The 56,164-nt window shown below is 53.8% G+C and overlaps 1 protein-coding gene across 1 annotated transcript; it reads left to right on the top strand.

Moving 5' to 3' along the window:
• Positions 1-6,356: 6,356 nt before the first annotated feature.
• Trpv4 (transient receptor potential cation channel subfamily V member 4) lies at positions 6,357-52,364 on the top strand. The gene is made up of 16 exons (XM_006993938.3): positions 6,357-6,438; positions 21,839-22,256; positions 27,598-27,770; positions 33,447-33,599; positions 34,644-34,784; positions 35,457-35,755; positions 40,956-41,135; positions 42,737-42,895; positions 43,124-43,216; positions 43,502-43,575; positions 44,578-44,743; positions 44,942-45,008; positions 46,420-46,736; positions 49,056-49,183; positions 51,089-51,210; positions 51,714-52,364. Exons 2-16 carry the CDS (start codon positions 21,871-21,873, stop codon positions 51,869-51,871), a joined length of 2,616 nt encoding a protein of 871 aa, XP_006994000.1. The 5' UTR covers positions 6,357-6,438; positions 21,839-21,870; the 3' UTR covers positions 51,872-52,364.
• Positions 52,365-56,164: the final 3,800 nt, after the last annotated feature.

Below are 56,164 nucleotides of genomic sequence, written 5' to 3'. Positions count from 1 at the left end.
GCTCATCTGACCCTAGTCTGGGCTGTGTGGCTCTGGGTAGATGTCTTTGCCTCTCTGGGTATATGCTTCCTCTCCTGTATCCACGAGTTCAAGAAGACAAAGGTCTGCAGAGTACTTGGCACACAGCAAGAGCTACATAAATGCACATTTCCCAGTCCTAGTGTGTAGGAGTGTATGTGTGTGCATGTGTAAATATATATGCCATATTTATATTGCTGAAAGGAAATAATTTATAACAACATTTAAAGATTAAGCCAAGCTTAAAATTTCAGTTTAAAAATGAAGCAGAAATGTATGAGCTGGTTGCTCCCCCAAAGATTTCCTTAGTGGGCTGGGATGCTGCTCACTTGAAGCACGGGATCTGTTCCCTGCACCACTTACAGCAGGCTTGGTGGCAGGTCTGTAATCCTAGCACTTGGGAGGGTCAGAAGTTCAGAAGTTCAAGGTCATCCTCGGCTTCCTAGTGGATTTGAGGCCAGCCTGTGTTAGAAACTTTTTTTTAAAAAGCATTTCCTTTTGTAAATGAAATTGTAAGGTGTGTTGTGATGAGGTCGCACTGTTCATTTAGATTTGGGGGTGGCCAAACTCGAGGTCAAGATATGCTGACCCTAAGTGAGCAACCCTCACTGGCTGCATTTAACATCCTTGTTTGAGGTGTCTGAGGAAAACACATTATCTCTGTAGGCAACTCTGGTTTATCAGTTGTGCCGAAGTTGATCCCGGTCACCAAGGAAGGCAGGCTACGTGCCCGGTCAGGCCCTCTCCCCTTTTCATGGCTCCCTTATTTACCCACCCACCCTCCCTCCCTCCCTCCCTCCCTCCCTCCCTCCCTCCCTCTTCTTTTTTCTATGCATGTCTTTATGAGTCTATATGCACCACATGCATGCAGGTGCCTACAGAGGCCAGAAGAGGGCGCCTGATCCCCTGGACCAGGAGTTGTAGGCAGTTGTGAGCCACCATGTGGGTGCTGGGAACTGAACCTGGGTTCCCTGTAAGAGCGCCCAGTGCTGTTAACTGCTGGGCCATCTCTCCAGCCTGATTTCCCTTTTCTATTCTGCTTCAGTTCTGGCTCTGTCTATAATTCGGGGAACTACTCTAGGCTCCTGGGGACCCAGTCAGTAACCCTTGGACCCAGTGTAGGGCAGGACTGAGGGGTCCTAGGGGAGATAGGCAGGGGTGGGGGCACAGGGGAGCAGTGGGGGAGAGGAGGAGAGCCCTGTTAGCAATATTTGCTGTTGCAGTCATCTGTAAAGTCGGGACACTCAAGCCGGCTCACAGGGTCACTGGGAAGCATGACACTGAACTACATAAGGCCTTGGGAAACCTGGAGCACACATGACATTGGTCAGGTTAGGGCAGTGTGTTGTCACTCTGAGAGTCTTGTATGGAATAATGGCATGTGGGCCAAGGACAGAGCACAAGTACCATGAAGGACTATGGCACTCTACTGCCCAGGGACACCATAGCCAACTTAGTCCGTGTGGACACACACTGAGATATTTCTAGAGAAGCAAATCTGCCTGATGAAAACTTTCTCAGACCACACCCCACCACTGAGCATGGCTGTCTAGTGAGCAGTTACAGAATTCACAGACGCTACCCAGGCCTCATGAACACTGTTGTAATCAATCCTCCCAACCCACGAGGTTACTGTCCCATTATACAGGACAGGGAAGCCAGGCTCGGGGAGGCAGGGCCATCTCTGCCCAGGGTCACACAGCTTAGAAGTATGGTAGAGCCACACCTGGAACTGTTTGACACCAGAGACCAGATTTTCTTTTAATCTTTCCTGACAGCCTAGGACACAATCACATCCCACGTGAGGCAGGCGATGCAGATATCTTCGGGATATTCGTAGATTCGAGGGCCATCATCACAGTCAACTCCACAGCGTTTTCATCACCCTAAAAACAAGCCCCCAGCCCCCTGGCTGTCACCTGTGGTCCCATCTTCTTCCCCTCCCCCCAGCTCTGCACCCACAACTACTGTCTCTATGGAGTCTTGTCATGTCCTGAACATTCAGCCACACAATGTACGGCCTCTCAGGTCTGGCTTCTTCACTTTAAAAAATTACATTTATGTATTTATGCAGGGCGGTGGTGGCGCACGCCTTTAAACCCAGCACTCAGGAGGCAGAGGCAGGTGGATCTCTGTGAGTTCGAGGCCAGCCTGGTCTACAGAGCGAGTTCCAGGACAGGCTCCAAAGCTACACAGAGAAACCCTGTCTCGAAAACAAAACAAAAACCAAAAAAATTGCATTTACTTAGTTATGTGCTCACCCACATGCCATCATGCATGTGGAGGTCAGAAGGCAGCTGACAGGAATTGATTCTCTCCTTCTATTACGTGGAACCGCAGGACTGGGCTCAGGTTGTCAGGCTTGGTGGCAAGCACCTTCACCCACCATTGCGTGACAAAACTTTCCCTGGGGAGACGAAACACACACGTGATAGGGAACACACAACAGATCGACGTACAGATGCCACCAAAGTCCAACTTGGTGAGCCAATGAGTTGTGTTGGGGTTACTTAAAAGGGTAGAAACGGCTCAAAGGCAGCTGTATCACCAAAGCCCACCCTGGCGTGGGTGACGGCTCACACACTTGGGACACTGGATCACACTGTGAGCTTGGCTGGTTTCTGCCTCTTCCAGGCAGATGCTCCACTCTTGGCCTTCTTTGCAGCTCAGCTTACCTGACTGAGTCTTTGCAGCCTGGCTCAGCTTACTCTGGCAGGGAGGAGCCTAATGAATCGGGTCAGTTTCAGGGACTTCCTGAAGCTACTTTGAGTTGTTTACTTTCCTGCTTTAGGAGCTTCTCTGCAGGATGGAATGTTTCTACCAAAACTGTTACAGCGCATCCTGCACGGACATGCGCCCATCTTCATGTTTTGGGGTTCATCTGGGTTGAGGCATGAATTAGTGTTGTTCCTTTTCACTGTTGAATACAGTGAAACAGTGTATTCATCATTGAACGGACACACCCGCCCGATTCATCTGTTCAGCGTCTGGCTCACTTTTAAGCTATTTTGAATAACACTGCTCTGAACACTCACGTTTTGGTCAGACATAAGCTTTCGGTTCCTTCAGCTGTGTCCTTTAGGAGTGGGATGGCTGTCATGTGCCACTGCGTTCTTAACATTTGAGGAACTAGCTGCCTGTCTTCCACAGGAGCCGCGTGTCCAAAGCCTGGAACTCAGTCCCCTGCAGAGACGGTGGTCCGGCCGGCTGTGCTCTGCTGAAGGGTCCGCTGCTTGGGTTTGAACCCTCCCAACGATGGCATCTTCCATAAGTGGCCTCTCGGGCGCTTTCTGCTCAGTGCTGTGAGGCTCTTTCCCTCCTAGGCTGGCAGGAGACGTCTCAGGCTGGTGATGAGGCAGAGCTTTGCTGGAATAACTGTCAAGTCAGGTGCAATTGCCCTGTTTTGTAAGCTGGTCCTAACCCCACTCACTGCTCAAGGATCTCTGTGGCACGTGGCCCTGGGCCTGGTATATAAGAGGCACTCCAGGGGTTGGGGATTTAGCTCAGTGGTAGAGTGCTTGCCTAGAAAGCACAAGGCCCTGGGTTCGGTCCTCAGCTCCGGGGATGGGGTGGCAGGGAGGTACTCCAAAAGGCACTCTAGGGGGCGTGGTCAGGCCCACCAGGTAAGCCATCCTGGAGCTGGATGGGATTCAGGACCAATACCTTGCCTGTGGCTCTATGGGTCTGTCACTAAAGACCTCATATGTTTCTTGCCTCCCAGCTAGAGGTCAACTGCTTCTTGTCTTTCCAGGTAGAGGCAGGAGGGTCCCAGTCCACCAGGGGACCCATCGTAGTCGGTGGCCCCAGCCCGTGTTTGCTGGGTACCTCATCACGCTTGCTCTCTCTGCTTGTCTCGTCTACCTGGGCAGGTCTTCACGCTTTCAACTAACCTCGTTTCCCTGAGTTTTCACTTCCCATGCTGAAGTACACCAGGTGTTTAGCAAGACCATCATTTGAGTGTGTGTGTGTGTGTGTGTGTAGCCAGAAGGTTTCTCCAGTCCAGCCCGGCTCCTCAGTCCTGCAGCCACTTATAAATTAATCACTCAGAGGCTTATACTAATTATGAACTGGATGGCCTATGGCTCAAGCTTCTTGCTAGCTAGCTCTTATAACTTAACCCATTTCTATTAATCTGTAAGTTGCCATGTGGCCATGGCGTTACTGGTCTGCTGGCATCTTGCTGCTCCTTGGGTGGCAGCTGGCATCTCCCTCACTCCGCCCTTCTCTCTGTATGTCTACTTGGATTTCCTGCCTGGCTATAAGCTTTCTCGCCATAGGCCAAAACAGCTTTATTTACTAACCAATGGGAACAACATATATTCACAGCGTGCAGAAAGACATCCCACAGTGTGTGTGTGTGTGTGTGTGTGTGTGTGTGTGTGTGTGTGTGTGTATCTTGCTGGGGATGGAACACAAAGACTCACACATAGTAGGCAAGCCCTCTACCCCAGGATAAGTGGTACTGAGGACATTGGTACCGGGCAACCATCACTTCCATCCACCTCCTGTGTTCTCTGCCTCTTGTGAAGCTAGAACTCCGCCCAATAAACAAGACCCAGGTTCCACTCACCCAGGCTCCATCAATCAGGCTCTTGCCATGTAGCCCAGGTTAGCCTCAAGGTCTTAACCCTTTGCTTCAGCCGTCCCAGTGTGAGGATTACACACCTTCACCAACCAGCTCTTTGTGTTTGAGGTGTGGAAGCCAGAGGTCTACCTTAGGCGTTCCTCGGGGTTATCCACTGTTTCTTAGAGACAGGGTCTCTCACTGGCCTGGAGCTCACCAAGTAGGCTGGGCTAGCTGGCTAGTGAGCCCCAGGGGTCTGCCTGACTCTACTTCCCCAGTGCTGAGGTCATGAGTTTGTGGAACCGGGCCAGGGTTTTTAAAAAATGTGGATCCTGGGCTTTGAACCCAGGGCCTCGGGCTTACAGGCAAGCACTTGACCAACCGAGCCTCAACCCGAGCTTTTAAAACCATCTGCTAAGTGCCAGGTGTTTATCCTGAAGACTGGACACAGGGTCCCCTACCTCCCGAAACATCTTTTCTAGATGGAGAAGCTGGAGCCCCCATGTGGGGGTCCTTGCCTAATCCATGGCAAGGCAGGATTTTTATCCAGGTGTCCACGTAGCTGTCAGTCACCAGCCTCTTAACCCAGGTTGGGCTTGGATGGGAACCTCAGTCTCCCAGTCTGTGAGATGGGGCTGGGTGAACACAGTCAGCTTTGAAGGCTCCTTCCGCTGACCTTGGAGAAGAGTAAGTCAGCCTCTTGGGTCCTCAGCCTGGTTCAGCCCCGACTTCAGGTGTGAAAGGCCCCAGCAACAGGCTTCCTGTCAGGGAGGTTGAGGGACAGCACGCTCGCCCCTCACTCCTGCCAGCTCACTCTGCTGGAGACCCTGGCCACCCAGATAATGATGCTCCCCACCCTGAGGCAGCAGCTTGTGGAGGCCCACCCTCCTCTCTGGGCCTGTTTCCCACCTGTCAGTGGGCCCAGCACTGCTCACCTCAGATGGAGCTAAAAGAAGTTTACTTGATGATGCCACCCCCTCCACCTTGATTAGTGAGTTGTTATTATTATTATTATTATTATTATTGATTGTTTGTTTGTTTGTTCGTTTGTTTTTCGAGACAGAGTTTTTCAGCATAGTTTTGGTTCTTGTCCTGGAACTCACTGTAGCCCAGGCTGGCCCTGAACTCACAGAGATCCGCCTGGCTCTGCCTCCCGAGTGCTGGGATTAAAGGTGTGCGCCACCACCGCCTGGCTACTGAGTTAATTATTAAGATTTGTTTCTTCTCAAGTTTTTCCCCCCTCCATGATGAATCTCTTTAGGCTCCCCCTGACCTTCTTCCCCGACCCCCTTGCCAGTTGTTAGCTCCAGCTGGGCCTCCTGAGTGCTGTGCTGGGCTGTGCCTAGGCTGTTGGAGGACCTCCCTATGCTCACCTGGGCAGTCCCCTCAGCTGAAGAAAAATAATCGTGATGAGAGTTGGCTGATATTTGGGGGCTCTGTGACGACCTAGTGTCCCCCCCAGCATCTTTCTGATGATGACTACGTGGAACTTTCGGAGTGTGGACACTGAGGCATGGCCAGGAAGGATCTGCAGAGGGCCGTGGCTTGGTGGGTAGAGGGGGGGTGACAGGGAGTCCTCTACAGTGCGGGGTGACTCCTGGGCTGTTCTACCAGCGTTGATGGCGTGAGCTGCCGGTCAAGCGGCTCCGGGGTTGGGCAGGCGACGGCCTGGGCGCAGGGACCAGTGATGAATGGAAGAGCGAGGCACCGAGCCAGGTGTCTGCGCACAGGCCGGGGAGGACCCTGGGGTGGGCGGGCGCGGGTGGGCGGGACCCCGCGGGGCGGCGCGGCCGGAGCGCAGCGGGAGGAGGACGCGGCGCGATCAGGAAGTGGCAGCGCTGTGCCCGCGTCCCGAGGTGAGTGGGGCAGCTCCGGGGGAAGGGGTCCGCGAGGTCCTGGCATCCCCCCCCCCCACCGGCCGACGGGGTCCGAGACTCGCAGTCCCCGCCGCGCGCGGGAAGCGGGAGGCGCCGCCACTCGGTCACCTGTGGATTGGGAGCCGACATGAGCCTGAGGGGTGCAAATCTAGGTCACCTAGACCCAAGTCCCCAAACCGATGGCCGGGCAGGGGCCGTTACCTGCCTGGGACGAGCCTCACCTAGGGCTCGTGGCAGGGATGGGCGCGGGGGAGGGAATTGCGAGCTGGCAACTCCCCGGGCCGGGCCGCGTCTGAAGTTTCAGAGAGAGGCAGAGAGGCTGCAAAACTTTTACCTTAGCTTCACCCTGGAGATTCACGGTGCTCTGTGGCGACAGAGAGAGCCCTCCACTCCCCACTTGGCTGAAAACCCAACCTCAGACTCCCTTGGGGCTATCTTCCACTCCAGAGGGGCCCAGCCATCCCTTTCCCCTTGGGCAGATGACAAAATCCCAGGCTTGGGGTGAGGATGGAGCCAAGTGGACTGAAGCCCTTCCCATCGGCCTGTCCCCAGTCGGCTCTGCAGGACAGAGACCCGGGCTGGGAAGTGGGGGGGGGCAGGTCTGGCTCTTCAGCTGGGGGCTGGGGTAGGGGGTGGCATGAACCTTGAACTTCTAAGCACATGTCACGTGTGAGCTTTGTTCCAGGGAGGTAAGAAACCCTGACGAGCTGAGTCCGGCTGCCTTGGCTGTTCGCCCTCTGGGGACAGCTGAGGCCTGGGGCTGCCCAAGGGGAGGTGGCCTGTCAGGCCCAGGCCTTGCCATCTCCAGGTTAGGAGCCCCGTTTGGGTGGGCTGTGGACGTCCTCTGCCATCCTCTGGGATGTGACCTTGGCCTGGTCCCCCAGCTGCCTGAGCCCTGGTTCTTCCTCTTTAATGTAATCCCTGGGAGTACACCCCAGGGCTGCTGTGGGGACAGAGGCCCTGGAGGAGTTTGTCACAGCGGCTTGAGCTGGCCATTCCCTCGCCACACTGTCTTAGCAGAGGACCAGGAAGAAGCCATTTTTATACCCTCCTCCTGCTCTGCTGTGGAGAATGTGGGAACCTGAAGAGCAGGGAGATCCCTCCTTCTTGCCTTTTTTTTTTTTTTTGAAGTCTCTGGGAGAGGGGGCTCCCCACAATTGGCAAACATCCCTCTTGCTTTGCTCTGGCTCACTTTGAAGCCACAAGGGATGGTGTTTACGTGGGATTCACCAGAGAGAAGGGTCTGAGGCACACTGAGACAGGATTCCTGTGAGCCCTGAGAAGATCCCTAGGTTTCCGGGGAAATGCAGATGCCTTGTGGCCAGGAAAGAAAGGATCTGCCTCTCTCCTGGGCCTCACCTATTTCCCTGTCCCCAGTAGGCGCTCTGGAAGCTTGATGCTGGATGCTGGCACCCGGGTACCTCAGATTGGCCTAGCTGTAGCCTGAGGGGTGTGAACAGAGCACGTCTGCCCCCCCCTCCCAAAGTTGTAGCTTCCAGGTGGGCACCCCTCGTGCATCGGGGAGGGCCGGGAGGATGCACACACACACACAGGTGGTGGATGTTGTTAAATTCGGAAGGGAGTCTGGAGGGAGGAGGGTAGACAGACCCAGAAGGCATCAGGGTGCCTTTGATCAAGGTGGTGACTGGGCCACACCTTGAAGAATAAATTCGGAACCAGAGGAGAGGGCATTCGGAGGGACTGGCACTCGCTAAGACATGTCTTGCGTGTTTACCCGCCGCGGGGTGTAGGGTGTGTGGATCAGAGAGACTTCCATGTGTCCAGAGTGTGTGAGCCCGGCCAAGGCCGACTTAGAAGCCCTGAAAGTTGGGGTGCGGGGCGCTGCCGTTGTTCCTGTGGAAATACCTTAGCTACAGAGTGGAAGTGACTGTGAGGCTGGCTTGGGAAGCCCCTGGGTACTCAGGCTGGGGAATCTGGTCGTCTGCAGAAACCCAGGACCTTGTTGGGCTGCGCCCCAACCCCCGAGCAAATGCTTTCAAGAGGTCCTTAGTGTTTTGTATACCCAGAGTGGGGGGCCCATGAGACTAGGCATCTTCACCTCTCCTGGGCCCTGGCCCTGCTCTCTGCCTCAGTTTCTCCTTGTTTGACTTTGGGGAAGACAGTCCAACGGGACCTGGGAGATGGTTCCTGCTGTAACAAGAGCTAGGGATCCGAGAGAACATTCGTTTCACGCCACAGGTCCTCTAGAATGTTCCACATCACTGATTGGGAGCACCTGTTAAAGATTAATTCTGATCTCTGGAGATACTTGTGGTCCTGGTCCCTTTAACTGCTGACATGAACTCTGGGTACAGAGTCAGTCTGCCTTGGTCAAGCCTGGGCTGCATTACCAGTTACTAGGAAGGTAGCAAGAATGGGCTGAGAGCACTTTCTATGTCCTAGGTGATAGGCTAAGTATATCCAGATAGCAAAACGTGTACCCATTATTCAGGGGGAGGGACTGAGGTCTGCAGGCTGAAGTCGTTTCCCTTAGAGTCACTCAGCTCACAAGGGACCTAAGTCTTAATTGTTTGATTTCAAAAGCCATGTCCTTAATCTCTGCGATGGCCGGTCCCCATTTGTTGGGACCGTCTCTGGGGATGACCTGAGACTTGAGGAAGAGGTCCGTCCTACAACCATAGGGGAGAGCTGGATTGCTTCTAAACCGCTAAGTCCTGCTGCTTTCTGCGGGGGGTTAGGGAAGGTTGCCAGGGGTCGCCAAGCCTCAGTTTTCCTACCTGTCAAAGGGGCTCACTCTCCGGTTCACTCTGCCCTGCCAGCCTAAGACCCACAGACGGGCCCTGAGGCTCTGATCTCCTTCCTCACACAGTGTCTTCCAGCCTGGTCCAGGGCACGTTTCCTGGCATCCTGGGAGCACTCGGTGCCAGGCAGCAGGCAAAGCTAGACTTGCTTTGGATGGATGATGGAGACTTCCAGACACCCAGCGGTGCTGTGCCATGGCTGAGTGCCAGGAGCCTAAACTTTTCCCGCTTAAAGTTTAGGAGCCAGCCGCCCAGGTTTGAGCCCCTGCTCCCAGGTGGTTGAAGTGCTCCTCCAGCCTCAGTTTCCCCATCTGCACGTCGGAGCGAGGACTCCCATGTGGGGCATGAGAGCATGAGTCTCTGTGGACATACTCCAGCTCAGCCACCGTCTGTCACCTGGTCACCTGTGACAGCCGCATTCCCACTGGGGACACCCCTTACATCTGAGGATGCTGAGTCTCAGGGAGGGAGAGCTGGAAGCCAGCATCGGGGAACTCTTGGTCCCCTGGGGTCCCCAGAACAGCCAGTGACTGGCTCAGGTGTTGTCACAAAAGCCATCTTGGAGTCACCCCTCTTGAGTCTGACCCACTCCTCAGCTCTGCGGTCAGCTGCTGTGTGACTCCAGGAAGTCGCTTCACCTCTCTGTTCCCAAAGCTGCCACCCAGGGATTGCTGTAGATCAGAATCCTGTCAGCACAAGGGAGGCTTCTGTGGCTCCAGCTGCCACCCCTGGCCTGGCCTGGGCTCCCCCACCTTGGGTGCCCTTGGGTCCTGCGAGCTGGACATTAGGCCACTTGGTCTTGTAAGTTGGCCAGGCAGGAAGGCCAGGCCCTCCCTTTCGCTGTGACTCTTACTTCCTCCCCACCCTTGAGCCCATTCCTGAGGGTGGCTTCCCCTTTCTGTCCCAGGCCCTGGCCCCTGCTGGCTGTGTGAGCCCAGGGACGGCACCCCACCTCTCTGGTCACGCTCCCGCAATAGTAAGGGAGGGTCCCACACCACCAGGCAGGGCACACAGGAAATCTTCTCAGGTCTGCTCCAGATGAGGTCAGGGTGTCGGAGCAGACCCAGGAGGTGGCGGGGGGGGGGGGGGGTGTGGGGGGGTGTGGGTGTGGGCAGCCAGGCCGCGGGAATTGGTGTTTTCCTTCGTTAGTGAGTAAGGCTGCCAACCTCCCCGCCACCCTGACGCCCACTGTTCTCCCTGCCCAGCACAAAGGGCTCCTCAGTCCCCTGGGCGACTGTTTTTCCTGAGGGTGGGGTGGCCTGGGGTCCACCCGGTTGACCAAAGAGATGACTGCATGTGGGTAGGTCTTCGTGTGTGTGTGTGTGTGTGTGTGTGCGCGTGTGTGTATGCGTGTGTGTGTGTGTGTGTGTGTGTGTGTGTGTGTGCGATGGACCCACGGGCCCTGGGGAGACCTCCCAGTAAGCACAGTGATCACGGAGCTACCTCTGCAGGTGGGGGCCCCCCTGGCCTGGCTCCCCCCTGTGTCTCCTCAGAGTAGGGTTCCAGAATCCTTATGACCTGGGAGAGGGGGGGAGGGAAGGACAGACATGTCAGCCGTGAGGGCCATCAGAACCCCATTGGAATACGAGCCCTGACTTGGAGAGCCAGTGGACATGGGTGAGTGTCCTGCCTAACTGAACCTCGGTTTCCTTTTCCACAAAGGGACTCAGGGTAAGGATGGGGATGCTGGATCTCATAGGTCAGACAGCCCTGTATACAGTCGGTGCTCAATAAACTGCCTGTTTGTGGGGGGGAGGGCAGAAGCTGGGTAGAGGCTCTACTTTGGAGACCAGTTTTCCCTAAGGAGAATGACTACTTGTGTTTCCGGCTCCATCATTATTGACACCCATGGTGACCAAGGATCCCAGAGCAGGTGCCGAGGTGGAACGGTCTAGCCGGGGTCACATGGTTCCTTAGCTCCAGGGCCAAGCTGTAGGCTCCAAGCCTGCCAGCTCCTCATTACCCATGATGCCAGCTACCAGGGCATTCCTGGGCGGGGGGCTGGCCCTTGGAGAGAGAGCGCCCTAACCTCGAACACGGCGAGCTCAGCTCTGTGTGTCTGGGTGGGTCCAATCCTCTGATGTGATGCAGGAATCTGGACCCTTCCTGCCTGCCCGATAGTTATGAAAGTCCCCGTCACACATCAATTTGGAGAAATATCAGGCCTTTCCTTTCTTTTCCCTGCGACTCAGTTTACTCCTCTGGGAAGGACGGTGGTGCCCAGCTGGAGGAGTTAGGATTTAGATCAGAATATGTGTAAAATGCTGGTGTAAGGCATTTAGTGCCGGTGCTGTGGGTAAGGTTTCCAGCTGAGCTTCCACCATGATTCCAAGCAGAATCCCGGGAGACCGAGACATGCTGTGAGAGCCCAGGCAGGGCCTTGCTTGGATTTGTGCCTCGGGGTCCCTTCCTGTCGAACCCCATTACCACGGGGCTGCTTCTCTATCCGGGGCTTTGTGAGGAAGTGAGGGTGAGCTCTGTCTCCCATCTGAAAGATGGGCGGTCTGTATCCTGACCCCCTTCCAGAGGTGATGAGAGTGTGGAACAGGCATCGAGAAAACCCTTTGCAAAGGTGAGGTCTCTACCCAGAGGAGCCCTGACCAGCCCTGGCACTGGAGCCAGGAAGGCTGGATTTCCGTGCCCACCCAGTCCTCCCGTCTCTGGGCTCCCTCCCCTCCTGTACGTTGAAGGGAGGTTCAACACACCGGCACAGATACTGCCATTACTGATCACCTGCTTTGCCAGAACTGAAATGATAGCATTGAATCCTCACACCAATGCTTTGTGATGGAAGCCGTGTTAGGGGTAAAACCTGGGGCCTGGCACATGCCCATCAAGTGCCCTGTACCACGGGTACATTCCCAGTGCTTGGTTTTTTGAGATAGGCTCTTCTTCCTTCCGCTCAGGTTGGCCGAGTGCTGGGATTACAGGTGAATGCTACCACACCCCACTGTATAATTTAAAGCAGGAGCATAACGCACCAAGTGATTATGGGACAACCATAGGAGCAGTTGATTCTAGGAGGTAGTAAGTTTTACCCCCATTTTACAGATGAGAAGACCAGGGCTCAGACAGGAGGAGCCCTCAGACTTTGCCAGCTTCAGGAGAGGTGCAGAATAGACTGGGCGATGTTTTGAGGGTATAAAACCCTCTCCAAGGTTCTTTGTGGCTGGGACTACCCCCCCAGGACAGGAGCTGGCTGGGGAGAAGGAGGCCCCAGGTTTTGAGACTGCCCCCCCACCCTTTCCCCCAAGCTGGAGCTTGGCTTTGGTGGGCCATGGAAGAGCGCAGAGCCCTTCCCATCTCTGTTACCAGGCTCCGTGCGGCTGGGGCTTTACACGTCTTTAGTCCTCCACAATGCAGAGAGGGACCGGAGGCTGGGGGGTGGGAGCAGGGACTATGGGGTCACTTGGGTCTAATCATGTAACACCCACGGGGCCTTTAAACATGTACAGCTCAGTGGGGTTTGAGGGGTGCCAGGTGAATGAACGGCACCACTAACTCCAGAGTTTCTGTCACCCCACAAGGAAATGGAGTCCCACGGGATGTGGCCTTAGTGTCTGAACCCATGTCTTTCCACCAAGGCACATGGCTCCTAGACAGGCCAGGCCTCCAGAGCTGGGGTCTCCTGGAGACGCCCCCATCCTAGTGAGAGTTCCTAGGGGTATTTCTGTGACATGGAGCAGCCCTCCAAGCCTTATGAAAAAACAAAACAAAACAAAACTGAGTGACTGCTGTAGCCACGCTGGCCTTGCCCTCCTTGGGGCTAGTGAGTCACCCGGCTGGCCGTGTCCCGCTTGGATGGTGTGAGCATCGAGGAGGGGGTCACCCTCCAGGTGGAGGGACCCGGCAGGACACTGGGGCTCTGTCTGCTCTGGACAGGCAGCTCACTGTGCAGCAAGCGGGAAGTGGGCGGGGTTGAGACGGCCTAGGTAAATACAGGCAGGGAGGGCCCTTCATGGTGTGATGTGCCGGGCCGGCCGCGGCCCTGCCAGGGGCTTGGGAAGCTGTGGGCAGCCACAGCCTGGCAGGCAGCAGGTCTCACTCTGCCAAGGGACTGAGCTCCCGTTAGTTGCTCCCAGCGGCAGCTTCTCTGAGGTGGCTGCTAGAGTCCACCTCCCAGGGGGACCCATCCACTCCTCCTTCCTTGACACTCACACGCACGCCTGCCCGCTGTCCCCCCCCCATCTGGGCACGTGTGTCCTAATGATAGTAATAATGATACCTAGGGCTCACATCCCAGCCGGGCCTTCTCCAGCGTCTACTGGCCGGGCTTCACTACTGTGTGCCACCTAACCTCTGTGACAGGGCTCTGGGGAGGATGCCACCCACGGTCAGCACCATTCAGGCACAGCCCAGGAAGGCCCGGGCACTATCTCAGAGTCCCATCGCCCCACCTACATGCTTCGTCCCTCAGCCCCTTCACCTACCTGAGCCTCCTTAGCCTTGTAAATAGCCCATTAAAGTCCCAGGCCTGGCTGGGGAAGTGACTTAATGGATAGACCGCTTGCCTAGCGCGGCCCGATGAAGGTCTGGCTTTATAGTCCCGAACACTGCATCCTTGAGATATTGTGGTACACGCCTGTGGCGCCAGGACCCAGGAGGTGTAGAGACAGAAGGATCGGAAGTTGAAGGCCGCCCTTGGAGACTCAGCAAGGCCAGGGCCCGTTTGAGATGCACCAGACCTTGTTTCAAAACAAAATCCAGCTCCTGTGCCTGTGGGTTGTCCTGCTTCCCCCTCCCGGAGCCAGGAACCGATGATACCACTTCTTGGCCTTAGCTTCCTCATCTCGAAGGCGGGGTCACCGAGCTGGTGCTTTGTCTGGTACCCCTAACCTTAGAGTCCCATCCTTCCAGCCCCTCTGCCCCAGGACTGAACCAGATAGCTAACATTCATGGTCATGTGTAATTGTTTTTTTAACTCTGCTCTTTGGGGGACCCGCCACCCAGCTGCCAAATAATTATACTCAGAGACTTTTTTTTTTACTTACAAATGCCTGGCCTTAGCTTGGCTTGTTTCTTGCCAGCTTTTCTTAAATTATCCCATCTAGGCTGGGCAGTATTGGTGCACACCTTTAATCCCAGCACTTGGGAGGCAGAGGCAGACGGATCTCTGTGAGTTTGAGACCACTCTGGTCTACAGAGTGAGATCCAGGACAGTCAGGACTACACAGAGAAACTCTGTCTCGAGAAAAAAAAATGTGTGTGTGTGTGTGTGTGTGTGTGTGTGTGTGTGTGTGTGTGTGTGTGTATACTGTCTACCTTTGCCTCTGGGCTTTTATTTTCCTTTATTTCTGTATATCTTTTCTTTCCTTATTCCATGTCTGGCTGGGTGGCTGGCCCCCTCTTTTCTCACTCCTCAATCATCTCTTATTCTATTTATTCTCTTTGCCTGCCAGCTCCACCTGTTCCTCCCCTGCCTAGCTATTGGCCGTTCAGCTCTTTATTAGACCAATCAGGTGTTTTAGGCAGGCACAGTAACACAGCTTCACAGAGTTAAACAAATGCAACATAAAATGCAACACATCTTTGCATCATTAAACAAACATTCCACAGCATAAATGAATGTAATACATCTTCAACTAACATTCTACAACAGTCAGGTTTATTTGAAGGTCCCACAGGAATCAGGGGTCCCAGAGTTTGGCCAAGGAGCCCCAGGATGGAGAGGAAGAAGCATACAAGGATTGTCTGAGAGTCCAGGGTCCATCTGCCCCCTGTAGCGCAGCCCTGATCAGCACTCACTGCCCCTGCTCCTTGCCCTTCACTTCCCAAATTCCACCTTTTTATCCCCTTCTAGGTAGGGCGCTCTGGTCCAAACACCCTGCTCCTCCAGCCACCAGCCCACCCCCCTCTCGTATGCTGCTCCCTGACCAGCACCTGCAGGAACCTCAGGGGTCCCTGGTGGTCTGGAACGGAAGTCCGGCTGATGTCCCGCCATGGTCCCACATGGTGTTAAATCCTAGAGGAATGGCCCCAGATGACCATCTTCCTCAAGGGCTAGGTTCTGGAAGGGAAAGAGGGGATAAACAAAAAGATGATAAATGCCGATGTGAAATGTAATGGGAGTGTTACACAGGATGTCACCTGTCACACCTGGGTCACCTACAGGCAGAGCTCTGTGAGTTCAAGGCCAGCCTGGTCTACACAGTTGAGAAACCCTGTCTCGGAAAACCAAACAACAAGAAAAAAACCCTTTTATTTATTTTAATGTTTATGGGTATTTTATCTGCACATATGTCTGTGCACCACATGTGTGCCAGGTGCCCACAGAGGCCAGAAGAGGGCATCCAGTCCCCCGGGACTGAAATCACAGACAGTTGTGAGATGCCATGTGGGTGCTGGGAATTGAACCTGGATCCCTTGGAAGAGCAGCCCCCCCCCCCACCTCGATTTTGAGACAGGGTCTTACTAAGCAGAACTGGAACTTGCTCTGTAGACCAGGCTGTCCTCGAACTCACAGAGATCCGCCTGCCTCTGCCTCCTGATTGAAGGCGTGCGCCACCACCCTGTGTTCTTTTAAGGAGGAGACTTGAGGGTCTGCAGGTGCTCAGGATGAGTACTTCCTAGCATGCTCAAGACCCTGGGTTCCTGCCCCAGCATTGGAGGGAGAATAAATAAACGGGAAATGCTGAGCTGAGAGTGAGCAGGAGCCAGCCGGTGGCAGAAGGCGTGGTGGACACAGCAAATGGCCAAGGCAAAGGCCACCAGCCTTCCCACCCACCCTAGGGTATCCTGTCTTTCATTCCTTTTGGTTTTTCAAGACAGGGTTTCTCTGTGCAACAGCTCTGGCTTTCCTGGAACTCGCTCTGTAGACCAGGCTGGCCTCGAACTCACAGATCTGCCTGCCTCTGCCTCTCGAGTGCTGGGATTACAGGCGTGCGCTACCTTCATCCCGTTTCGTCTGCCTGAGAGCAGTGCATAGGGGCGACATCTAACAATTGCTCGTTTGGAATGTGTTGATCCAAAAGGAAAGACGTAGGAGAAACCAGCCCCCTGCCGCCATCCCCGGGAGCAGAGATGCCCTGCACGCCCAAACCTGCCCCAGGATCTAAGCTGCTTTCCTGGCTCACATAATCAGGTCGGCATCTGGTAGACTTGTGCCAAGGTTTCCACGAGGCTGGGCAAAGCCCCGGAGTGATGAAGCTGGCCCCCCTCCCACACCCTGTGCGGGCAGAGCAGACAATGGCCCTAGAGCCCTCTGGTCGTACTGCATCCTGGGATCTCAGTCCTGGGTATCCTTGGTGCAGGCTGCTGTTTAGTGAGGCTTCCTGGGTGCCCGGCTCACCTGGTAACCTCTGCCCTTGAGCAAGCGCAGAAACCAAGGCTCCCAGTAGTCGGCAAACTTCCACAGTTAGGTAGGGCCTGGAATCAGATCCTCAGAAAGTATGATGATGTTTGTTTTCTGTTCTTTTTGGGGGGCCTGCCACCCACCTTCCAAATAAATCCCACATGGAGGCTTATTATTACTTATGAATGCCTGGCCTTAGCTTGGCTTAGTTTCTAGCCAGCTTTCCTTATCTTAAATTATCCCATCTACCTTTGTCTCTGGGCTTTTCCTGTTCTCTAACTTCTGTAAATCTTACTCTTACTCCGTGGCTTGCTGTATAGCTAGGTCCTTCTTCTCTAGCTGCTAGATTTTACCTCCCTCCTCCCAGATTTCTCCTTCTATTCATATTCTCTCTGCCTGCCAGCCCCGCCTGTCCTTTCTCCTGCCTCGCTATTGGCCGTTCAGTTCTCTATTAGACCATCAGGTGTTTCTAGACAGGCACAGTAACACAGTTTCACAGAGTTGAACAAATGCAGCCTAAACAAAAGTAACACTCCTGAAAAGAGTCTACTACAGTATGATGTCAGCTTGCATTCTTTCTCCACGCCCCACTGGCCCAGGGGCCATGTTCCCCATGTCTGGGCCTCTGTGTATAGGAAGGCAGGCAGTGGCACCTTGACTGGAACCCGGGTCCCTCTGGGATCCCACACTGCTTCCCTGGGCCACTCTCAAGCACCTGTGGACTACACAGCCCTCAACACCACTGCCAACTCTGCTAGTCTGTCTGGTGTGCTGTCCCCCAAGGAGGGATTGCTACCAAATCTGCTTCCATTGGTGTCCCTGGTCAGACACAGGCCTGGCACACAGTGGGTGCTCAGAGGTGCACAGTGGGTACTCAGAGGGGCACAGTGGGTACTCAGAGGTGCACAGTGGGTACTCAGAGGGGCACAGTGGGTACTCAGGGGTATACAGTGGGTGCTCAGAGGTACACAGTAGGTGCTCAAGGGTGCACAGTGGGTACTCAGAGGTGCACAGTGGGTACTCAGGGGTGCACAGTGGGTACTCAGGGGTGCACAGTGGGTACTCAGGGGTACACAGTGGGTGCTCAGAGGTACACAGTAGGTGCTCAAGGGTGCACAGTGGGTACTCAGAGGTGCACAGTGGGTACTCAGGGGTGCACAGTGGGTACTCAGGGGTGCACAGTGGGTACTCAGGGGTGCACAGTGGGTACTCAGGGGTGCACAGTGGGTACTCAGGGGTACACAGTGGGTACTCAGGGGTACACAGTAGGTACTCAGAGGGGCGCAGTGGGTACTCAGAGGGGCGCAGTGGGTACTCAGAGGGGCACAGTGGGTACTCAGAGGTACACAGTGGGTACTCAAGGATGCACAGTGGGTGCTCAGAGGTGCACAGTGGGTGCTCAGAGGGACGCAGTGAGTGCTCAGGGGTACACAGTAGGTGCTCAGAGGGGCACAGTGGGTGCTCAGAGGTACACAGTGGGTGCTCAGAAGGACGCAGTGGGTGCTCAGAGGGGCACAGCGGGTACTCAGAGGGGCACAGTGGGTGCTCAGAGGTACACAGTGGGTGCTCAGAGGTGCACAGTGGATGCTCAGGAGGGTTTTGTAGAGCACATGAGTGGGCAGGCTTGTGATCCCGTGACTGGACCCTGAGATTTGTGCCCTCCTTGAATCCATTCCCTTGAAGCTGCCATCTGTGTGGACACCAGTCTGCCACATAGATGGGGCGCGGATATCACTGTGTAGCCCAGGCTGGCCTTGAGTTTGAGCTCTTCTGGTCTCTTCCCCCTTAGTTCTGGGATTGCAAGGTGTGCATCCCCATACCTGGCGTTGATGTACAGATTTTGTTTCCCTTACATTTTTCTGAGATGGGATTTGTCCTTAAATTCATTGTGTAGCAGAGGATGACCTTGAACTCTTGACCCCCCCACTCCACCTCCCAAATGCTGGGATTATAGGCACGCAACTCTATGTCTGACTGATATATAGATTTAAAAAAATGAACATAGTAAGGACACTTGGGACTAAAATACACAGCAGTGAGGATGTTGTATGACGATGTCTGTCCTTTACCTGCACCCTGCCTGTCCCAGGTGTACGGTGGAGACCCCCTCCCTGCGGGGTACCAGCAAACCATGCTGGCATGAAGGGACGAAAGGCCCGTGCTTGCTCCTGGCATGAACATAGAGAGAGAAAAACAGAACATGGGAGAGAGGAGACGCTGCCCCACCCCCCGCCCTCTGCTGCTGGGCCCTCCCTGCTTGGCTGGCACAGGCCTGGAATGTGTAATAACAGCCTTCAGGGCAAATTAGAACAGGGAGTGAACTCTTCCTAGCCACAGAGAAAGAACCCAGCAGCATGAGGGGAAGGAAGGCCGTGTGTGTGTGTGTGTGTGTGTGTGTGTGTGTGTGTGTGTGTGTGTAAAAGCATCCTGGGTGACTGAGGGGAGAAGAAAGATCTTTGCAGGGACCCTTCTCAAAGGTGCTGACTCCCTGGGTGGCCATATTTTCCTCAGCTGTAAAATGGAAGCAGTTTTGTTCATCAGGGTCCTGGGGATGTGAGGGAGGGAGAAGCTGGAGGGGCGTGGCCAACTTTCCTATGGGCCAGTATACAATGGGGGGAGGGGTGCGGATACAGTCAGACCCATGTTACATTGTGACAATAGTGATTGGATACAAGAAGTAGCATCCATTGTGGTTGGTGCCCTGGAGACATATGGCCTACTTTCCGTCACAACAGCCCTGGAGGAGGATGCTGTCGGCACCCCCCTTCCACAGGTAGAGAATGTGAGGCTCAGGGGCATTGGAGGATGATAAGCCCTGTCTCCCTGGGTGGCCGACCAGCTCTCCGGCCCTGTGGCTGGGGCTCAGCTCTGCCCTTCAGGTCATGCCTAGTAAACTAAGGGGCTGAGGAAACCAGAGCTTTGCGACTCCCTCTTGCAGATTTCAATCTTGGCTTTACCACTAACCTGTGTGGCCTCAGGCGACTTACTTCATGTCTCTGAACCTCAGTGTGTCTCCTCATTCATAACAGGATCATTGTAGCAGAGCCTACACCCGCCACCCCGCCCCACCCCGGCAGTTTCTCAGCCTCCGCCCTATTGGCTTTGGGGGCTGGATTTTTTTTTTTCTTCAGTGTTGCCCTGGGCATTGAATGAGAGTTCATGGCATCCTGGCCTTGACCCGCTAGATGTCAGTGGCTTGCTCCCCTCTACAGTAGGACAGCCACATGAGTCACTGACCAGAGCCCTGTGTCCCTGGTCCATCATTTCAGGAGGATTGGGTGAGGCACTAAGGGTCAGGTGTGGTTAAAAACCCTGTGTCCCCAACAGTGATGATGGATTTTCTAACTGTCTCAACGTGATCTAAGCTAATCATGATTATTGTGTACCTGCCAGTGGCATGTGGCTCCAGGTGTCCTGCCTTGGGGTCCCCCCAGGAATCTGGATGCTGCCCAGTTTGGGGCTCTGCAGGGGAGGAGATGAGACATGGTGGCAGCCCCCCCCCCCCACTTCCCTGCCCTGAGCTGAGGACTGAACCCAGGGCCTTGCGCTTGCTAGGCAAGCGCTCTACCACTGAGCTAAATCCCCAACCTCGGTGGCAGCTTTGGCTACAGGGCTGCCCTGGCCAGGGGTGTAATGATCAGTAATGCTGATGGCTGATGGCACATGGCTGGCCTTGCTTCTCCCCCAGCTTTGGGGTCCCCGGTGGGGTAGGGCACACTCTGCCTGGGAGGACACTTGAAGCTGCTGGCCCCTTGACGACCCTCCCCCACTGTGCCCTCACCCACACTCTGCTCCTGCAGAGCAGAGACTAAAGTCACAAGGCCCCGACAGGTGACTGCAGGTGGACAGGACCTGCTGTGGCCTCAGAGGCCTCTGAGTGATGCTTCACATACCTGGGGACCCCAGGAGGAGGTGTTTTACACCCCAGTTTTACAGGTGAGGAAGCCAAGGCCCAGAGAGAGAAATCCACCTAGACTCGGCCTCGGTCCTCCTGCCGTAGGTCTGAAGAAGCGACCATTGTGCCCATTACCCAGAGGGGAACACAGAGGCTCTTGGCCTTCCAGCGACTTGCCCTCGAGCACGCTGGGACTAGAATCGAAGCCCGAGTGACTCCAAAGTCCAGCTTCTCTCTTCTCGCTGGCGTCAAGAGAGAAGCCAGCCCCTGCCAGGCATTCCTCCCCTCTACGTGCCCAGCTTCGCCCACAAGGGAGGCCTCTTGCCACGTTCCCACCTGGGCAAGCCTCTCCTGGCAGTTGGCAAAACAAACATGAACGGTACCAGTTCGCTGCTGTTCTTCATGTGAGGCCCGAGGAGGATGGACACACACACACACACACACACACACACACACACACACACACACACACACACAAACTCTGTTACCCAACTGGCAAGGAGAAGAATTCCAGGATGCCCAGGGCCTAGCTGTAGAGGGCCCTGCCATGCCAGCTGTGAGTGAGCACACATTGGGCCTGAGAACCAGAAAATCTTGTCTTCACAAGCCGTGTGTCTGTCGTCCCCCCCCCCGCCCCCGAGCCTCAGTTTCCTCATCTGAGAAATGGGCACAAAGGACACCTTCGTCTCTGCTCTTCCCTCCTACGGAGATTTAGGACAGACGCGTTCCCTGCCTGGGTATCATGGCCTGGCAGTTTATCTAGGAAAGAGAGAGAGAGAGCCTAAGGGATAGGGTGGGGCTTCTCAGAGGAGGGCATAGCTGGGCACACAAATGGGCAGGAGCCAGTCAGGCTGAGGGGAGGGGCATTATTTAGCCCCGAACATCAATTTAGATCTGGGAGCCTCCATTACAGACCCGTAAGAGGGGTCGTGATGGCGCTGGAGGGGCTGTGGGGACCACTGCCTTGTGCAGTGAGTTCACAGGGCTCCTCGGAGCACCTGCTGGTCAAGGTGGCGCTCCTAGGCACGCAGGACACTGTCCCACGCCTCCTCCATCTCCTCCGCTGGCTTCCCTGTGGAGCCTGAGATACTGACTGATTCAGTGTCGCACAGCCTGGCTATGAAACCGGGTCAGGGGGGTCAGCATCCCGGCTCTGGGGTGACCCCTACCCCTTCCTATCCAGCCAGTGTCCCGGGCAGCTGCGCTGGAGGCCGATTCCACGTCCCCAGGTTCCTCAAAGAGGCCCCTGTTAGGGCTCCTGCCTGGGGCTGGCCGCCGACCACATCTGGGAGTGGCCGCCGCGGCCCCTGTCATCACAACGGTGGCTTTGAAGCAGCTGGCAGCAGCGCTGTTTGCCCACGTGGGAGGGGGGCTTCCTGGAGCCGACACTGCTGGCCGGGCTCTGCCTGACCCCCTGTCTTCCCCCCGCAGGCTGAACAGCACACACAGACCCTGCGGCCGGTATGGCGGATCCTGGCGACGGCCCCCATGCAGCGCCTGGGGAGGTGGCAGAGCCCCCCGGAGATGAGAGTGGTACCTCTGGCGGGGAGGCCTTCCCCCTCTCTTCCCTGGCCAATCTGTTTGAGGGGGAGGAAGGCTCCTCTCCGCTCTCACCGGCTGATGCCAGCCGCCCTGCCGGCCCTGGTGATGGGCGTCCGAACCTGCGGATGAAGTTCCAGGGCGCTTTCCGCAAGGGGGTTCCCAACCCCATTGACCTGCTGGAGTCCACCCTGTACGAGTCCTCGGTAGTGCCCGGGCCCAAGAAAGCACCCATGGACTCATTGTTCGACTACGGCACTTACCGTCACCACCCCAGCGACAACAAGAGGTGGAGGAGAAAGGTCGTAGAGTAAGTATTCCTGGGTGTCTGGTTGGCAGTCTCCTTGTATTGAATCCACATCCACCCACCCATCCATCCATCCATCCACCCACCCATCCATCCATCCACCCACCCATCCATCCATCCTTCCACCCATCCACCCATCCACCCACCCACCCATCCATCCATCCACCCACCCATCCATTATCCACCCACCCACCCACCCACCCATCCATCCACCCACCCATCCATCATCCATCCACCCACCCATCCACCCATCCATCCACCCACCCACCCATCTACCCACCCACCCATCCACCCACCCATCCATCCACCACCCACCCACCTATACATCCATACATCCACCTACCCATCCATCCATCCACCCACCCACCCACCTATCCACCTACCCACACATCCATCCATCCATTTATCCATCCATCCATCCATCCATCCATCCATCCATCCATCCATCCATCCATTTATCCATCCATCCATCCATCCATCCATCCATCCATCCACCCATCTATCCATTCACCCACCTGTCCACCCATCCATATATACATTCATCTATCTATCATTATTCATCCATCCTTCCATTGATCCATTGATCCATCATTCATCCATACATCCACTCACCCATTCACACATTTATCCCTCCCTTCATCACCCCCATCCATCCGTTTGCCTATCTGTTTCTTTGTCCATCCATCCTCCAACCATACATTGGTACATCTATCATCTATCTTTCTACCTCCTATCCATTACCTACCCATCCATCCACCCACCCATCTACCCACCCACTCACTCATCAATCTACCCATTCCTCATCTATTCATCCTTCTCCCTATCCACCATCTCTCCATTCATCTATTCATATATACATACGTTTATCTACTCCTTTATGTAACTACCTATACCTGTCACTTCACATTTTTTTTTTTTTTGTAACTCCAGCTGCCCTGGAACTCACTTTGTAGACCAAGCTGCCTTTGAACTCACAGAGATCCTCCTGCTTCTGCCTCCTGAGTGCTGAGACTAAAGGTGTGGCCACCATACCCAACCTTTCATTAGCCTTTTCATCCGCTAACCCATCTGTCCACTTGTCTGTCCATCTGTCCACCCACACACTCAGTAGTGCACTTGTTCATTATGACCCACGTATGTATCCACCTGTCTGTCCACCCATGCAGCCATTTTCTACTTCGCCATCATCCAAATGCCCGTCCTCACTTGTCCAGACCGCTCCTCCATCATCCCCTCACTCACGTGACTCTCTGCTCATCTGTCATCAATCTTTCTGTCTGTCCATACGCACAACCAATTTCCCATCCACCTGCCATTTACTTCTCAGAATGTCCATAGGCCCTCCGGCCATGCGGCCTCCACTGTTCAGAGATCATTCATTCATTACATTTCTTTATCTTCTTTTTTCTTTTTGAGACAGGGCTTGGTATGCAGCTCAGACTGGCCTTAACTTGCAACCCTCTTGTCTCGGCCTCCTGACTCCTGGGGCTACAGGTGTGTGGCACCACTCCATACTTGTTTTAGATGGCTGCCTGCTTCCTCCCCACTTCCTCTTCCTCCTTTCTCTTGGCTAACCACCAGTTCATTCAACCAGCTCCATTTTCTTGGCCACTGACTCATCCACTCATTCACACACTCGTCTTCCCATTCACTTCCCGCCTGCCCGTCATCCATCCATCCTCACCTTTCCCTGTGGCTTTCTGGGGCTGGTTAGGGTCGGAAGCCCCGAGGTATTCACCCTTTCTCTTCCATGAAGGAGGCCTGGCTGGAAAATGGAAGAGTGTGAGAAACCCCCATGGGTGACAGTGTTGGCCCCTCGGGATGTATTCTCTGCTAGCCCAGCTGTGGACAGGAGCCTTAGTGGAATGTCACAGCCCCCAGCTGGTGTGGGAGCCCTCTTTCCCTGACCCTTAGGCACTTAGCGACACCTCCCCAGGCTTCTGCCGTGAGGAGGGGAGAGGAATGAGACCTGCCCCCTCTGATCTTGTTGACGAGGTGGTTACACTATTCCTAGGTCCCGTCTGCTGCCTCTAATGTGTCCTAAGCTGACCCAGGCTTGGACATCAGCCCTTTTCCTTCCTGGAAACCCCTCGGGGCCTCTGTGTGTGTTCGAGAATGCCACCCTGGAGTCTGTCGACGCCTGGAGCCGTTGGGTCCTCCCACTCTTGCTGACTGGAGACTGGCTTCCACACCGAGTGAGCCCACTGGCCTTTTCCATCCTCACACAGCCAGGAGATGGCTCTCTAGTGTCCGTGGACTCGCTGGTGTTTCTTGAGCACTGTAGCTACCCAGAGCTGGGATTGATTGGTCCCGAGGCTCCATCAGTGAGTCAGACCAGACCCAGCCCTAACTCAGAAGCACCTTCAATGACGGGTGAAGAAACAGGAGAATACATGATTCTAGAAGGGAGGTGCTGAGGTTGAACAGGGGACGGGGACAGGAGAGATGGTTCTAGAAGACGTCTCAGGAAGGTGACATCTAGGCAGGGCACCCACATGGCTAGGAAGGCATCCCAGGCCAGGGGGTAACACATGAGCCAAAGTGTGACTCATCAGGACCAGGGAGGTCATAGTCCACCACACACTGGGGACTTTGTCCAACCACTGTTCAGATGGGGAAACTGAGGCCCAGGGCAGCGAGGATCCCCAGTGTATTGATCCTCTGAGCCAGGTCCACCGAGGTCCTGAATGTTGGGGTTACTGCCTCCCTTCCTCACTCAAGCCTTGCTTGGGGCTCCACCTTAGCCCCATCCCTGGTCCCTGGAGGCATTAGAGGGAGGACGAGGGCACAGTTGAGAGGCTGAGACTGCAAAGACTTGGAGAGGCATCCCGTGGCGTCAAGTGGGAACAGCGTTCTTTTTATTTAGAGGGTCCAAGGTCCAGATTCAGGAGCTCTGGTTGGAGGATGCCCCGGTCCTTGCTCTGTGGACAGGGCTACACTTCATAAGGTCCCATTCCATGGCCAGCACCCCCTTTCCCATGCATGGCTCCTTTGGGGCCTGAGCAGAGAGATGGAGAGCAAGCCTGCCTGGCCCCTGCAGGGCCTCCCTCTTCTAGCCCCATGGAGCTTCTCCCTGCCCTTCTCTTCTCTCTTCCTGGCCCTCTGCTTCCGCCTTCTCCTCTCTGTCCCCCCTTACACTTAACAAGCTCTGCTGCATCTGTCTGTGCAGGCCTGGGCTGGATGGGAACATGGCAGAGTGCGATCGCTGTCCTCGTGGTGCCCAGGCTAGCTCTCTCTCTCTGTCCTCATGGTGTCCAGGCTAGCTCTTTCTCTCTGTCCTCATGGTGTCCAGGCTAGCTCTTTCTCTCTGTCCTCGTGGTGTCCAGGCTAGCTCTTTCTCTCTGTCCTCGTGGTGTCCAGGCTAGCTCTTTCTCTCTGTCCTCGTGGTGTCCAGGCTAGCTCTCTCTCTCTGTCCTCATGGTGTCCAGGCTAGCTCTCTCTCTCTCTGTCCTCGTGGTGTCCAGGTTAGCTCTCTCTCTCTGTCCTCGTGGTGTTCAGGCTAGCTCTCTCTCTCTCAGAACCTAGCGCACAACCATTGCCCATTCAGTGTTTGCTGAATGACTAAACGAGTGTCTCTCTTTGTTTTCCTCAGCCCTCTCTGGGTCCTGTCATCCTTCTGCCTGCCTCTGTTGCTCAGCACCTCTCCTGTGAATGTACAGGCTTCAGACATGGCTCTCAGGACGATGGTGACTGTCGATAACGTGTATCGCATGTTACTGTGTACTGGGCTCTGGGCTTCCGTGGCCTCTTCTGTCTAAAGCATCGATAGATGCTGAAATCCATGAGAGAGTGGTTGAGTGAATGAGATGCGTTCTCTTTTACCTTTTTTGTATTTTTTTTTGTTTGTTTTTTGAGACAGGGTTTCTCTGTGTAGTTTTGCGCCTTTTCCTGGAGCTCACTTGGTAGCCCAGGCTGGCCTCGAACTCACAGCGATCCGCCTGGCTCTGCCTCCCGAGTGCTGGGATTAAAGGCGTGCGCCACCACCGCCCGGCTCTCTTTTACCTTATGTGCCTTCCCTGTTTCCTTTCCATCTTCATCCACCTCAGACAGATTCAGCGAGGGCCAGACGGTAAGTGCAGGTGGTAGGGTACCAGCCTGGCATGCTTGAAGCCCCGGCTTCCATCCCCAGCCCTACACAAGCCAGGCATGGTGGCACACGCCTGCAGTCCCGGCCGGCACTCAAGAGTGAGGGCAGGAGATTCAAGAGCGAGCTGGGCTGCATGAGACTCCTCTCTCTCTCTCTTTCTCTCTCTCTCTCCCTCCCTCCCTCCCTCTCCCCCCCATCTCTCTCTCTCTCTCTCTCTCTCTCTCTCTCTCTCTCTCTCTCTCTCTCTCTCTCTCTCACACACACACACACACACACACACACACACACGTGTTCAGCTTAATAAACGACAGATGGATGAGTAGTAGGTGGAGGGGAAGGTGAGTATGTGAGAGGAGGGATGACTGGTGAACAGGTGGTGAGAAGGGAGGATAAATGGGCAGGTAGATGGTGTGTAGATGGAATGGAGGGGTGGAGAGGGATTGCATGGATGGATGAGTGGATAGATGGGTGAATAGAGGGGTGAGTGGACAGATGAATGGATAGAAGGATGAGTGGGTGGATGGATGGATGAGTGGGTAGATGGAGGGATAGAGGGGTGAGTAGATGGATGAATGAATGGATAGATTGGAAGAGGGGTAAGTGAGTGGGTGGATGGATGATTGGATAGATGGATGGTGAATGGATAGAAGGGTGAGTGAGTGCTGGATGGCTAGAGGGGTTATTGGATGGATTGATGGGTGGATGGAAGAGTGGATAGATGGGTGGGTAGAGGGGTGATTGGATGGATGGAGGGACGGATGGAGGGATGGATGGATGAATGGATGGATAGATAGAGGGGTGAGTGGACAGATGAATGGATAGAAGAATGAGTGGATGGATAGATGAGTGGATAGATAGATAGATAGATAGATAGATAGATGGGTGAGTAGATGGATGGATGGATAGATAAATGAGTGGATCGATGGAAGGATAGAGGAGTGGGTGGATGGATAAGTGAATGGATAGATAGGTGAGTGGATGGGTGGATGGATGCGTGGTTAGTTGGAGGGAGGGAGGATGGGTAGATGGGTGGTGGGTGGGCAGGAGGGTGGGTAGGCTTGTGTGCTTTTTCTTCTGTTTTTCTGCCCAGCACACAGTAGGCCAGCTTATCCCTTCCTGGATAAAGCATTCCATAGCATTCTTCAGTGTGGTCTTCCCCTTGGGTTTCATCTCCCCCCAACCTCTGGCTCCTTAAGGACGGGGAGGCAGGGTAGGCAGAGGGTAAGTTCCTGGTGTCCTTCTTTCTCCCTCCTCTAGGAAGCAGCCACAGAGTCCTAAGGCCCCCGCACCCCAGCCACCTCCCATCCTTAAAGTCTTCAACCGGCCCATCCTCTTCGACATTGTGTCCCGGGGCTCCACCGCCGACCTGGACGGACTGCTTTCTTTTTTGTTGACCCACAAGAAGCGCCTGACTGATGAGGAGTTCCGGGGTGAGCTGTCCTGGTGGGCATAGCGGGGGGGGGGGGCAGGGTCTGCTCAGCTTTGGGTAACGCCCTCCCCCTTTCGTATATCTCTTTGGGCCAAACACATCAGTAGAGCATCGGGCAGAGAGTCTGGGTGCGCCGTTTACTGCATCACAAAGCCTCGCTGGGTCTTGATTGCCACGAATTTTCATTCATGTAGTTGCTAAACAGAGTTTAACCGTGGGAATTCTAACACACTTCTACACTGAACATGGCGGTGTGGCTTCTCCATGGCATGGCTGACGGTGCCATGAAGTGCTAAACATGAGCAGCTGGGATCCCCTGTCCCCCAGGGGTAAGGGCTGGAGGGTAGCAGGAGGTTGGGGGTCCTGCTTGCATGCACTTCTAGAGATCTGCCTCGCCAGCCCCCTCCCTGGCCTGACTCCTGGGCCATCACCCCCAACTTTCCCTTTGCAGGGTCTCTCTGTCCTGTCCACCCTCAGATCCCTCTGTGGACCCCAGGTCTTTGTGAGCTGCCCTGGCCTCATCTGTACCCAGGCACGTGGTCTATGAACCCTTTCTCCAAGCCAGCTGCCACCATGTGCTGGCATCAGGTCACCGGAGATGAGGGCCAGAGGACCCCACAAGTCCGTGCGAAGTGTGGTCCCTGCTGCAAAGCAGGGTCTGTCTGGGCAAGTCTGGCCTGGGGCTCAAGTCTGAGAAAGTTTGGGGAGGTGGTCCCCAGAGGCCCCCCTTTTTTTGAGACTTCAGGGTGCACTCAGTGCCAAAGCAGATGACCAAGGTGGGGTCACTTTTCCCAGACTCCTCCAGGCTGTTCTTTTTGCTTTTTCTCTCTTACTGTTGTATTTTACTTTTATCATTTATTATGATTCTTTGGGGGTGGGGGAGTTTTGAGACAAGGTTTCTCTGTGTAGCCCTGGCTGTCCTGGAACTCACTCTGTAGATCAGGCTAGCCTCGAACTCACAGAGTATCAACCTGATTCTTTTGGGGAAAGGTGGGAGTTTTGAGACAAAGTTTCTCTGTAACAACTTTGGCCATCCTGGAACTCACTCTGTAGACCAGGCTACCCTCAAATTCACAGAGATCCACTTGATTCTTTTTTCAAAAAAATTAAATTATTTATTTTACTTTATTTCTATTTACTTGTTTTTTTGAGACAGGGTTTCTTTTTTAATTTTTTAAAAGATTTATTTATTTTATGTATATGATGTGCTATCTGCACGTACACCTGCAGGCCAGAAGAGGGCGCCAGATCCCACTATAGATGGCTGTGAGCCACCATGTGGTTGCTGGGAATGGAACTCAGGACCTCTGGAAGAGCTGCCAATACTCTTAACTGCTGAGCCATCTCTCCAGACCCTCAACCCAATTCTTAACACGGTCACAATTCCTTCCAGATCTTTGTGCCCCTTCATTGAGAACTACTGAATTCTACAAAGTACTGTGATGTCTGGTCTTGTGGTGGGTGCAAGCTTGGAGTTGTGAGAGGTCACGGAGTAGGTTGGCGGCATGTATTGGCCACACACCCCCTTTCCTGTGCACCCCACACGTCAGGCAAAGGGAATGTTCTAGTGAGCAGATCTGGTGCAAGGTCCAGAGCTTTGAGCAGGACAGAGTCCCAAGGAGCTGGCCCTCCAAGCTTCAGGCTTCTCCTGGGCTTGGGGCTGAGGTCAGGGACTCTTAGCCTGGTCTGGAACCCCCAGACAGTATTGGTGTGGATTTAGGTGGGGGGCTCGGCTGGGACTGAGGTTGTAGTGTGAGCACAGGGGGGCCTGGCGTGGATTTCCGACACCACAAGGCTTCAGGGCCTCTCTTGCTAAGGACAAACTCCGTCTAGGGTCCTGGATTAGCTTTTGTACGCACTGTTCACGGTCCACAGCAGAGCCCCACATTGCACAAACTTCGGGCTTCACAAAACCTGGATCCTCCCCTGCATGTTTTCCTGGCTGGAGGCTGATGAGCTCATCCGATTTGCAGGGTGGAATCTCTGTCTCCACCCCACCCCCCACCCCACCCCTGCCCCCAATTTGGGTAGTTTCACAACCTCCTGTGTGTCAATGGGCTCCAGCAGGCTCCGTAACTGGAGGCGGCCACCTGCTGGTCAGCTGAGGAATCGCTGCCTCTCTAGCCATGGTTGTGCCCAGATTCTCCATAACCACAGGAGGAGGTAGTGGACGTCCAGGCCCAGGACCAAGTCCCCCATCTCCCTTGTGCCAGCTGTGATTTGGAATCGCCGGAGGTGCCTGGGTGGCTCCTTTAGTGAGTTCTTACTGATTCGGCAAGGTGCCATTGGGCACCGATGATGTACCAGGCACTGGGCTGGCACGGGCAGGGAGGTGAGGGCTGGGGGTGGGTGGGGTGGGGCTGAAAACGAGGAAGGCGGATTACAGCTCTGGTCTCAGGCAGCGCTCAGGCTTCCAGGTGGGACAGGCGTCGATCAAGCAGCTACAGAAATAAGTACGCAGTTAAAACTGCAAAAAAGGCGTCTACAAGAGGCTGCCCTGGCATATTAGAGCTAGTCAGGGGAAATCCAGGAAGGCTTCCTGGAGGAGGAGGAGGCGGAAACCCGAGCTAAGTCTGAGTGTGTGCAAAGGGGGACGGGGGCGGAGTGTTTCAGACTGGGAAGCAGTGAAGGGACAGTAGAAAGACCCGGTGGCCCACCGTGACCTCTGAGGTGACTCGTAACAGTGACTGTGTGGCGGAGTGGATGAAAAAGAGGGCCTCAGAGGCCAGTGGTCACACCAGGGGAGTGTCTTGGGCTTGTGAGAGACAGTGCCTGGTTCGGGGTGGTGGCGGCGAGGTGCCAATCAAGGAAGTATGGAAAAAAAAAAAGGGTAAAAAAGACACAGTGGGGGCTGGTGTGGGGAGAGGGGCCAGCACGGAGGATTGGGGCTGAACGGGAACCCCATGCTGTGAATACGGGAGTCACAGGCTGAGAGGGGAATAGGGTTGCCACGGAGAGCTGGCCGTTGCCTGGTGATATTGATAAACGGCGGATCGACACCACCCCTAGGCCAACGATTGGGGGGGGGAGGCGGAGGTACAGCCCCTCCAGGGCTTTGGCCGGCATTCAGGGCAGCCCCTACCTGGTGCCCCTGGGAAACTGTAACCATTGATGCACTGGACAGACAGCGCGCTGGTGTCGCCCTGGGCCAGCTGCCTCCCCAGGGGACGGGAGAGAGCAGCCGAGGGAAAGGCTGTGGGGACGCTCACTCCTGGGGGTCGGGCTGGAAGTTTCCCAGGCTTGAGCTCTCCCTGCATCCGCAGAGGTGGACCTCTGTGGGAGCCACGAACCTCGTGGCTCTACCCAGCAGGTCTGCATAAAAAGGATGATTGGACCACGGGCCTGGGTACCAGGTGCCCGGGATGGTCTGCACTTGGCTGTGCTGGGGGTGGGGGTGGGGGTATGAGGTCTTTTGCTCCACCCCTTAGCGTTCCTTTAAAAACCCCTTAGCAGACAGTCAGGGCCCGATGGATTAGGATCCAGGTCCTCCCGAGGCTATCCTGTATTTTCTATCTGTTTCTCTCCCCTCTTTATTTCTAATATTTCCTGCTGCTCCTACTCAAGAGTACTCTGGGGAAAAGTGGGGGGGAGGGTAGCCCCCCACAGCCCTACATCCTCTCCCACAGGATACAAAGTGCAGCACTGATATGTCCAGGGGGCCCATGGCTACCCGGGGTCATGTTAACCACAATATTGCTTGATTCGCTGGTGGCCTCTTGATTGCCATTGAGCTAGAGGGGAAGCCAAGACTCCCACCCCGAGGTTCCAGCTGCCCCTCAACCCACGCTGTGCTCCCGCCTCGAATCTGCTTTCCGGGGCTGATGGGTGGGGTGGAGGTGGGGGATTTGCACTTTACTGATTGTCTGGAGACAGATGTGAGTTCCTGTAGCCAAATACATCCTAACGAGGGACAGAAACTTGCAAGAGGGAGAGGTGATAGGCACCTGACAGACTCAGCCCTCCAAAGATGTTGGACAGTTTCGGAAAACGTTTACACTTACCACATTGCTGGGACCCCTTCTCAAGATGTCACATCCTCTGCACATTCACAGCCAACTTCAGGGAAGGAGGAACACTGATGTAATGCTTCATGGGACAGGTTCTGTGTTCCCACGGGGGCAGGGGCAATTGCTGCCTGGCATGTCTTGCTTTCAGAGCTGATTAAAGGGGAGATGCTCAGTCCTGTACAATGCCCTCTGTGCAAACAGGAGAGCCAGGGTTCGGATCCCCAGCACCCACGGAAAGAGGCAGGCAAGTGAGCACATGTCTGGGATCCCAGCTCTGGGGAGGGGGAAACAGGCAGATTGCCCAAAGCAAGCTTTGCTGAACCAGTGAGCTCCAGGTTCAGCGAGAGACCCTGTCTCAAAAGTAAGATAAGGGAATGATGGAGGAAACACCCCGTGTTGACCACTGGCCACCACGCAGATGGGAACACGTGTGTACATAGGGAGGAGGGTGGGGGGCGGGGATAGAGGCCAGACAGGCTCGGCTGGGTCCTGTGGTAAAGATGGATGGTTGGAGCTGGGCGGCGGTGGCGCACGCCTTTAATCCCAGCACTCAGGAGGCAGAGGCAGGCGGATCTCTGAGTTCAAGGCCAGCCTGGTCTACAGAGCGAGATCCAGAACAGCCAGGGATACATAGTGAGACCCTGTCTCAAAACAAACAACAAAAACCAACAAAAAGATGTATGGTTGACTTTTTTTTAACTCATGTGCATACACACACATATGCATACGTATACACGCATACACACACATGCATACGCATGCACGTACACACGCATACATGCTCATGCACACAGTGTCTCTGTATCCCAGCCTGGTTGGTGTTTAGCTCTCTGTTCCCATTTACTCTGTTTTTTAAAGCCCTTTAAAACATTCCCTCTATGGGCTGGAGAGATGGCGCAGTGGTTAGAGCACCTTTTGCTCTGGCAGAGGACCTGGGCTCAGTTCCCAGCACCCACATGGTGGCTCATGACCATCTGAACTTCAGCGTTAGGGGATTTGATTTCCTTTTCTGCCATCCATGGCACCGCATGTACATGGTACACAGACATACATGCAGGCAACACACCCGTACACTTAAATAAAATAAAAATTAAAAACTTCCCTCAAGTGCAGGGCACGGAGGTACACACCTGTAATCCCGGCACTCTAGAAGTTGAGGCAAGAAGATGGAGTCTTCAAGACCAGCCTGGGTTTCATTTTTTTTTTTAAAGATTTATTGATTTATTATGTATACAGTGTTTTGTTTTCATGTATGCATGCAGGCCAGAAGAGGGCGCTAGATCTCATTACAGATGGTTGTGAGCCACCATGTGGTTTTGCTGGGAATTGAACTCAGGACCTCTGGAAGAGCAGCCAGTGCTCTTAACCTCTGAGCCATCTCTCCAGCCTGGGTTTCATTATGAGACCCTGTGTCAGAGAGAAATCTCCCCAGATATTATTAAGTACATGCTAGTGGCTGTGGCCGCCTGTATGTCAAAACGTATCTCTCGCCATAAGTTCAAGGACACCCTGAGCACCGTAAGAGACAGAGGGGCACTGTGTCCCCCCCAGGCAGGCAGAAGGCATCTCGGAGACGTGGGACAGCCAGGCCCGGGGTCCTGTTCCTGCCCCCAATTCACAGACAGGCTCTAAGCCCTCTGCCTCTTCCTCCCACCTCCCCTCTCTCTTAGAGCCCTCCACAGGGAAGACCTGCCTGCCCAAGGCGCTGCTGAACCTGAGCAATGGCCGCAATGACACCATCCCTGTGCTTCTGGACATTGCTGAGCGCACCGGCAACATGCGTGAATTCATCAACTCGCCCTTCCGAGACATCTACTACCGAGGTATGTCTGGCTGGGCAGTGTTGATGGATAATGAATGAATGGATGGATGGATGGATGGATGGATGGATGGATGAATGAGGGGGCAGCAACTATCCTTTGCACTTTGCTGTTCTGAATCCAGAATGAGCGATCCCGAGTCTTTGGGGTACAGTGCCCATTGCTGCCTGATGCTCATGATCTAGAAAACTGAATCCTGGGCTACAGGGTTGACACATGGGCCGCTCGAGGCTCCGCAGTGCACCGTGTGGAGCCAGGGGGGTCATTGTGCATAAGTCCTCTGCCTCCCAATTCTGAGAGTCTAGGAACAAAAACTGGCCTTTACAAAGACTGCAAAATAATACCGGGCGGCGGTAGCGCACGCCTTTAATCCCAGCACTCGGGAGGCAGAGCCAGGCGGATCTCTGTGAGTTCAAGGCCAGCCTGGGCTACAGAGTGAGATCCAGGACAGGCACCAAAACTACACAGAGAAACCCTGTCTCGAAAAAACAAAAACAACAAACAAAAAAAGACTGCAAAATACCAACAAAGTCCATGAAGTTCATGGGTGTGTTGGGGGTGACCGGGAGGCTAACCTATCACCCCTCTGACCTCCAGGGTTGATTTGGCCGACCTAGTTGGCTGGGTAGGAGTCCCTTCCTCCCCTACCATGCCGTGGGCATCTTTCCCAGGCTGTGGGTGCCATCAGAGGCCCCCGAGAAGCTTATATTCCTGCTAGACTCAAAGCTTGTACATGTTACAGCGAGCAGTCAAAATTCTGAGGCTGGGAGGGCATTGCACCCTCCCGGATTAAAGTTTGTGTGTCCGAGGCCTGGCCCCTGGAGCCCACAGGCCATTCATCCTATGAGCTTAAAATTCTGCTTCAGAATTCAGCAGGCCCTGGCCGTCACGCACCCCAAATCCCACGTCAGCCTTCCAGTGATTGCTAGCCAAGGCTTGACCTTGAGGTCCCTAGCCCAATTTCCACGTCTGGTAGCCCACTCTGTACCCCTCAGCCAATGGGGCTGCATCCCCGCCATGCCAGAGCCCGGCTGCCTTTCTCCTCAGGCCAGACCTCCCTGCACATTGCGATTGAACGCCGCTGCAAGCACTATGTGGAGCTGCTGGTGGCCCAGGGAGCCGACGTACATGCCCAGGCCCGAGGGCGCTTCTTCCAGCCCAAGGATGAGGGTGGCTACTTCTACTTTGGTGAGCAGGGGTGGCTGGCGGGTGGGAGACCGGAGACAGGTCTGGGGACTCTCCACACACTCAGAGCCGGGCTACCACAGGTCCTGCCCTGCCCCGTGACATGGGTTCCCCAGGGTCCTGCTTGCTGAGGCCAAGCCTCAGAGTGGGAGCTCTGAAGGATGTTCAGATGGGACCTGGGTTCAAATCCTCACCTTGCTTCCCCTTGGGCACGTGACTGACAGCATGAAACTCAGCTTCCCCATCCGAAGCTGGGGATCAGGAGTATGCTGAGGGCTGTGGTGGGGTGTCAGCACCCCAGCACCCTAATATGCAAGTATCCTTTGGTCTAACACCATTCAAGGGGTGGGATCTCACAGTCCAGATGGCCACCATGTTGCCACAGTTGTACCAACGAAATACTCTTGACTGTCACCCTGCTAACACCACATGTGACATGGAACTCGGAGCCAAAGCTCCACAAAGAATCCTGCTACCAGGAGTCCAGACCCACATTCCCATGCTCCCAGATAGCACGGGCCATGTCCCCAGGTAGCCAACCCCTGCCTCTCCAGCCGTCACCGTGAGAAGCCCAGGGCCCTGTCCAAAGTGGTGTGGAACCCGTGGTGGCGTCTTTCTCCATCCCCAGCATGACAGGCAAAGCCCCGCATTGACCCTCGGTTTCCTTGGCCCCAGGGGAGCTGCCCTTGTCCCTGGCAGCCTGCACCAACCAGCCACACATCGTCAACTACCTGACGGAGAACCCTCACAAGAAAGCAGACATGCGGCGCCAGGACTCGCGAGGCAACACGGTGCTGCACGCGCTGGTGGCCATCGCCGACAACACCCGCGAGAACACCAAGTTCGTCACCAAGATGTACGACCTGCTGCTTCTCAAGTGCTCCCGCCTCTTCCCTGACAGCAACCTGGAGACAGTGCTCAACAATGACGGCCTTTCGCCCCTCATGATGGCTGCCAAGACGGGCAAGATCGGGGTGAGTGGGCCCCGCTCCCCCTGGAGCTACCGCTGGCATTTATTACCCCCATGCCCATCTCGGCGGGGCGGGGCGGGGCGGGGAGGGCTCCAGGGAGCGGGCATCCCACCTCCAGAACCTGATATGGCTCCCTAGCCTCCAGCCAGGCTCCTCAGCTTTATCTAGAACTGCTTATGTCATCTGCACTGGTTGCTCCCTGACCCACCCATGTCCGTCAGGATTCGTCACCAATGTAAACTGAGTCCCGGGCGCCTCTGACCTGCTGGCTTCCTTCCTTCATCTGGGCCCTCTCCTCTCACGGCTCCCTGGAGAAAAGGGACTCCTAGCTTCAGCACTGTGGATACTGGGTGTGGGGTTGGTCTGTGCTGTCCTGGGGGGGGGGGGGACGACATCCTGGCCTTGATCCCCTGAGGTCAGTAGCACCCCCTGCCATGCACTGTGACAGTCAAAAGTGTCTGTAGACGCCGCAGGACGGTCCCTTGGGAGGTGCCATTGCCCCGACTGAGAGCCAGGCCAGAGTTGCCTGCAGTTAGGAACCAGGCTGTGGTTTTCAGTGCTTCCCAGTGGGGGCCTCGGGCCCCGCCCCACTCTGCCCCTCTGTGTGCCTCAGTTTCTGCATCTGGTGGGGTGTTGCTGGGACAGTTCAGAGAGCTGAGGCACATACAGCTCTGAATGAGGAGCCGAGGGTGGTGGCGGGTACTCAGGGAGTGCTGTAGGACTGAGCACAGGCCAGCCAGAACCCAGGCCCAGGGCAGCCTGTAACCCCAGAGATGCGGGAGGCTGGGGTGGGAGAATTGAAAGTTCAAGATCAGCCTTAGTACAGAGCAAGTTCAAGGTAACTTGGGTAACTTAAGGAGGCCGGGTCTCAAAATAAAAAGGAAGACTGGGCAAATAGCTGGGTGGTAGAAGTCTTGTCTAGCACAGGAAAAGGCCCTGGGTTCTACCCCCAGCATTGGAAATCAGTCTCTCTCTCTCTCTCTCTCTCTCTCTCTCTCTCTCTCTCTCTCTATATATATATATATATATATATATATATATATATATATATATTATATATATTATATATATATATATATCTACAACCTACCTACTTACTTATCTATCTGCCATCAATTATCTGTCAATCATCTATCATCTATTATCTATGTCTCTTTCAATCATGTCTATCATATATCTATCATTTATGTGTCTATTATCTATCACCTGTCTATCAATCATATATCATCTATGTCTCAATATATCAATTATTTACCTTTCTGTATATCTGTCCATCATTATCAGTCATCTATCTATCATTGTCTTAGTTAGCGTTTCTATTGCTGTGAAGAGACACAATGATCATGGCAACTCTTATAAAGGAAAACATTTAATTGGGGTGGCTTACATTTTCAGAGGTTCAGTCCATTATCATCATGGTGTGACATGTGACATGCAGGCAGACATGGTGCTGGAGAAGTAGCTGAGTGTCTTACATTATGACTTGCAGGCAACAGGAAGTGGTCTGTATCACTGGGGCATGGCTTGAGCATATATGTGACCTCAAATCCCGCCTCCACAGTGACACACTTCCTCCAACAAGGCCATACCTACTCCAACAAAACCACACTTCCAAATACTGCCACTCCCTTTGGTAGGCATTTTCTTTCAAACCACCACAATTCCACTTCCTGGCCCTCAAAGGCTGTAGCCATATCATAATGCAAAAAATGCATTCAGTCCAACTTCAAAAGTCCCCATAGTATGCAACAGTCTCAAACTTATTTAAAAGTCTCAAGTTCAAAGTCTCTTCTGAGATTCACACAGCCTCTTAACTGTAATGCCCTTTAAAATCAAAATAAAAAAAACAGATCTTAGGGACTGAAGAGATGGCTCAGAGGTTAAGAGCACTGGCTGCTCTTCCAGAGTTCCTGAGTTTAATTCCCGGCACCCACATGGTGGCTCACAACCATCCGTAATGACATCCAGTTCCCTCTTCTGGTGTGCAGGCATGCAATGCAGGCAGAACTCTGTATACATAATAAATAAATCTTAAAAAGCAAAACAAAACAGATCACATACTTCCAACATATAGTAGCACAGGATATACATTACCGTTCCAAAACGTAGAGAAGGGAGCACAGTGAGGAAATACTGGATCAAAGCAAAAACCAAAACCCAGCTGGGCAAACTCCAAACTCTGCTTCTCCATGTCTGGTGTCAAAGTGCTCTTCAGATCTCCAGCTCTGTTCAGCTTTGTTGACTACAACACACGTCTTTGTCTTGGGCTGGTTCCACTCCCTGACAGCAGCTCTCCTCAGCAGACATCCTCAGCAGACGGAAGTTTTCCTGTGTTCCACCCGGTCCCGCAGCCACTCGGTCCCAAGTAAACACACAGAGGCTTATATTAATTACAAACTGCATGGCCTATGGCTCAGGCTTTTTTCTAGCTAGCTAGCTCTTATTACTTAAACTCAACCCATTCCTATTAATCAGTGTGCTGCTGTGTGGCCATGGCACTACTGGTCTGCTGGTATCTTGTTGCTCCTTGGGCAGTGGGCTGGTGTCTCCCCTGACTGCCCTTCTTCTCCCTCTCTCTCTGCTTGGATTTCCTGCCTGCCTCTAAGCTGCCTTGACATAGGCCAGAGTAGCTTATTTATTAGCCATTGAGAGCAACATATATTCACAGCATACAGAAAGACATCCAACATCTTAGGGTCTCCAAGGCAATCCAGGCTTCAACTTCACAGCTGCACACAATGATTTCTTTAGGCCTCCATGTGGGGGCGCCCCTGACATATGCCTGGCCTTAGTGGCTTTTCTCAGTCATAAAGCAAGATTCCATAATCCATTTCTTTTGTCCTTAACTTCAGAATCACATGGCCGAAGCTGCCAACTTCTGCTGTTTACTGGGGCTGGAACATGGCCTCCTAGTTCAATGATATCTTCACCAGCTTTCTGTTTTCAATAGTTTCCTTCACTGCCTAAGCTTGGCTGTCCAGTAATTTGCTCTGTAGGCCAGGCTGGCTTCAAACTCAGAGATCTGCCAGCCTCAAACACAGATTCCAGTGCTGGGATTAAAGACACGTACCACTACACAAGCCTCTAATCTTTTCTTTAATTCCTTCTCACAGATTGGAAGCTTAGCTGGATGGGATCTTGCCCTGAGGTCACCATTCCCTTTATTCCATTTCTTAATCTGTTTATCTCCATGAACACAGGGCTTAGCTCCACTTCCTGGTGCCCCTTTTTTCAGTCTGTACATTCTGTATTTTTATTTGCTTGGCTTGCTCCTTTTCATCATAAATCTTCATCAGAGTTACCGCTAATATCCACACAACAGAGTCTACACTAGGCTGTTTTGAGATTTCCTCTGCCAACAGAATTAATCCAAAACTCTTTACTTTAGCCTGAAGCAGACTTTTTGGACAAAAGTAAAAAGCAGCCACATTCTTCACCAAAATATCATAAGAATGGTCTCTAGGCAACATACTAATATCCTTCTCCTCTCTTGAGTCAGCCCCCTACAGTTCAAATCACTCTCAGCTCCACTGCCTTCCATGCTCCTCCTGGTATGGCCTATTAAGCAGTACTTAAAGCATTCCCCTGCTTTTCTAACCCAAACTCCCAAAGTCCATATTTCTTCAAACAAAAGCATGGTCAGGCCTATCACAACAATACCCCAGTCTCTGGTACCAACTTCTCTCTTAGTTAGGGTTTCTGTTGCTGTGAAGAGACACCATGACCACGGCAACTCATATATATATATATAAAATTTTACAATACCATTCAGTTCTACATATCAGCCACGGGTTCCCCTGTTCTCCCCCTTCCACCCCCTCCCCTTACCCCCAGCCCACCCCCATTCCCACCTCCTCCAGGGCAAATCCTCCCCAGAGGACTGCGATCAACCTGGTAGACTCAGTCCAGGCAGGTCCAGTCCCTTCCTCCCAGACTGAGCCAAGTGTCCCTGCATAAGCTCCAGGTTTCAAACAGCCAAATCATGCAATGAGCACAGGACTTGGTCCCACTGCCTAGTTGCCTCCCAAACAGATCAAGCCAATCAACTGTCTCACCTATTCAGAGGGCCTGATCCAGCTGGGGGTCCCTCAGCCTTTGGTTCATAGTTCATGTGTTTCCATTCATTTGGCTATTGTTTTCAATAATTGAGTAAAACTGAAATTTATTATAAGCCACAGTCGTCCTAGGGACCTCCATGCTATATATATAGCCTCCATGGTTCTATGGGTTGTGGGGTCTGATTGTTCTTTATTTTATATCTAGAATCCACCTATGAGTGAGTACATACCATGACTGTCTTTCTGGGTTTGGGTTACCTCACTCAGGATGATTTTTTCTAGTTCCATCCATTTGCCTGCAAATTTCATGCTTTCATTGTTTTTCTCTGCTGAGTAGTACTCCATTGTGTATATGTACCACATTTTTTTTCATCCATTCTTCCGTTGATGGGCATCTAGGTTGTTTCCAGGTTCTGGCTATTACAAATAGTCCACGGCAACTCTTATAAAGGAAAACATTGAATTGGAGTGGCTAGCTTACATTTCAGAGGTTCAGTCCATTATCATCATGGTGGGACATGGCAGCGTGCAGGAAGACACGGTGCTGGAGAAGTAGCCGAGTGTCCTACATCTTGACTTGCAGGCAACAGGAAGTGGTCTGGATCACTAGGTGTAACTTGAGCATATATGAGACTTTAAAGCCCGCCTCTACAGTGACACACTTCCTCTAACGAGGCCACACCTACTCTAACAAAGCCACACCTCCTAATAGTGCCACTCCCTGTGAGAGCCATTTTCTTTCAAACCACCAGAGTCATCTATGTCTCTATCATCTGTCACCTGTCAATCATCTATCCTGTTTATCATCTGTGTATGTATATATCAACCATCTATCTTTCTATGTTTAGCCATCATCTATGTCTCTACCATCTGTCTATCACCTATCTATTATCAATCTATCTATCATCTATGTCTCTATATCTATCTATCTATCTATCTATCTATCTATCTATCTATCTATCTATCTATCTATCCATCCATCCATCTATCATCTATCTACCTACCTATCATCTATTGTCTATCTATCATCTATGTCTCTGTATCAATCATCTATCTAGCACTTATCGTATATGTCAACCTGTCAATCTAGCATATACGTCTCTGTCAATCATCCATCTGTCTGAGAGCAAATGTCCCCTCTGCAGATCTTTCAGCACATTATCCGGCGGGAGGTGACAGATGAAGACACGCGTCACCTGTCTCGCAAGTTCAAGGACTGGGCCTATGGGCCTGTGTATTCTTCGCTCTACGACCTCTCATCCTTGGACACGTGCGGGGAGGAGGTGTCCGTGCTGGAGATCCTGGTGTACAACAGCAAGATCGAGGTGGGGCCCCGGGATGGGGAGGGGGTCTGGCTGTGGCTGAGGCAGGCTAGGACCATAGGGCTGAGGGCTCTGTGACCCAAGTGAGAGGGGTGGGGTTGTTTTATGGTACTGTGGATCCAACCCAGGGCCCTGTGCTTGCTAGGCAAGTGTTCTGTCTCTGAGCTATTTTCCCAGCCCCTTGGGTTTTGTTTTCAGACAAGATTTCACTGTATCCCTGCCTGGGAACTGGCTATTTAAACCAGGCTGGTCTCAAACTCACGGAGATCCACCTGCCTCTGCCTCCTAAGTGCTGGGATTAAAGGCATGCAACCACCAAACCTGGTGTTTCCCCTCCCCTAAAAAAAAAAAAAAAAGCCAACAAGTTTCATTATTTCATGTGTATGAATATTTTGCCTCTATGTGTGTCTATGCACTGCATTCCTGTTTGGTGCCTGTAGAGGGCAGAAGAGAGCATCCTATCCCCGTGAAACTGGAGTTATAGATAGTTAAGAGTTGTCATGTGGGTTCCGGGGACTGAACCCAAGTTCTCTGCAAGAACATCAAAGCTCTTAACTGCTGAACCGTCTGTCCAGCCCATTTTAAAAAAGATTTTGCTTATTTTTATGTTCATAAGTATTTGCCTGTATGTATGTACGTATGTGCACCACATACGTATAATACCTGAACGCAGCGCCTTAGACCACTGGCCATCCTGAGGATGTATAATACCTATCGAGGCTGGAAGAGGGCATTGGATCTCCTGGATCTGGAGTTAAAGATGGTTGTGAGCCACAGTGTGGGTGTTGGGAACTGAGTCCAAGTTCCCTGCAGGGGCAGTGGTTTCCCCAGACGCTGAGCCTGCTCTCCGACCCTGCATCCTTGGTTGTTTTGAGAGAGGCTTTTGCCGTGTAGTTTGTGAACTTGGAATCCTCTTGCCTCAGTTCCCTAAGGGCTCTATGACTGTGGGTGGGTGACGCCAAACCCAGCTACAACATATATTATTATTATTATTATTATTATTATTATTATTGTATGTAAACATGTGTGTGCCACAGTGGACATGTGGAGGTCATGTGGAGTCGTCTTCTTCTCCCACCCTCATATGGGCTGCAGGGATTGAACTCGGGACCCTAGGTTTACACGGCAAGCACCTTTGCCTGCTGAGCCGACTTGGCAACCCAGAAGAGATGTTCTTTAAGGGATTTCTGGTTCTATGATGCTATAGAATATGAAGGAAGGGTAAGTTGAGGCAGAACTGTGCAGAACCTTGAATGTTGAGACCACCTGACTCGCTGAAGATCCCAGAGTGTAGCTGGAGAGTGGCTTAGGAGCGGAGGTGTAGATAGAGGGCAGCCACGCTGCAGTGAGCCAGCCTGGATGCCCAGCATGGGAGGGCGGCCATGACACCCTACCTGGATGCCCAGCATGGGAGGGCAGCCATGACACCCTACCTGGATCCCCAGCATGGGAGGGCAGCCATGACACCCTACCTGGATCTCCAGCATGGGAAGGCAGCCATGACACCCTACCTGGATCTCCAGTATGGGAATGGGAGGGCAGCCATGACAACCTACCTGGATCCCCAGCATGTGAGGGCAGCCACGACACCCTGCCTTTCACAGAACCGCCATGAGATGCTGGCTGTGGAGCCCATCAACGAACTGCTGAGGGACAAGTGGCGAAAGTTCGGGGCCGTGTCCTTCTACATCAATGTGGTCTCCTACCTGTGTGCCATGGTCATCTTCACCCTCACCGCCTACTACCAGCCGCTGGAAGGCACGGTGAGCATTTGTTCAGGAACAGATGGGAAGGAGGGCCGAAGGAGGCGTGGGGTGGGGAGGAAGATGCCCCGGCGCTGAGGTGGCTCTGAGCCTGGAGGAGATTCCTGGGGGGAGACGATGGGGAGAGGAAGCTGTGAGGGCCCAGATGTTTGGGGCAGTGGGGAGCATCTGGATGGGGCCAGATGTTGAGAGCAGATAAGGACCTGCTGCACATCCCCACCTCTTCAGCCGCCCTACCCTTACCGCACCACGGTGGACTACCTGAGGCTGGCTGGTGAGATCATCACACTCTTCACGGGAGTCCTGTTCTTCTTCACCAGTGTGAGTGCGTGGTGCTTGGCCTGGTGCCATCTGCCTGCCCAGCCCTCCTCTTGCTCTTCCTCCTCTCCCTCCTTCCCCTTCCTCTCTTTCCTCTCTCTCCTCCTCTCGTTCCTCCCCTCCCCCCTCCTCCTCTCCCTCCTCCAACCTGGGTTCTGCTCTCTCTCTTTCCTCCTTCATCACCTGAGCCCACGGGCTCTTTTCTCTCCTTCACTCTGCCTCCCTCTCCCCGATCCCTTCCCCGTCCTCCAGTGCCAGTCCTGGCACGGGCTGTTTCTTCTCTTCCAGATCAAAGACTTGTTCATGAAGAAATGCCCTGGAGTGAATTCTCTCTTCGTCGATGGGTCCTTCCAGTTGCTCTAGTGAGTAGAGGTGCCAGGGCAGAAGCTTCTGGGTGAGGATGGTCATCCACACGGTGGAAGAGGTGGTACTGTGAGGAGTGAATTCATCCAATTGGGTGGCCATAATCAAAAGGCTGGGCAAGGCCAAGGCTTGGTTGCTAGTTACACCTATACCATGGAGAGAAAGAATTTTGACCTTTTAATGCTGGTGGCTGAATGCTGGTGTCTGCTTGTGATTAAGAATTGTAATACTGTCTCTGTTATTGGGGAGAAGTACTGAGATTGATTAATGATGTCTGCCCAGGTCACAGAATGTGGGAATCATTGTTATTTGTGCTACATCTTTTCCGTTTCCTTTAGAATTAGAAAACAATGAAATTTAGCCACTGAATCTTCACAGAACTCTGAATCAACCCATCAATCTTTCTTCCTTCTTTTTAAAAACCATTTTCTTTTAATTAGTGTGTGTGTGTGTGTGTGTGTGTGTGTGTGTGTGTGTGTGTGTGTGTGTCAGAGGGGTGCCAGATCTCCTGGAGCTGGAGTCAAAGGCAGTGTGAGCTATCTGATCTAGGTGCTGAGAATCAAACTCAGGTCCTTTGTAAGAACAGTACACACTCTTAACCCCTGAGCCATCTCTCCAGTCCTCTGAATCTTTCTTAACAATTCCCAAAGGCATGGCTTTGGGGTCTTGTAGGGCCTAGGGGCCAATGTCTAGAGCCAGGTGGTGGTGGCGCACACCTTTAATCCTGGCACTCAGGAGGCAGAGGCAGGCAGATCTCAGGGAGTTAGAGGCCAACGTGGTCTATAGAGTGAGTTCTAGGACAGCCAGAGAGACCCTGTCTCAGGGGGAAAAATCAAGCTGTCTGGTTGACTTAATGCTGAGATGTCAGGTACTCCTGTTCTCTTCTGGGGTCTTGAAGGCATTGGCACTTCTTGATGCCCTGAAGGGCTTGAGATCGAGTCTCCTCCACAGTCTCACTGTTCCTTCCCCCTTTTGCCCCCTCCATCTCCACCGCCCTGCAGCTTCATCTACTCCGTGCTGGTGGTCATCTCTGCGGCACTCTACCTGGCAGGGATCGAGGCCTACCTGGCCGTGATGGTCTTTGCTCTGACCCTGGGCTGGATGAATGCCCTTTACTTCACCCGAGGGCTGAAGCTGACGGGCACCTACAGCATCATGATCCAGAAGGTCTGGGCGGGGACCCTCTGCACTCACAGAGTACCTGTTCTGGGGCCGGTAGCCCTGAGGACAGGGCACTGGGGGACAGTGGGCTTGCTCCAGCATGGGGCAGGACGGGGTGGAGAGAAAGGTGGGACAGGGGAGCGGAGGGTTGAGAACCTGTGTGTGCCCTTTCCTCCACAACACCCCACCCCTCCCCGGTGTTAGATCCTCTTCAAAGACCTCTTCCGGTTCCTGCTGGTCTACCTGCTCTTCATGATCGGCTATGCTTCAGGTGGGTGTGGGGCTAGGGGTGCTGGGGGTGGTGACCAGACCCATAAGGGAAACCATCATAGCCTGAGGACAATGGCCATCCCTGCCTGAGATCCCCGTGTGTGGGCCAAAGCTGTGTTCCCCTCTACCATCAAGCCTGCAAGGCAAAAAGCCTTCATCATCCCAGTACAGATGAGCAGCCTCGGGTCAGAGAGGTCGCATAAGCTGCATGTGTTCAAAAGCTGAATGGAGGGCCAGAGAGATGGCTCAGTGCGTAAAGGGGGTTTGCTGCCAAGCCTGATGACCTCAGTTTGATCCCTGGGACCCACAGAGTGGAAGGAAGCACTTGACTTCAGACATTTATCCTCTCACCCCTACATGGGTGCCATGGCGTGTGGATGTCCCCACCACGCACATCGGTATACTCAAATAAATGAGTGTACTGAACACAGTGTTTTAAGCCAGTAAATGTGGACGTGGCATATTGGCTACTTCTGTGAAGCAAACTAAAACTGAAACTTAGAGGTCAGGGTAGGGTACACTAGGTCATAGGTCAGGACCAGATATGACACACATGCTCATGTTACTCATGTTTGTGCCCAAAGCAGACATTGCTAATGGATCACAGAATGATTTTTCTGTTGTGCCTAGATCAGGTCTCAGAGTCCTATCACACACACTGTTTGAGCAGCATCCACTACACAATCGGATTGTTTTGGTCTGTGAGTTGAAGAATGTTTACTACACTCTTAGATGAAGGCAGTGTAGCTTCCTACAGCCTGCTGAATGCAGGGCCTCAGCCTCCCTGACCTGGCTCTTTTAGGGGTAGCATAGCTGCTTGCTGCTAAACCTCCAAAGCTCCATCTGGGCTTAGCAGGAAAAGATGGCGCCAAGAACAGCTTGGGATATGGGCAGGCATGAGGGTCCTCACAGGGCAGAGCCTCTGGGACCATCAAGACAGGTGTGGTCAGCCTCGTGCTTCATCTCTGGATGGTGTGGAAGGGAAAGAGGATCCTGGGTGGAGTCCGTCCCTAGGAGTGCCCGATATTCTTCAAGTGACAGGCTGCATTAGAGCTTCTGGGGACAGATGGGGTCTGGGCACCCTTGTCCTATGCATTGTAGGATGTAGCTGCATCCCAGACTCCACCTGCTAGATGCCAGCATCGCCACCTACCCATCCCTTGTAACTACCGATCTTGTCTCTAGAAGTTGCCACATGTGCCCTGAGAGAAAATGATGGAGGGTGGGTGGCTCCACGCTCCGTTCTGAAAACCCCTAACTCCTCAGAGAGTTTGAGGGGAGAGCAGAGGCGCCCCGAGGCTCTGCGTGTGCTCGCTGGCTTGGCTTCCCGCTGGCTAACCTGAGGCCAGTGCGCGCCGCTCCCATCCATCCAGTGGGGATACCCTCTCAGCCCCTCCCTGCCCATCCCGCAGCCCTGGTCACCCTCCTGAACCCGTGCACCAACATGAAGGTGTGTGACGAGGACCAGACCAACTGCACGGTGCCCACGTACCCCGCATGCCGCGACAGCGAGACCTTCAGCGCCTTCCTGCTGGACCTCTTCAAGCTCACCATCGGCATGGGCGACCTGGAGATGCTGAGCAGCGCCAAGTACCCCGTGGTCTTCATCCTCCTCCTGGTCACTTACATCATCCTCACCTTCGTGCTTCTGCTTAACATGCTCATCGCCCTCATGGGGGAGACCGTGGGCCAGGTGTCCAAGGAGAGCAAACACATCTGGAAGCTGCAGGTGAGGCTGGTAGGGGTGTTCCTCACCTTCCACGCACGCCACGGGCAGGTGAGGCCGCTGCTGGTGTCTTAGGATTGCTTCATTCTCTCCCCCCCCCCCCTGTTTAGTTCTCTCTGTTTCAGCTGTGGTCCAGCTCAGGGGACCCAGCTGGCTCCGTTCAGCATGATTTCATGACCTCTGTCAGCACAGAGCATGCTCAGAGAGTCCCCCTCCATTTTCAGTCACTGTAACATAAATCCCTGAAGCAGAGTCATTTATAAAGAATAAAGGTTCGTCCAGCTCATAGTTTTGGAGGCTGGGAAGTTAAAGTACGGCGCTGTGTCTGACGAGAGCCCTCTTGCTTCGTCCTGCCATGGTGGAGGGCTTGCACCGAAGGCAGAGCTGTCCTCACAGCTCAAGTCTCTCTTCTGACACTGCCCCATGGGGGCTCTGCCATAGGCCACATCTGACCTTGATTGTTGAGTGCACCGAATGCCCCACATTTCAAACCCCATCAGCATAGCAACTCTTAGGGGATACATTGAAGCCGCAGCGGACAGCATGGGCATTTTCATGGGTTTTGGGCTGAGCCTGTGCCTCACCTCGGTTCAAAAGTGAGAAGAGCGGCTGGAGAGATAGCTCGGGGGATAAAGTGCTTGCCACACAGCAAACAAAAGGACCTGAGTTCAAATCCCCCAACCCATTTTGTAAAGCTGGGTATGGGAGCACGTCTCTATAATCCTAGTGCCTCTATGGCAAGATGGGAGGCTGGGATAGGAGAATCCCTGGAGTCAGGAGAGCTAGCCTGGGCTGATGGGAGAATCCCTGGAGGCAATAGAGCTAGCCTCGGGTGAAGGGAGACTCCCTGGAGGCAGGAGAGCTAGCCTGGGGTAATGGGAGACTCCCTGAAGGCAGGAGAGCTAACCTGGGGTGATGGGAGACTCCCTGGAAGCAGGAAAGCTAACCTGGGGTGCAAACAGACAAGAGACCCTGTCTTGTCTCAGACAGGATGGAAGCGGGGCAGCACCATAGGGCGCCCTCTGACTTCCCTTGCATTTATGTGTGCCCACATCCCCATCTACATGAACAAAGTGGGCCTGCGGCGCCCCCTTGTGGACACCTTAGCATTCTCCTGGGGGGCCTTCTCTCCTCCGCTCAGGGATGGAGGAGCCTGTGGCTGGGGAGCTGCTCCCTGAAGGAGGTTCTCTGTGATTCTGGAAAACAGGGACTCCAGGGCCATGGGCACCCATCAGCCTGGAAATTCACAGTGACCGTCACACCTAAGGTCACCTCCCACCCCGTCACCCTTCTGGCCTGAGTATGAGGGAACCCGTACGGGTCTGCCCATGGCTTTCCCACGCTGCTACTTCTCTGAGCCCCAGACCACCCTATTTTCAAAAAGTTCCATGTAAAAGTGAGGCAGCCCCCCCCCCCCCCCCGCCCCTTCTAAGGCCCAGCTTCTGGCCCTTCTGTGAATGGCTGGGGCCCAGGCAATGGCAGCCCTACCTCCCCGCCTGGCGGCAGTCCTGGGTAAGTGGGAGGCGCTGTACCAGCTGGGGAGGCTGTCCCCTGCTGAGCTCAGGCCCTGCCCCTCCTCCGCAGTCCCTAGAGAGTGGCCACTGCTACTGTGACATGGGCAAGTTCGTTGGCCGTTCTGCCCTGGGTCCGTTTCGCTTAGTTCTCCCCAAGGGTTCCCTGGAAAAATGGGTTTATGGAGGCTGGCTCTCTGCCCGCCTAGCTCAGCCATTCAGAAGACCCATTGTTTAAGCTGAGTGTGGTGGCGCACGCCTCTAATCCCAGTAGGCAGAGGTAGGTGGATCTCTGAGTTCAAGGCCAGCCTGGTCTACAGAGAGAGATCCAGGACAGCCAGAGCCACAGGAAAACAACAACAAAAGAGAACTATTGTTTAAAAATCATGCATGGGGGCTGGAGAGATGGCTCAGCGGTTAAGAGCACTGCTTATTCTTCCAAAGGTCCTGAGTTCAATTCCCAGCAACCACATGGTGGCTCACAACCATCTGTAATGAGATTTGGTGCCCTCTTCTGGCCTGCTGGGATATGTGCAGGCAAACATTCAGGCAGAACACTGTATACATAATAAATAAATAAATCTTTAAAAAAAAATCATGCATGGCGGTGCACACATACATCGCAGCATTTGGGAGGTGAAGGCAGGGGGACCAGGCAGTCAAGGCCAGCCTTAGCTACACAGGAAGTGTGAGGCTAGCTTGGGCTACCTGAGACCTGTCTTAAGAAAGGAGTTTCTTTGGCCCGCGGTCGCTGTAAGCCAGACACCTGCCTGGGAAGCTTACCGGTGCCCCTGTGTCCTCCTCCTGGCAGTGGGCCACCACCATCCTGGACATCGAGCGCTCCTTCCCCGTGTTCCTGAGGAAGGCCTTCCGCTCCGGAGAGATGGTGACTGTCGGCAAGAGCTCGGACGGCACTCCAGACCGCCGATGGTGCTTCAGGTGAGGCCTGGAGAGGTGGGCCCCAGGAAGATGGGCTCCAGAGGGATGGGCTCCCATGTGCACCTGGGTTTCCGACCCACGGCAGCCTGAGGCTCCGATAGGCTGTTCGAGGGTTCAGTCCTTGAGGGATCTTGGTCTCTCAGCCTCAGTTCCTTTGACTACGAGGTGGGCATGGTTATGGCACCACCTCCTTGGGCACCCAGGACTTTCAAGCTGGCGTCCTATACATGCTGGGATGTTGTGATGCCTAGGGGCTCCATGGCCCCTCACTGGGGGCTGGCAGGGATGGAGGGGGGCTCATCTAAGTTCATTACCCTCCGTCTACTGCCTGTGGGTGAGGTTGTGTTGTGGCTGAAATGGGGAGACTGAGGGATCATCAGCTTGGGGGCTTAAGACCCCCCCAACTCATCTGCAGAGTGACCCACATTCCTGATGCCTTTACTTTGTTAGAAGGTAAATATTCCTCGACAAGAGCTCACCAACCAGCGTAGAGTATGGCGTGCCCCTGGGAGTCAGGGCCCATTGCATTGCTCATCTGTGGAATGAGGTGTAAAACACACACACACACACACACACACACACACACACACACACCACCCGCCCAGCGGTCTAGAACTGATGCCCTGTGACCAGTTTTGTAACCGTCAGAAAAGAAGCCCCACATCACATGCCTCAGGGTCCACGTCAGTAATAGTAACAGCAATTGCATCTCCCTTGCCGAGTCTCATATGTAACCGTGGCTCCCCACATAGAGGCCGTATGAAAAATAACAAAAAAATAACTTTAAAAAACACAACTTATGCCGGGCGGTGGTGGCGCACGCCTTTAATCCCAGCACTCGGGAGGCAGAGCCAGGCGGATCTCTGTGAGTTCGAGGCCAGCCTGGGCTACCAAGTGAGTTCCAGGAAAGGCGCAAAGCTACACAAGAGAAACCCTGTCTCGAAAAAACCAAAAAAAAAAAAAAAAAAAAACAAAAACAAAAAAAAAACACAACTTATATTGGGCCAATTTGTTCCAAGAGACCATCATCAGACTTTACCAGTGTCCTAATAAAAAGAGGAAACAGTATCAAGGAATATATGCATTCAGGAATGAATAGACAGAGTGTGGTATATCCATACAATGGAATATTATTTGGCTGTTAAAAAGAATGAATAGACAGAGTGTGGTATATCTATACAATGGAATATTATTTGGCTGTTAAAAGGAATGAATAGACAGAGTGTGGTATATCCATACAATGGAATATTATCTGGCTGTTAAAAGGAATGAATAGACAGAGTGTGGTATATCCATACAATGGAATATTATTTGGCCGTTAAAAAGAATGAAGTTCTAATCCCTGCCACAGTGTGGATGAACCTTAAAAACATGCTAAATCAGTGGTTCTCAACCCTCCTAACACGGCAATCCTTTATTACAGTTCCTCATGTTGTGGTGACCCCCAACCATAAAATTATTTTTGTTGCTACTTCCTAGCTGTAATTTTGCTACTGTTATGAATCATAAAATGGATATCTGATATGTGATATGTGATATGATACATGACCCACAGGTAGAGAACCTCTTGCTAAATGAAAGAAGCCAGACATGAAAGGCCACGTGGCCTATGGCTTCATTTATATTCCTATAAATGACCACCAGGACAAGCAAAGCCGTTGTGATGGACAGTCACAGGAGCGGGGGAAGGGGACCAGTGTGTGAGCGCTGAGGAGTCTGGGAAACTGGTGACATCTCCCCGCACTGTGGATGGCGTTAACGAGGTTATGGATAGAAAGGGACTGGAGCGGACATTTGGTTAGGCGAGGAGGGCATGCTGGGAAGGACTTGGTCAGGGAGGTGACGTGGGCTGGGGACAGGAACCGTATCCGTGGGCTCCCCGCAAACTCTGCTTCTCTCTGCCAGGGTGGATGAGGTGAACTGGTCCCACTGGAACCAGAACTTGGGGATCATTAGTGAGGACCCCGGCAAGAGTGACATCTACCAGTACTACGGCTTCTCCCACACAGTGGGGCGCCTCCGCAGGGGTGAGTGTGGCACCTGGGCAGGGGGGCTCAGGGCTGTCCTTGCCCCAGGCGGTTCTGAGCAGTTCTCTCCAGAGAATAGGAAGGCGGGAGGGGCCACCAGTGGGTTCCCCTGCTACATCGGGGGGTGCCTATGCAGCTCTGCCCCAAAACCTTCCCCGCTCCATGATGCCAGATGGTGGGGTTTCGGGGTGACATGAGAGATCCTGGGCAGCCCCATGGGGGGGAAGTCCTTTTTATTTTTTTTAATTAATCCTTAAAGGCAAGAGGCACTGTTAGAGGGCATGCCCCAGGGCATTCTGACCCGGTCTTCGATCTTTGTTCCTCCCTGTATTGCTGTGTGCTCCTGGGCAGGCATCTTGACCTCTCTGAGTCCATTTTCACCTCTGTAAAATGCACATGATAATACCCATCTCCAATGACTGCAGAGTTCCCAGTACTCAGTGGTGCTCAATGCTTGCACAAGCTGTCCATCAACCCTTGCCCTCTCTGTACTCTTGGTCTAGATCGCTGGTCCTCAGTGGTGCCCCGTGTGGTGGAACTGAACAAGAACACGAGCCCAGACGAGGTGGTGGTGCCCCTGGATAACCTAGGGAACGCCAACTGTGACGGCCATCAGCAGGGTTATGCCCCCAAGTGGAGGACGGAGGATGCTCCGCTCTAGGGCCTGCTCCAGGGCCAGAGCATACCGCCCAGCCTGGACTTTGCTCTCTTCAGCTGTCCACCACATTTCAGCATTTGGTCCATGTCTTCCCACACCCACTTGTGACCCCAGAGGTGAGGGCCTGTGGAGACTCGGAGGAGGCCCCAGGACCCTCTGGTCCCCACCAAGGCTTCTGCCCTCAGCTCTGCCCCTCCCCACATGAGGGATGGGGCTCCTGGCCACCTGTTCACTCCCATGGAGTTATCTAAGCCAGCTCAGGGCCCCTCCGCTCGCAGGGCTCAGGCCTGTCCCTCTTGTGCATTATTTATTGCTGTCCTCAGGAAAATGGCATGGCAGGACCCCACCCACCGCTGGAACCCAGCCGGGGCTGAAGATCCTTCCGGGACACTGCAGCCAAGCCCTGGCCTGCTAGCCCTGGCTAGGGTGGGTCTTCTGTACTTTGTAGAGATCGGGGCCGTTGGTGCTCAATAAATGTTCGTTTATTCATGGTGGAGATGGTGGGGGTGAGGACGGAAGTGGAGAGTGACAGGTACAGTGTCACCGAGGGAGGTGGGAGGGCTGGGAACCTGTGGATGAGCACCAGGCACCAGAGTGTTGGTGCCAGGGAAAAGGCCAGTGGTGTGATCCTGGTGGAGGTGGAGGAGGTGGTGGGTGTGATCCTGGTGGAGGTGGAGGAGGTGGTGGGTGTGATCCTGGTGAAGATGGAGGAGGTTGATCCTGGTGGAGGTGGAGGAGGTGGTGGGTGTGATCCTGGTGGAGGAAGTGGTGGTGTGATCCTGGTGGGGGTGGAGGAGGTGGTGGGTGTGATCCTGGTGGGGGTGGAGGAGGTGGTGGGTGTGATCCTGGTGGGGGTGGAGGAGGTGGTGGGTGTGATACTGGTGAAGATGGAGGAGGTGGTGGGTGTGATCCTGGTGGAGGAAGTGGTGGTGTGATCCTGGTGGGGGTGGAGGAGGTGGTGGGTGTGATCCTGGTGGAGGTGGAGGAGGTGGTGGGTGTGATCCTGGTGGAGGAAGTGGTGGTGTGATCCTGGTGGGGGTGGAGGAGGTGGTGAGTGTGATCCTGGTGGAGGTGGAGGAGGTGGTGGGTGTGATCCTAGTGAAGATGCTGGTGGAGATTGGAGGAGGTGGGGGAGGTGATTCTGGTGGAGGTGGAGGAGGTGGTGAGTGTGATCCTGGTGGAGGTAGAGGAGGTGGTGGGTGTGATCCTGGTGGAGGTGGAGGAAGTGGTTGGTGTGATCCTGGTGGAGGTAGAGGATGTGTTGGGTGTTATCCTGGTGGAGGTGGAGGTGGTGGGTGTGATCCTGGTGGAGGTGGAGGAGGTGGTGGGTGTGATCCTGGTGGAGATGGAGGAGGTGGTGGGTGTGATCCTGGTGGAGGTGGTATTTGAGAGCCAGGTGAAGATGGAGCAGTGTGTTGGGAGGCAGAGATGAGGGAAGAAGTGTGATGCTGTGGGGAGTCACAGTGCCGGTCAGGGAGGAGAGACGCTGGTGGGAAAGGGATGCTGGGGAGGGAGGAGCCGTGGAGTGGTACTGGAGGCTGCTGAGCTCTCCTGGCACAAGGAGAGGTCCCCACACACCTGCAGACTCTGCACAGAGGAGTCCGTAGTTGGTGGTGTCCCTTCTGACCTCCCCAGCTCAGGTGAGCGCCTCCGACCCTCTGAGGCATCCACAGGGAGCATGGGTGTCTGAGGAGGTCATAGTGGAAGGCAACTGTAGTGGACAGAGCTCAGGGCCCAGGCTGCACACTGGCTTTCCCCCTCTACCTAAACCCAGGCCATGGCATCTTGTGCTGGAGAGTGGCATGGGGTCATTTACGTCTCCGAGCCTCTGTGTCCTTGTTTGTTGGAGGATGCAGATGGTAACAGGGAAGCGGAGATGGTGAGTGTACCACTCTGTGAGGAGGAAGCCAGACCATCCTTCCTGACAGCCCAACTCTCCTTCTGGGTTTGGCCCAGGCTCCTGTGGGCGCCCAGCCTCCCAGGGTGCCCTGCTGCCCCCCTTACACAGCAATGCCTAGAGAGGGCGGCCCACTTAGCATTCTCAACAGGAGTCCCAGAACCATTGCAGGGACTCTGGGTGTCATTACAGGCCTGAGCCCATCTTGTGACCAGGAGACAGGGTGACCAACCTGGCTGAGCCTCCCCAGAACCACAGGACAGAGCTTGAAGGGCCAAATGGTGTCTTTCCCTTAGGTCGGGTATGGGGCAGGTGCAGCTGGGGCAGGTGAGGATCTGAGCAGGAGGGGCTTGCTGCTGCTGATCCTCCCTTGACTCTGGATGAGGTGTAAATACCCGTGGACGTAAGGCCAGGTCCTGGGCTTGCTCTTTGGGTGATCACAAAACAAGATGGCAGCTGGCTATTCCCTGAAGATGCATGCTGGAGACACAGGGAGGGCCCCGTCTATCTTGGGTGCTGATTTGGGACAGTGAAGTTGAAAACGTGGGAGAATGTTCCAGAAGGCTCTCCCTTCAGAGCAGAGAGCTAGGTGCTAGCGTTGCCTCAGGAATTTTCAGAGTCCTTGGGGGCATGGTCATAAGCCTCAGTTTCCCAGGCTTAGGGATGAGTGGATAAACAAAGCGTGGTATAATGTAGACTGAAGTTTCCCAGTCCTGCCCAGGCAGCAGCCGTTTCTATAAAATAATCACTCAGAGGCTTAATATTAATTACAGACCATTTAGTCTAGGCTCAGGCTTATTGCTAGCTAGCTCTTACATTTTAAATCAACCCATTTCTATTCATCTATGTATCGCCACAAATCTTGTGGCTTTACCTGTGTTCTATTACATCCTGCTCCCCCCGCAGTGCTCCTGTCTCCCCTGACCCCGCCTTTCTTCTTTCTTCTCCCTCTTTTTGCTTAGATTTCCTGCCTGGTTATAACCTGTCTTGCCATAAGCCAAGGCAGCTGCTTCTTCTTCTTCTTCTTCTTCTTCTTCTTCTTCTTCTTCTTCTTCTTCTTCTTCTTCTTCTCCTCCTCCTCCTCCTCCTCCTCCTCCTCCTCCTCCTCCTCCTCCTCCTCCTCCTCCTCCTTCTCTTTCATATATATAATATATGACTTTTTGAGACAGGGTTTCTCTGTAGTTTTTGGTGCCTGTCCTGGGTTTCTGTAGACCAGGCTGGGCTTGAACTCACAGAGATCCGCCTGGCTCTGCCTCCCGAGTGCTGGGATTAAAGGTGTGTGCCACTACCACCTGGAATGATAGCTTCTTTATTCACCACATGGATCACAACATGTGGGCTAGGACCTAGGACCACTGAGCCATCTCTCCAGCCCCTCTTTTTAATTATGTGGTAGCAGCACATAGTCACAGCATACAGGAAGACCATCCCACAGCAGTCTGTCTATATAATGGAATATAATTGGGCCACTAAAAAGGATGAAGATGACTCCATGGGACTCCCACACTAAACAGGGTTGTGGTTGTAGTGGTCACACACAGTTGTGTGGTTGAGATAGCCAGTCAACAGAAAAATTAGTATTTATCATCCCACGGACGCTGGCTAATTCCAGGACTGATTCATTAAGAGCCAGGATCTACCATTCATTTAGGTTTTCAGTTTCAACCACGTGTGAGATCCTCCGGGATGTGCAGGCTTCCCACACTGGCTTCCTGCAGGGACACAATACGCCCCGAATCCAGGCACCTCCAGAACACATGAGAGAACGATTCTGCCTCTATCTCTTCGACCTGTGCCGTGGACCCCCTTAGTCTAGCCTCAGCCCTTGGACTGTTTGCCAAGGTTGTGTCATGTCTGATGCTTCAGCCAATCAGCAAGCAGGAAGCAGTAATTGCCTAAAGGGGCAGAGAGAAACATGGAGAAAGTGACCCCCTAGCCGGTCAGAGCTGTGAGAAAGGATGGGGGAGTCCAGGGAGGCTTTGGGAGCATCTGCTATCATCCCCCCCCCAGATGTCCTGTCTCTACCTTCAGTAATGTCACTGAAAAAGGCTGTGGTTCATTTGGGTGGCATTAAAAGATCACTGTTTAGCCAGGCATGGTGACACAAGCCTCAGAGGCAGGGTCAAATGGATCTCAGTGAGTTCGAGGCCCGCCTGGTCTGCAGAGCGAGTCCCAGGACAGCCAGAGCTGCATAATGAGACTGTGTCAAAATGAACCAGAGTTCAAGTTTACAGAATGAGTTCAAGGCAACCCTGGGCAATGTCTTTGATTTTTCAGTCTCAGGCCACACCCCACGTCCAAATGACCCACCCTTCTCCCAGCTGAAGTGCCCTGACCCCTCCAGCCCCTCCCTCCAGCAGCCACAATCCTCCCTTGTGGTGTGTTCTCCACTAACTGGA

Source organism: Peromyscus maniculatus, chromosome 23 (genome assembly GCF_049852395.1).
Source record: "Peromyscus maniculatus bairdii isolate BWxNUB_F1_BW_parent chromosome 23, HU_Pman_BW_mat_3.1, whole genome shotgun sequence".
Lineage (NCBI taxonomy): Eukaryota > Metazoa > Chordata > Mammalia > Rodentia > Cricetidae > Peromyscus > Peromyscus maniculatus.
Note: the sequence above shows the minus strand (reverse complement) of the source record. Positions and strands in the feature narration are given on the sequence as shown.

What these genes read in the sequence shown, in the direction of transcription:
- Trpv4 (XM_006993938.3), top strand. Translation starts at nt 21,871, where the DNA reads ATGGCGGATCCTGGCGACGGCCCCCATGCAGCGCCTGGGGAGGTGGCA. An exon ending in ACCAGCCGCTGGAAGGCACG is followed by an intron (nt 42,896 to 43,123) that starts GTGAGCATTTGT and finishes CCACCTCTTCAG; the next exon opens with CCGCCCTACCCTTACCGCAC. An exon ending in GGGTCCTTCCAGTTGCTCTA is followed by an intron (nt 43,576 to 44,577) that starts GTGAGTAGAGGT and finishes ACCGCCCTGCAG; the next exon opens with CTTCATCTACTCCGTGCTGG.